General features: G+C 49.2%; 6 protein-coding genes across 6 annotated transcripts in view; 3 read left to right on the top strand and 3 right to left on the bottom strand.

Moving 5' to 3' along the window:
• The window catches only part of NGA_2111000 (polyribonucleotide nucleotidyltransferase), a gene marked incomplete at its 3' end in the record, with an annotated part of 618 nt that extends 135 nt beyond the window's left edge, over nucleotides 1–483 (bottom strand). The window contains exon 1 of the mRNA XM_005856344.1: nucleotides 1–483. This exon is cut by the window's left edge and continues 135 nt beyond it. Within this exon, the coding sequence (XP_005856406.1) occupies nucleotides 1–444 (444 nt within the window).
• A 12548-nt stretch (nucleotides 484–13031) lies between these two features.
• On the bottom strand, nucleotides 13032–13696 carry NGA_2096500 (uncharacterized protein). The gene has a single exon (XM_005856342.1). It carries the CDS (start codon nucleotides 13644–13646, stop codon nucleotides 13125–13127), a length of 522 nt encoding a protein of 173 aa, XP_005856404.1. The 5' UTR covers nucleotides 13647–13696; the 3' UTR covers nucleotides 13032–13124.
• A 7836-nt stretch (nucleotides 13697–21532) lies between these two features.
• On the top strand, nucleotides 21533–22659 carry NGA_2017800 (dicer-1; the record flags this gene model as incomplete). The annotated part of the gene is made up of 1 exon (XM_005856333.1): nucleotides 21533–22659. A coding segment is annotated over one exon (1127 nt), but the record flags the coding sequence as incomplete, so codon positions are not given.
• A 6393-nt stretch (nucleotides 22660–29052) lies between these two features.
• Nucleotides 29053–30728, top strand: CSNK2B (casein kinase II subunit beta). Its single transcript, XM_005856341.1, has one exon. The coding sequence runs from the start codon at nucleotides 29153–29155 to the stop codon at nucleotides 30602–30604; it is 1452 nt and encodes a 483-aa protein (XP_005856403.1). The 5' UTR covers nucleotides 29053–29152; the 3' UTR covers nucleotides 30605–30728.
• A 16282-nt stretch (nucleotides 30729–47010) lies between these two features.
• On the bottom strand, nucleotides 47011–48031 carry NGA_2128900 (uncharacterized protein; the record flags this gene model as incomplete). The annotated part of the gene is made up of 1 exon (XM_005856346.1): nucleotides 47011–48031. A coding segment is annotated over one exon (1021 nt), but the record flags the coding sequence as incomplete, so codon positions are not given.
• Nucleotides 48032–48399: 368 nt separating this feature from the next.
• NGA_2018500 (hnrnp arginine n-methyltransferase) lies at nucleotides 48400–50231 on the top strand (the record flags this gene model as incomplete). The annotated part of the gene is made up of 1 exon (XM_005856334.1): nucleotides 48400–50231. A coding segment is annotated over one exon (1703 nt), but the record flags the coding sequence as incomplete, so codon positions are not given.
• Between the last annotated feature and the right edge of the window lie 10594 nt (nucleotides 50232–60825).

Below are 60825 nucleotides of genomic sequence, written 5' to 3' on the forward strand. Positions count from 1 at the left end.
GCGTCCGAATGCATGTGCCTTCTCACGATATTCCACTACCAAGGGTAAGAAGTCATCTCCAGCTCCTGCCGGCGCCTGTCTGTCACTGACCGCTGTGCCCAGAACTAAACAACCTCCCTGCCGCCCCACGGCCGCGCCATCACACTGCGTTGCCAATACACCAGTTCCTAAGACTAAATTTTGCATGGGGTTGCCGTAGTCAACCACGGCCGCCACGCGGCACAATGGTTCGTTCTTCAATCGGACTTGCCCCGGGCTCTTTTTGCGAGTACGCTTGACGCTGGATGAGAACGAGCGCACCGATGCCTCGTCGCTCGCTTCTGAGACGGAGAACGGAGGCTTGAGGCGCCCTGGGGGCACGGACGGTCTCCGCGTGCGAGGCAGCGCTAGCCCGCAAGCTTCCCGTACCCACTTACGACCTGTCACGCATCCAATGCGTAACATTCTTTCGTAACCCTCTGTGGTGGACATATGCATCGGTTTCAGTTCAGAATGTTGTCATTTCTTTAAGACTTCAGACCTTTGTACGCTCAATGTTCTCACGCACGCAATGCACACGGAAGAGGTCTCTAACCAGATCGATCGCTCACTCGCCACGGGCATCCCATCCCGATTCACTTGGGTGCGCTGTATGAAACTGACTCAACGACGACGACGACGAGGATTTCATGTGAGTACAGAAACTCGAAGACATGGTGAGTACCGGGGTTTGCAGGTGTCCTCGACGCTCCTCTCGACTTAAGCCCTCGGGGTCAAAGCGTCTGACACGTACTTCCCACAGCCAAGTGACCCCTGTCTGCCATGTCATCTTTATTGGCAGTATTAGCTCTGTACTGACATTTCCAGGGAGTCCACCTACAGCAACTGTTCCGTGTACATGCCCGACATAATAATTTCCCCCCTGCCAAAATTACAATTATTCGCAAGACATCTCGCAGTGATAATCATGTGATATGACTTTATAAGTAGATATGGATGAATGGCTGTACCTTCTACATCGTAATCCGTACGTCTAATGATGAAGGCCTATTGTAAGTGCTCAGGTCAAGTAATGAGACTTGTGAGACTTTCGTCTGTTGTCTCATCCGTATTTAATTTTCTTCCACGCCATATTTTCTTGAATCATGACAGAGCATGCGGTTTTCCCTCTCTTTTTCAACCATAGCGACACTCAGCATTGTTCAGCTCGCCTCCTGTTCCATTCGTGGAGCGAGTGGATTCGTTTCGTCAGGAGCACCCAAAAAACTATTCTGGACGCGTTCAGCTAGCTTTTCCGCAGTAGGTGCCCGATCCCGTTCAACGACGGTACCTTCCATGCTTTTCAGTCGCATGTTTGCTACACAAGCACAAGACCCGGCCACGAATTTGGCCGCGAAGCCGGCTTTAACTAAAGTGAAAACCGAGGAGGAATGGAAGCAAATTCTGAGCCCCACTGCCTTCAAGGTTCTCCGGCGCAAAGCCACGGAGCCTCGAAAAGTAACCGTGGCGAAAGGGGGCTGGGATGACCACAATGCCAAGGGGACATACGTGTGCACAGGGTGCAAGACGCCTCTATACACGTCGGCCATGAAGTTTGATTGCGGGTGCGGCTGGCCTGGTTTCTGGACGAACATCAAAGACGCCGTCTACGAGCAGCGAGACGCGGACGGCTTTCGGTGCGAGATCCTGTGTTCAGAGTGCGACGGGCACCTTGGGCACGTTTTCCGCAACGAAGGCTTCGGAAATCCGCCTCCGGATGAGAGGCACTGCGTAAACTCAGTGTCTGTGGGCTTCGTGCCCGAGGGGACCGATGCGGTCCAGCCCTGCACGTACGAGGGCCCCGTGTACGAATGAGGTCGCTGATAACACTGGAAAATAGATTAAACAGACCAAAGAGTCTTCTTCTGTCGAGCACATGGCTGTAGTCGCAGGGGGCCAGGAAATGTGCAGGGAATTTTTGATTTGGTGAACCATGGTAGTGGACGTCCAACGCTGTATTTCTCTTCTAACAATGGAGCATGGGTCTCCTCTAAAATCAAGAGCTTTCTTCAAGCTTTGATAGGGGATTATGGGAGTAGTCACTTACAAATGGCAGACAATGCGCTGGAACTCAGACTCATGGCTTCTTTGCCTTTTCCGCTCAGCACGAAAGAAAAATTCTTCATTTCAACCCGTCCCCATCTTCCTTTTCTCGTATTCTTCGGTGTCCTTCGTTCGATATATGTTTAATCTCTCCCACCTTTTTAATGCCGACCTAGTCGTGACCACGTCACTAATTTCACGTCATGCCTCCACGCTTATGTCTTCCCTAAATACCAGCGTGGTGTGAGCCAGCAGGCCTTGTGGTCTCCGCTTCTCGGCAGCACCTTTTAAACTCAAACTACAGCTGTCGGTGCCTCGACAGCCGCCGCTGCTTCCGAACACGGCTCATCGCAGTCGCTAAGGCCTGTGGCGTTTTCCGTCGCATATAGGACCTTAAAGATCTCTTCGATCAGAAGAGACGCCTCCTGCGAGAAATTCTCATCCGCTGCTGCTTGCCGTTCCTGCAGCATTTCCTCCACTACTGTCAGTTTCTCGAAGTAAAAGTCTCGCTCCTTTTCCAGGCCCTCGATGGTCGCCTGCAACGTCGTGTTCTCCTGCGCCAAGTTCTCCGCTTTTCGCAGTAGCGCCTCGTCCGCCACAGTTGCGGCGGCTGCCGTCGTGACATTTCTCCCGCCATGACTCGACGATGTAGCAATCGCCCCGCCGCTGTTTTCCTTGTCGCGGGCGCCACCATTGCCCGAGGAGCTGCCAGTGCTGCTACCAATGCTTCGAGATGAAGGTCGGCTTTTAAGAGAATTGCTTGGCATATTTCCCGTCCGCGTGCTTGAGCAGAAGGGAGCAGCCGCAGGAGGTATGGTGCGGGCAGGTCCTCCGGCGCCTTTGCCTCCGGCGCGGGCAACCACGGGGTCGTAGTCGAGGGCGGGATTGTTGAGCTCATAGAACCGCTTGAACCATTGCATAAATTCTAAATTATCCTGGTATTTAGCACGCACCAATTTCTCAACTGGCAAATGCTTGTCAATTTGAAGCTTGGTGAATGCAGTTTGGAGAAGCTTATAGTTACTAAGGAACTCGTAGTCCAACTTGGCTTCCCAATTAACTTTATTCAAAGGCACCTTTCCCGGATAGATGCGGTCTAGTAGCTGGCAGGCCACAGCACCTGAAGCTGTCTGCTCAACTTTGGTGAGATTCAGCTGCAATGTTTCATTTATCCAGTCAACAATTTCCTTGCGGCCCACGAAGTAACCTGCGTCCATCATGCCTATCGGAAGGTGTTGTGTAACATGAGCAACATGGTACGACCAATCGATCGCCGACATTGGTGTTACGATGCAATGAAAAGGAGCGGTAAGCGGCAAGGCAAAGCGGAAAATAGGGGACCTGGAGAAACACAGAGTGGGGCCAAGCAATTCCGTGATAAGTTGGGGTCGGGGTGCTACCGGACAAGTGTATACAAGACGCGACGAAGAATAGTAGCTTCGAAAATTCAGGCAAGCTACATTACGTCTTTACTTGAATAACGCGCACGATTGCCTGAAAGCATTCAATTATACGAACGGAAAGAGCACCACTAGGCCACTAGGAATGCCACGTTAGGAGTCGAGATGTTGTCAGGAGTTTGGACGTCCCAAAGACTACTTCAAAGCCTACCGATTGACGTTGTCATCTTGTAACCCTTTTTGCTTTGCTTGAATCGTTGGTAGATAGAAAAGTGCTTGCCTGGTGAGGAGCAAAGACGGCAAAGGCGAGGTTTCTGTTTCATATGGTTGTTGAGATGTCACGTCAATTTTGGGGGAAGCCTCCGAAGACACGATTGACCACGTTGGTAAGAGCTGTCCCTTCCGCGGAATTCACACACACAATGTAACGCACACCAGTCCCTCCCCCAAGCAAGCGCTGTGCCTTCCACTTCGCATGCGGGAGGCAAGGCAAAATCTGCCATACAGTTGCACGGGGTCCCGGGCGGGCCCACGGCGTCGGCGAGTTGCCCTTTCCTTGGCGAGGCCTGGGACCCGAAGGAGGAGGTGGAGATAAAGGGCATCACGGGCGGGAAGAGGTGAAGGCAGGGGTGGGCTTGCATGCATGCCTGACGTCGAAAGTCCGAGAGGAGGGACGGCAGAAAGGCAAGGTAGACAAAGGGGGGCGGAGGGTAGAGGGGAGCATTGGCGTGATCCGCCCTGTTTCTATGTTCCTCGAGCCGGGTGCGCCTTTCGGGTAGCGAGGAAAGCCAGGAGGATCAAGCACAATGTATTTTAAGGTTTTTTTATTATTTGTAGAATCATCTTCGTGCACTTACGGAGTCGAAACTCACAATGTCACAGTGCTAAAGAAGATGCTGGTGCATTGCCATCTCGCCGGTCGACAGAGATTGCTCCTGCGGTCCGGCTCCCCCAAGCCCTCTCTGTTGACATTGCTCCGTTTTGTTCGCCGTCTCCCATTAGAGCGCAGTCTCAGCACTGATGACGGCAACACTACTCACAGCGGTACTATAAAATTGGACAGTCAGCGCCGCGTCTTGCAGCGTTGTGACGAGTTGCAAAGCTATCTTCAGCCCATCAATGACCGTTTGCGAGGGCCTCTGGAAAAATGTAGCGACAAGGCACCTTTGCTTCCGTTCGTATTTTTGCTGGGCAATCATAGTAGTGGCAAGAGTTCTTTCGTCAATTATGTGTGTAATAGGCCCATCCAGACAGCAGGTGTCGCACCGACAGATGACAGCTTCACCATCATCGCTCCCGGACCCACGGATATCGATCAGGACGGCCCTTCGACCATCGGCGACCCCGACATGGGCTTTGCAGGCCTTCGCCACTTTGGGCCCGACCTGATCCATCACACTCAGCTCAAGATCCGCGCGGGCTTGGCGACAACCGAATTCATGCTCGTGGATTCACCGGGAATGATCGACAGCCCACATGCCTCCGCAAGCCAGCCGAGCCCCTCCTCGCTCATCAGCGCCTCAGACAAGGGAGATAATACGCGTTCTGCCAGAAATCACTTGGATCGCGGCTACGACTTTCAAGGCGTCTGCAGGTGGTTCGCTGACCGCGCCGACGTGATTCTTCTCTTTTCGACCCTGATAAACCGGGGACTACAGGGGAAACGCTGTCCATCCTGACCCAGTCTTTGGCGGGTATGGACCACAAGCTCTACATCGTACTGAATAAAGCTGATCAATTTAGAAAAATCCACGACTTTGCTCGAGCTTATGGCTCCTTGTGCTGGAATCTGTCCAAGGTCATTCCTCGAAAAGATTTGCCCCGCATCTATACCATGTGCCTGCCAGCAGCGTATCAGCGACAGCAAACTTCCCGTTCATCAAGACCCGCGGCCTTGGGTATTGAATCAGAGATAGAGGGCCCGTCGTCGGGGCTAGGACTGGCAGACCTGGAGAGGAGTCGGGAGGAAGTTGTGGGCGAGGTGCTGAAGGCCCCTAAGCGCCGCATCGACAACGTGATCACTCGTCTCGCTGATTCCGTCCATCTTGTGCAAATGCACGCTTTAGTCCTGGAAGCTCTCCGCAACGACTTTGCTCGTGAGCTTTGGAGATTTCGAGCGGGCGCTGCGAGTCTATGCCTAGCTGGCATGGGAGCTGTTGGGGGGGGTATGTACTTGGGAGTGGCGTTCCAGACCATATTGGCTTTTTCTGTGTTGTATGCGCTCGGGGCCGGAGGCTTTGTTTACGCCAATGAAAAGATGCTGAAAGAGCATGCAGCCGTTCTGGCCAGCCCCGAGGGCCTGAGACTGATTTTTGAGCGCCTGTATGCGCGGCCCGTGATGGAGAGCGACGAGTTTGTGAACTCCTTGTGGAAGCGCACGTTTCCGTCTCTGCAGATCATGCTGAACACGCAAGTTGGGCGGGACTTAGGAAAGCTTCCCAAGGTAAGCAAAGCGGAGCTCCAAGAGATTCAGTGCATACTCGAGGAGGAAGTTCCCGCGCTCCGGCGTCTCGCCGCTCCTGTGTCTTGGACCTTTAGCAAGTACACCAAAGACAGGGACGGTATGCCGGAGAGAGGTGGCAAATTTGGTGAAATCGGCCAGGTTCGCCCGTACTGTCATGGTAGACAAGGGAGAAATCATGCATCGACGCATGAAAATTACCATTCGTGGGGAAGAGCGTGCTTCCTTCCTTAGTAATGGAAAGAGAAGGAAATTAAAGTAGTCGGGTGCACGTTTAAAGTATCTTGAAAAAAAACTTTGTGAGGCTACTGATTATCGATTGCGATCTAGCTAGAGCGAACGCACGCCTTTTATCAATTGGAAGACCTCTTACAATGTGTACATGGCAATGGAAGCCTGGACAAATTACTCCACACGAGGATCATAAGAGCTTTGCCGATTACACAGGAAAGTCCCATACCACGTTGTGAGCCCATGTTGCTCAGTCGTGACAACCCTATCTGTCATCCGTGCCGATCCTTTTCTTGATTTCGATCAACTTGACCTTTGCATTCTCGTCTTCTTTTCCCTCCTTGCCTTCCACGGAGGCACAAGCACGGGGCTCTGGCCCCTCAAAAGACCAGTATTCCTCCACCCAACCAAGGGTCTCCTCATTCCCCTCGTTAGTCACTTCTGCTTCCCCCTGCCCGCCTGCCTCGCCGTCGAAGCATGTAGCCTCCGCCGGTGGCCTTGGGGCAGGCTCGGATGAGCCGACGGCTGAGGACGGAGGGGACGACGTAGTGGACGCCAATTCCGATGGCGACGGTAATGGCGGGGAACATATCAGCGTGGATGAGGGTATATATATCTTCGGCGGATAACTGTCTCTACCATTTACCTCCACATTACGCATGGTTTGACGCTGCTGATACATAGGCGCGGTCGTACGGGGCTTTTCCACACCAGACGGCCGTTCACGGGCTTCATGCGAGAGTGCCTCGTCTTCATGCTGTGCGTAGCTCTGCTCTAGCTCGTGGATGCTCTTGCTTCGTAAAGGGTCCCCGGCGTGCGAAGATGAGAACACATTTTTGGACGAGCCATGTCTTGAGAGGTCCCACACGGGGGGGACTTTCCCGCTTCCCACCGCCAAGTGGTCTTCCTGCGAAGTTTCCCCGGATGTTTTCAAAGCGAGGCCCGACGTTGCAGAGGAGGAGGAAGAGAGATTGAAGGAGCTCTCTGAAGAAACGACAGGCGTCGAGATCGTGGGGGCCGAGGACGTTGCTCGGCGAGAGCGCGGCTTCTGGCGTTTCTGCAAGGTCCTGAGGCCAAAAAGCAGGGCGAGAATCGCCACAACGATTGCGCTTACGCCAGGGGCGACAGAGCGAAGGAATTGAAAATGAAGTTTTTGCATCGTGACGACGCCAATATACAGGTCCTCATCTTTCAAAGCGAACAGTGGGAAGGAGGTAGACGACAATGCTGGAACGTGAAAGCGAAGCGAGCGTGGCGACGGTTTGTATCCTTGACATTGCCTGAAATTGAGGACATAAGTCCCTGGATTAAGACGCGACAGCGTGTTGGTGGACGTCAAAGCGACTTGATAAAAGAATCCATGCGAGCGGAAAACGTATGCAGCGGGAGACTTGTACTTGATGTCGACGTCGCACAGGGTTATACGCCGTGACACTACTTCCTCTCCGTCCATCGCCTCTCCTCGCCCGACTTCCTCTTGTTTTTTGTGATCTTGCGCCGTATTATCACCAGTCCTGTCGGCCCAGCGTACGCTGAAAAGTCGCGATGTTGTGTCGACTGTGACTGAAGCCATCGTCTGGCATCGAATAATGCAGCTAGTCTGGCCCCTGTGGAGTAGCAAATGTGCACAGGCGTCAGATTCAGTAGGTCAGGTAGCATGTAGCACGTAAGCTGGCCATAGTGTGGCGCCGCGTTTCGTCTCGCGCCTAAGCACCCAAGGTGTCCAGGAACTCATGTGAGAGAAGTCGAGCAGGTAGAGAGAGGCGTCGCCGATGGCGAGCTCCGTCATGGGCGAGAGACGGGCGACGAGGCGGGCCTCTCGCGGCGCAAACATTAGCACGTCGAGAAGGGAAACGCGATCGTCACAGCCTCTCTATCTGTGCATAGGCCTACACAATCATAGGCCATTCTTGGCCTGATATCGGTGCGCAGTCAACTGCCTGGGCGATCACGGGGCGGCCCATTGCTTTCAACAAGCTATTAGTCGAGTCCTTTACCATGCGGAGGCGTCGGGACCCGACAAAACTGCTCGCTCACTTCATTCAAGAAAAGAAGAAAATTGCCTTTCTTGTGGGTGCAGGCCTTTCCGCCGCCTCGGGCGTGCCAGTTTTTCGTGGTGAAGATCCGAACGCTATTTGGGTCAAGCGGGTTACCTCCATGGGGACAAAAGCTGCTTTTCTGCGTGATCCCGTGACGTGGTACAACGAATTTTGGTTTCCGCTCTTCAAACACCAATACACGCGAGCTTCTCCGAACGCGGGTCACGAAGCTCTCGCTCGCTTGAGTAACTTAGACCCAAACCTTTTGGTTGTCACGCAGAATATCGACTCGCTGAATCGACAGACTCGCGAGGCGTGGGCTCACCAAGACAAACTTGTCGAGATCCACGGCCGGCTTGGCTTATACCATTGTTCTAGCAATAATTACTGCATTTTAGCGAACGAGACCTGGGCACAAGCTATCGATGTGTTCGGTCCTGAGCTTGCCGAGCAGATCGAGGGCGGTGGTGCCGACAGCTCGGATCCTGTAGTTTTGACGCACGTGCCGCGATGTACAGAATGCGGAACTGGTTATATGATGCCCTTGGCACTCATGTTTGACGAAATGTATGATAGCCACGCATTTTATCAGAGCGATAAGGCCTTGGCGGCATTTGAGGAGGCCGACGCTTTGGTGTTTGTCGGTACCTCCTTTCAAGTCAATATCAGCAACCTTGCAATCGAGGCTGGGCCCCGAAAACGGGGCATACCCATTTTCAATTTCAATATTCGAGATGGGCTAGCGAAAGGAGGAGGAAGACGCTACGATGTTTTTAACATTATTGGTCCTGCCGAGGAGACGCTGCAGAAACTTCTCGAGCAAGTCGAGGCCTGCTTGGAGAAGGATAGCCTCGGGCGAGTCGAAACAGAAAAGCATCGAGAGGTGCTGGGAGGCACACTCTGCGTTGGGAAAGCAGATTTTCGAACTACGCATGAAGTTGGGAACACTGTGTCAAATCACGTGGTCTGCAACAAGTGTCTATCGCAGCCCTCAGCAAACGTTCCTGCGACGCCATTTACTTCGAGCGACCAGCCAGGCCAAGCCAAAAGCGGACCCTCCTACGCATTTGAGACATTTCCTCAGCCGATTTTTTCTTTCCCATTTTCAGAGGAAGACGTGGAAATTGATTTCAATCCTTGCTACGGCCGGTTGTCTCACCCAGATTCTAGGTTGGAAGCAAATATTGATAGCACTTGGGATAGACTCAGTGAAGAAAGAGAGGCACAGGGGTGCTCTGCCCTTTTCAATGCGGTTAAATTTCGACTGGCTGGCTGCCTTTTAGTGAAAGAAGGAGAAGCGCGTCCAATGAAGCTTTTGCTGGAGCTGTGGTTGACGGATTACAAAACAGCGCGCGGCACCAATCATGCTTCGATTGCGCCTCTTCTGCAGGCAGACGGACTTGCCGCCCACAAAGACGCACAGGTTTACCTTTCCCAGAAGTTAGGTGTGAGTGCCATTTTATGTACGCAAGACGGGGACTTGGTGTTCATTGAACGAAGCACCAAAGGTGTCGCAGATTTCCAGGGCTATATCGACACGCCAGGCGGACACCCAGAGCCAGGGAACCTAGGCCTGGAATTCCCACTGTCTCCTCCTTCAGCATTTACACTTATTCAAACGTTGCATGACCCAGCAAATGCCGCGCTGTTGAAACAACGCATCCGTCATGAGATCTTCACATCGGCAGCTCAAGAGGTCGCTGACGAGGTGGGAGTGCCGCTAGACAAGTTGGAAACTCCCAAGCTTTTGGGGCTGGTGAGACAGCTCGAGTTCGGCGGTGTTCCAAGCCTGACTTTCTTGGTAAATTGTCAATGTCGGACTTCGGATGTGCACAAATATTATGCGGCAGGACCTAAGGAGGGCAATGAGTCTACCAAACTGCTGTTCATAAATAAACAAGGTGTTACAAATTTTCTGACAATCCCAGACTTGAAGCTTGCACCTGCGGCACGAGGAAGCCTGGAACTCTTCATAGAACACACTTTGTAACTTATCACTTTAAATGCGCACTGATATGGACTCGAGAGTATAGGCCAAACTTGCTGAAATCTCCCTTATGTGATGTATGTAGAGTTGAAATTGTCCGTCCCCTTTGTACAGAGTTTTTTAAGAACCATCTTCCTAATCGCAATGATGCCAAGAGTAGCAGCATCTTTTTTGAGCCGGTTGAAAATAGAGAGAGTGTGAAACAGTGCCAAAGATACCACATTTTAAGGCTTCAAATACCTTGCAAATATCATTTGTAAGTGTGCCGGACAAGAGGACGAAATTGAGGTGAGTTGATGAAGGACATTCTCAGATATTTACATTATGCCGTGAGAGCCTACATCGTAAGGTCGGTCCGTCCCGTGACTGCTGTCTGGTCAGAAAATTCTCACTTTAATTTGGTCCGCAAGCGGAGCTCATATGGACTCTGACAAGTCATTCATTGTTTCCACCGTAAGCTTGCTACTCTTTGGTCGAAATCATAATTTTTAGATTCCTCTGTAAACGTTCTCGGGGGAAAGGAGGTTGAACAAGTTGCCGAAGGCGCACGAAAGGGTCAAATGAACTGTCCTGGCCCTTTTCCTTACATTTCACAATTGATTACCAATCTTGCTTTTTTTAGTTTTTGGGGTTTTTTGTATGGTTCACTTTTTCCATAGCAATGTACCATGAAGATCGGTCAATTATGCTGCTGTTTTCGGATGGTATTTCCACATTAGTTGGGCGGAAGACCGACATTTGTTGGCGGAGACAAGCTAAGCAACTTTTCCAAGCTTGGAAACGCGCTTCTAATTCGCTCATGCATTCCAAAGTACTTGCTTTAACCCAGAAGGTGCATCAAGTTACCAAGCCGTCAAGCTGTCTGTGCAGCTCTGCGTCGAGTAATTTGCGGGCTCAGTCACTAACACGACTCGGCGATGATCCAGGCCGGGCTCTCGCGATTCAGTACACCATCCTGTCAGCGTCTTCACACATGTTACACGACAATTCAATGTTTACAGGAACTTTGATGCAGGAAAACTGCCATGATATCCACTTGTCACTGGCGTCCGAAATAGTTGTGGCTGCTTGCCCGAAAGATAGAGTTTTACGGGTGATAGACGTAGCAACTGGGACAACGTACTCAACCTTTGGAGATACAGCCGCTTCGGGCCTTGCTCCCGTCCGCGGAACACAAACATCCGAAGGATTGGGCACAGGGGGCGACTACGTCATTTCAAGTCAACTTTTTGAGCAAGCCCTGGTTTTTCATCGCTGGGGCAAGGCTCAGCCGCTGTTGAAATGTCGGGTGTCAGAGTCAGTGGGGCCCGTCGTTACTACACCAGACGGATTCTTCTTGCTCGCGGGGGGGCGATCAGGCCAAATTTATGCGTGGGAGATAGCTTCAGGTTCCCTTGTAGCGAATTGGGATGCGCACTACAAGGCAATTAGTTGCATGGTCATGACAAGTGATGGCGGCTTTTTGATCACAGGCTCGGAAGATACTACTGTGCGGGCGTGGGCCCTTTCGGACATATTGGCCGCCGAGCGTACAAAAAACGATGGAACGAAAACAGGTGAGAGAAACACATAAATACGGCGGTATTCCTCAGTGTGGGGTCTACGTAAGACCTCGAACGTGAGTGCTTGTGGCCCCAATGACGGACAGGAAGCGGAATGACGACCATGTGATGCGAACACGTATATTTTACGATAGCTTGACTACCATGTGAGAGCATTGAACAAACTGATATAATGAGACTGATGGTCGACCAACGTTCGTGGTAGTATCGGGGGATCAAAATTTTCCATATCACCCACTGCGCAATCGCAGATTCTGCAATAACGTTATAAAAATGACATATCTATTTACTCGAGGCATTATATTTTCTCATGACACTACAGCTTGCATTCGTCCTTTCTGCTCTTGGTCCAATCATTCCTTACCGGTTACGGGCTTACACTGCGGGCAGGGAGGCCCGACCTGTCGGATTGTCTCCTGCTCCTTAGACCACCGAGTGCATATCTATGAGCTAGCGAACAAAGATGGGGCCCTGTGTACGCTTCAGGCGCCGTCAGGGGTAGCATGCACGTCCCTGGATCCAGGAGAGAAGCACTTATTAGTTGGTGGGACAATGGGCGATATCTTTGTCATTGATATGGACGTGGTATGCCAGGCACGGACGGCGAGTCGCACTCTTGTGCAGTTTGTGGGAACAGTCGGACCGATTGGAAGCAGCAAGGAAGATTGGAGAAGGCTGGCGGGTCATCAAAAGGCGGTGATGGCTCTCACCTTCACCTGGGACGGGCGAATCGCGTTGTCAGCGTCGGAGGACGGTAGTTTGCGATGGTGGCACATGGACAGTCGCCAGTGCGTCAGGAGAGTGACATTTGACAATGGCGGCCCTTTAACTGGTCTCCTTCTGCTCCCGCGTCCCGCAGCTTTGCTTCACGTTATGCCTAAAGTGGTGCTTCCAGCACCGCTTCAGCCGTTAAAAAAATATGGCGCCATCTCCGTAACTAATGAGAAAGATGACTTGATCTTTTTGAACACCAGGACTCCAAAATGCAAGACACCGGACCCTTACCGTACGGAGTGTACGTCACTATTGCTTTCCTTCGAAAAGCTATACGATGCGGCGCTAATGACAAGGGATGCCACCTTTGAAGAAGTGGGAGAGCGTTCCAGAAAGCATGACGCGTCGATCAATGTGAGTATTCAGGGATCAAGTAAATTCTCTAACGCGGACAATTGCCTGGATGCGGGAATCAAAGCCGCCAGAAAGAAGTCCAAGCGACACATAAGAAAAGATCGAATTGTGGGACAGACTTGTAGGCAAAAAAAGTAAAATGACAGCTACGTAGTGCGATAAGGATAGTAGATGTGTTTTCAAACATCTTGAAAATAGGCAGCTTTCAAACATGACTCTACTCCGGCAACTTCTGTCATATCATTCACCACTCTTTTACCTTCCAAGTTCATATACGGAGATGCGCTCAAAAAATGAAAACCAAGCGTAAGCCATCGTGAGCGCAAAGAAGGATAAGATGACAAGCCAATTACTTAGGCGCACCGGCATGTCCTCTGTCAGCTGCGCCCGTGCCAATGCCAGAGTGGTCAAACCAAAAGCAACAAAATAGCTTTGGACCGCCGCACGGCGCATATTTCCATCAGTTCCACCTCTGAGAACGAACAAAAGATACGCTTGTGCCAAAAGGAAGCAACCGAAAACTCGCATTGTTACAAACGCGACACGCGCCGTACCACCTTCATGACGGCTGTGGAAGCCATCCGAGGAGTGGTGGAGAAGATACACGAGTACTTCCGGAAACAAGGCGCTGAGAAGGCCAAGTGTAAACATGATGCCGGCGTGAATTGCGAAAAGCTTGTTTACTCGCTTCTTTGCGTCTCTACCTTGGCCGAAAAAGGAGCCTGCGCTAAAAGTTGATGAATGAGCACGAGCTGATGTCGAAGACATGCGGTGCATGGCAGCCCTTTCCAGTGCCTATCTTGTCACTGCCTCCACAATAATGGACTTATTGTATTTATGTGATAAGAGAGAGCTAAAGTAATCAAAAATGACTCTAGTTTTCAGGTTTCATGGTGGCTCCTTGCCATCGCGCAGGCGCTTCCTTGTCCCTGTAGGTTCTCCTTGCTCTTTTTTGGGGGCCGTATCCCCAACTAGATGAATTACTCACCGACAATGATGGTTGGTACACAAAACATCCGGGAAATTACTGTTAGCGTGAGACATCGTTCACAATGAGGCGGCCATGAGGACAACAGGGAATTCGCGCCCGCCCCCTCGGCGATATTCGGGGCTTTGTACGATCCGATCTGTTCGCTCCTAGTCGTGCCGCCCTCGAATACAACACGTCCCCACGAGATCGATATCCACACCGCTCGTTGTCTCTAATACTTCTTCATTAAAGTCATTTAACAAAATCACAAGACAACAAAAACAAAGGGCCACAAGTACCAAATTGTGCCACTTGGTATGTTTTCTCTCTCAGTGTTGACAAGCTATTTGAACAAAATTTACATGTACACCCCCTTGAGCCTTCACCGGTCTCAATCGAGGCGAAGATTTCATACCTGAACACGTGAGTAAATACTGCTACTACTACGTCGGCTACTGCCACTCACTTGGGCATGTCCCATTCCCCGTGACTCCTTTTACACGATAAACAGGCGTAGAAATGCCTCTGGTCTAGTCAGTACTTTAATTCGTCTTCTTTGACGAGGTTAACCGCGATCCAACATCTCTTCTCCCATTTGATCTATCGCCCTGCTTTTTTTCCTTTGATATTTTTTCCATTTCTTGTCTATGCAGACAGACGCGCAGAAAAATGCCTACTACGATGAATGCGAGCCCGCTCATCCACATCCACCATTGTAATATATCGTCAAACTCAAGTTTTTGAAAATTTTCTACTGCTTTGACACTCTTGGCCAGCTGATGAGCCGTGTTAATGAGTGATATAACCTCGTTGCGTTGGAAGGAAAGGCTGCCCTCAAGAGTTCTATCCTCTGGTCTCCCTAGCACAATTTTGATAGCGGTGCCCAACCCCAGAATCTGTAATTTGCCCCAAAGGCGACATTTTTCACATCCAACGCAATCCATGACACGCGAAATGTTGTGGAAACGGACAAAAAAATCCTGTCGCAGCTTGTGCAACTCGCGCTCTTCCTCTGCAGCGGCCTCAGCCCCGTCTGTCAAACCTCGAGGTTGAAACATGCCGCTCTCGTCGAATGCCCGGTGGCATTGATCTGCGGTGCTAGTATTGGAAGATGTGCGAACAAGGTTTTGAACTGCACTACGTACACATTCATCATCTTCCGAGTTGCCCGTGTCGTAGTCGTAAAGCAGCAGCTCAGGTCCAGCCTTGTTTATGGCACGCAAAAGGAAAAGATAGGTGAAATACAAATTGTGAATGCGCTCCGGATGCTTGCCCACTTTCTCCACGAATAGTGCTGTGTTAGGAAACCAGCAGTCTTGAGCCTTGTCGTAATATTCCAACGCCAGATGCGTGGAGATAGAGGACTGCAGGCCTGCGATGAGACGATAGAAGACGCGCTTTTCCAGGCAATGTCCACCTGCCTCCAGCTCTCCTGGTGACAGTCCAAAACAATTTTCATAAACAGCATTCCATGCGCGACGTGCCGAAGGTCCTGCATATCCCGTAAAACGTTCAGGGTTGCGCAAGAGATTGATGTATGTCATCCCCTGGTCCTCCTCTTCCTGTTCGATCCAAACCCGAGCGTTGTCGCCCTCTTCCCACCCAGCAAATGCATCCACGCCTACCATAGCTTCCTTCCGATCGACCGCGCCCAGATGCATTTCCATTCTGTCAGTAGCCGTGTCTGATTCTTTGAGGCATTCCCGCACTGCCCGACCCTCCGCATCTCGCTCGATCCACACCGGCGGGATCTCGTGGGCTTCACATTCCACTACGGCGCAGTCTCGGATGGAGCACATCATATCCTCGTGCCAAAAGGGGCAATCTTTGTTCAAATTCACTTTGAAATATCGAAAGAAGGTACGTTGGGCTAGATCTGTCAGAAGCGGAAAAAAATGCAATATAGTGGCCTGATTGACTGTATCAAAATCGCAGCCACAATCTCCTACGGATCCGACTAAATCACAGGTCTGACAGACGCGGGAGCGGAAGAAACTCAAGGCATGGAGACTCGTTAGCCTCTTTCCGCCCTGCCGTGGGATTTAATGTAAAATCGTGAGAAGTCGATCAAGCATTAAGTTTTTGAGTAAACGATACCGAGGTTTACAACATACTTCGCAAGAAAGAATCTACAGCAGTGCCCACTTACCTCAGTTTGGGCGTACAATTGCCCCACAAGGAGGAAAATCCCCCAGAAGAAAAGCAGACGCGGCTTCAGCATCCACCACATTTCGATCAGAAAGTATTGGGAAGTAGGAACCTGCGGGTGCTTGGCATGTGTTTCACGTAAGTCGTATGCATACCAGTTGAAGTTTTGCTCAATCCGGATCGGCAAAACATCAAGTAGGTCATTTCGAGCACTTCACATGCTAGGTCTTTCCATTTACACAGTGGTGCATGCATTGATGCAAGTCCGGGATGCCCGTCACTCTGTGGAACTAATGCAAGTAGCTCACGGTAACGGCCCCCTGCTCGCCAACAACTTGTAGGTCGTCGGAATGGAACTATCGAACTCGATCTAGGTCCCAAACTTGTAAAAGAAGATGCCGAATGCAGCGGGAAAACAAAAAATGCTAGCATAGACAGAACAAGATAGTCTACAATAATTGATTAACTACTTCGGACGCAAATCACATTCTCTGAAGGGCCTTCAGCTGAGGCAGTATCCTTTACTGAGGCGGCGTAAAAGCGAGACGAGCACCACGAGGTCTACCGGCTATTGATCCATTTTCACTAAGTTTCCCTGAATGACAGTGAATTTTAGCTCGTCATGGGCTCGTTACATGGCGCACGCATGACTGTCTATTTTTTTATACCGACGGGTGTACAATTTTCCATCTCGTCATGGCCAATTATCCGAATGCCGAGGCCCGGACAATGTGGATCTCCCCAAAATTGCTGGGTATGGAGCTTTGTTACCTCTCGACCGAGTTGATACTTCACAAAGCTGTGAGAACATGTATATACCTGAAATTGATCTCGTCGCTGTAAATGATAGACAAAGCAGGACATCATTTTTTTTCGGCATTCAGCTTTTAAAATACGTCGCAAATGCCTGTTGAATCTGCGTTCATCGATCAGAAGACGTAGCACTCTAAGTGCGTAACCACAAGATTTTATATTGCAGCTTGTTTTGAGATTTCTAACGTTTATGTGATTTATAAAATTCGAATTCGAGCGGGGCCCTCCAAATGCCAGGCTAGTTTTCAATATAAATTAGAATTTAAAGTCTGCAGCTCGTTCAAATTTTAGTGATAGGACGTAATTAAAAAACTTAATACTTTATCCCGTTGCTATATTACCAAAATATCCGCGCTTCGGGGACATTACACCTAAATATTGTCGAATGATAGAAATGTGTCTGCTAAGGACCTTTCCTGTGCGCAGATAATTGTTGAGTTGAAATTGGTTTAAAAAATCTCCATAGAGAGAAAAAATATGCAATTCACACTTCTCTTGCACCACAGGCTTTCCTGCTCACCACGCCCTACGTGAGGCATGCTTGCATTAGCACAAGCGGATTCCGGACAACATAACATAAAACTGATCTAGTGTTTAGAATAGTATAGAATGACCACGTTGAATCATGAAGGATGATTTTTAACACCAAGTGATCATCGTCTTTTATACACGACGAAAGAGTTTTCAATTGTCACGCTTAATTGTGCAATGCACCGTCGGAGACTCCTTGTAAGGATACCCGGAGGCAAGTGCACGAGAACCTCGCTAGGGAGCAGACCAGCATTACAGCAAGTTGCGAGCAAGTGGTAGAAGCGGCGAGCAGTACCAACCATGAGATGCCCCTCAGTGTTTTCACAGGTACGATTTAAGTGCGTGCAAAACGTTTTGATCACATTAGTCGAACGAACGAGCCGCGCTCCTGCAAACTCACGTGACCATTTCGTCCTAGGCTTCCTGACCTAGAGGTGTGAAAAGCACAAAATCTCTTATAACTGTTTCTTTTCAGGAATAGGAAAGCGGGGAGAGAAGCACGTAGGCCGCAATATATGCAATCGTTAGGGTTGTGTATCTTTTAGGCTAGTATTAGATAGCTGCAGCGTCGGACAAGGAGATGGAAGACGAGCCGCCTGAGACGCGATCGCGCAATTACCAGCAAGAAGCCTTGGTAAAGGCCCGACGCACTAACATTGTTATGTGTGGTGCGGCGGGGATTGGTAAGACCCATGTGGCCATGTCCTTGCTGCGTGAGGCGGACTATAGCGACGGGAAAGTGGCATTTTATCTCGCTACCACACGGCATCTTGCTGAGCAACAGTGGCAGCGCATATGTAATGGCACGGCTTTGCTCACAAAGCTCTGTGTGGGAATGGAGTATGATCTGTTGAGCAAGAGCCAATGGCAGACGCTTTTCCGACAAAATCAGCTTGTGGTCTGCACACCACAGATCTTGCTTAATGTGCTTGACAAGGGACACGACTACATTACGCTGCAGCGCATCAATTTGCTCATTCTTGACGAATGTCACAAGGCGCGCCGAAATCATCCTTATGCTCTACTGATGCACCAGTACGGGCGCGGAATCGGTAAAGGGCCTTTGCCAAGAGTTTTCGGTATGACTGCCACGCCAAGCAAAAACTGTCATCAAATCCTACATTGTGCTTTGCATGTATGCCCCCAGGAGGACGTCAAAAAATTCGCTGCCAAGGCACCTCTAAAGGTAATCTTTTATAAAGAAGGCAACCACATCAGTTGGGAGGAACAAATGCGTTGGGAGGAACAAATGCGGAAAATCAAAGAGTTTGGCGCTCAAAGGGAGTTTTCTCTGTCCGGAATGACTGAAAAGGGGACAGGGATACCCTTTAAGTGTTCAAAAGGAATGGACGAGAGCAGCTACTTGGCCATAAGCGACTATAGTGAAAACTTCGTTGACGATGGCTTTCATGAGAATCAGGCCCTTCAAATTCAATTCGATGATGATACCTTTAAAATGAGCTCGGAAATTGGCAAAATTCTTAAAGAGGTGAAGTCTCACTTGCCCTCCATGGCCAAGAACAAAAGTCTCACAGAGAAAATACTTTGGCGCACTTATAATGATGTGGGAGTCTGGTTTGGATTGCGTCATATTTTATTGGGGTTGGAGCATTGGATTGGGACTGTGCCGAGTTCAAGCGCAGAGCGTGACGTAGAGGAGGGTGTCTTGGCGCGCAAACTTGCCCTTTATCTGAAAGAAGTCCTGCCGAAAGCTGTAAAATTGCGACGGATTCGACTGCTGGACCGCGTGGAGAAACTTATTCAGTGTCTCCATGAGCGGTGGCAGCAGGACAGGGAAAACTTCAGGGCCTTAGTCTTCGTGCAGCGTCGAACTACCTGCCGCGTTCTTTATGAATTTTTAAACATGTGGGATTCGTTTGCCGGGCTGTGTGGGTTTGTCATCGGTCAGGCGAGTGCCAGCGGCCTAACGACGTTTGGTCTGAAGCGAAAATACAAGAGGGCAATCAAGGAATTCGCCTCCGGAAAATTAAAGATCTTAGTTGCCACTGATGTTCTTTCAGAGGGCATCGATGTTCCGGATTGCAGCCTAGTTGTGGCATTCGACACTATTGCAAATTCCACAGCATTCGTACAAATGCGCGGACGTGCACGGCAGCACAATGGAGGAGCCTTTGTCCTATTTGCTTCGGATCAAGGAGGACTGGAGAGACTATTTGATCTTGAGCAAGGTGCTGCACTTTTTGAAAAGGATGTAGATGACATGGAGATGAGCTACCTTGAACGTAGAGACATGTCCTTTGCCCACTTTTTCCCCCAGTTTTCCTATGCTGTTCCGGCGACAGGGGCGACGATCACTTTGAACAATTCAATAAGTCTCCTCACTCAACTTCTTCAGTGGAACAAGGATTGCGTCAGCTATCAGCTGTTGCCCACCGTCGAATACAGTGAAAGAGTCGTTTCCGGAGAAGGAGTCATGTTTAAGTGCCTTCTGACGCTCCCAGATGTATTTGGTCTACCAGTGTTTGAGAGTTCATTTTTCCCAGCAAAAATCATCGCGCGCGCTGTGGCCGCATATCATGCCTGTATTGAATTCCACAGATGTGGTTTCGTTGACGACGACTTCAATCCAGTGCGGGAGTCTTTGCAGCTAGAGGCCTACGAGCATTTCATCCCCGAATTTTATGGTTCACAGGTGGTGAATGAACGGTTGGAGATTAAGACTCAAGCCTTTGCTCATTTCGGGGTAGGGCCCGTGCTTGAACATGAGGCCTCTGCGGATTTGTCGACAGACCTGTCAGCTGGTAGTGCAAAAACTTCATTGGAAAAGGAGACACAGGAGAGGGTAAATTCAGGAACAACAAGGGTAGCCACGGATGCAGCAAGCGCTTTAGGTTTGACATTACTAAGTGGGAAGACAGATCGGGCGAATCATTACGTCTATCGACTCTCGAAAGATGCAGGTTGTGTTGGATTTATAACGGATACGTTGCTTCCCGAAAGCTCTTTGCGAGCAGAGGATTTGTCATCAACTCCTGCGCAAGCCGAGCAATTGTCGGTTACAGAGGTACAACTTTTAGCACAGTGCCACGTTGCAATGCTTTTCTTTGTAATCCATGGTGCCAGCGCTTTCAACATAGAGTTCGGACCGATCCTGCAAATCGACAAAGGGTGTAATTCCCTTGGAAATTGTGACGAAACACGGCAGACGGGAGAGAAGACGCCACCAGCCGGAGGGGCAGAGAAGGGTATCGACAAAAATAATGAGCCTTGTGATGGTAGCGATGGACTTCAACCTGATGTGGACTGTGACATGGCATCTAAAGATAAGAATGGAAGACAATATCCGCAATCCTGCTCGACAGATCCTGCTCGCGGGAAATATGAAGACGCAAGAGAATATCTCATTCCTCAGACACATCTGGAACAATCTCGTCGAAAATGGTCGGGAAGGTGTACGGGGATTGATGAAGTAGAAGGACATGGTAAGGATTGGTTCGCAAAATGTATGATGCCGAAAGCTGCATGGGACAAAGGGTATGTTCTGGTGCCGATAAAACCCAATGGAGAAATTGATTGGGTACTCGTCAAGACACTCGCCCAAAGCTCTCCTTCTCGGCATTTGGTGCACGGACGAGGAGATTACTGGCCCCTTCCATCTTTTGATGCGGCTTCTATTCACAACGACCTGCTCCTTACGTGCAGCCCGCTGACAGGTCGACCAAAACTATGGGGTCCGATTCAAATAGTTGAGCAGAAAACTTTGGCTGAAGAACGTAAAGCGAGAGCGGCTCAGGCGACTGCTTCCGCACGTAAAAGAAATTTGTTAGAAGAAGATAAGGACGGAACAGTGGGGAATCCTTCTGTCTTCGAGATGTCTACAGCCGGCAAAAATACTATGCCGGCGGTGGACAACGGGTTGCCCGGGAACATCGACCAAGGTCCACGCAAGAAGCTGAGAAGCGGGCAAGATCGGGACATTATCTCGTTAGAGAGGGAAGGGTGCAGTCAAGACGAAGTGGAGAATGGCCCTGCAGTAAATGATGTTAGCAGAGGCGATGCTGTGGAACGAAGAGCTATGCAATCGGATGATTTGCTACCGCACCTCCATCTGTCTGAGTATCCGGTTGAAATCTGGGACAGATGCGACCAGCAACAACCCCTGATATTAGTTGAAAAAATTTTGGATAGCTCCTATCGTTTTCGTGCATTATCACGCGACGGCAAATTTGGTGAGAATGATGATAATGAACCGCGCTCTGAAATGCAACGGAACACCATCTCCAGACGTCGGCTAGTGGCCCCGCAACTATGCACCTTAATTAGAATCCCCCGGAGCCTTTATGAGGCCTGTCAGGCAGCACTCCCACAGGTTTGGCGGCTTGAAATCGCCCTAAAGGTCGAATCTCTTATTCAAAGCGTAGGAATTCCAGTAAAAGATTCCTCGATCATTCGCGAGGCTATCTGCAAACCAGACTATGAACGTTTGGAAGTTCTCGGAGACATTTATCTTAAATGGGTGATGACATGCGTGGTACTGCGTAAGGAGCCGTACCTTCTGCGTGAGAGTTTGCTGCATGACTTTCGATGTAACTTAACTTGCAATCGCCGTCTTGTGCGTGCAGCTTTACAGCGAGGGCTTGATGGTCACATCGTACTGCGTGCGAAAGTAGTTAATGAGCCGTATCGTCACTGGGCTCCTTCTTTGATGGCGCCACTCGCCGCAAGCGCTTCCGAAGTAAATGTGAAAGTTATAGCGGATGTTGTTGAAGCGCTAATCGGAGCTTATCTTCTTGACGGTGGACCCCGGGCAGCGGATGCATTCCTCCGGTGGCTGGGACTGCCAGTGATGTGTGAGAGAGATGTCTGCCAGCAACAGCGCTCGAGTATGCCCGGACTATCAGACGCACCAGCTGCCTTTTTCACAGCTGGTCCACCTCCTAGAGACAGAGTGAAATTACAAAAAGCATACTGGCCTCTTTTACACCGGTGTTGTCAATGTTGGAAGGAGGAAAGCCTTGCCAACACGCCCCAAAACATACATCCTAAGGCAGTTCCCAAGCCGGCCACTGATTTGGTCCTGAAAGTGACAAAGCTTGAGAATTTTCTAGGGTATACATTCCGGAACAAGTGGCTCGCCCTACAAGCTTTAACACATCCATCACACTCTCAGAAGCATCGGCGCTCTGAAAAGGGCCAAGGCCACACCATTTTCATTTCTGACTATCAGCGCTTTGAGTTCCTCGGTGATGCGCTCCTGGACCTCATGGTCATGGTACAAATCCTTTACGAGAACCCTGATTCACCTCCAAAGCCTTTGCACGTAGAAAAGGGGGTAACTGTCAGTAATGAGCACCTTGCCAGGCGGGCACTGGAGTGGCTTCAGTTGCATCGCTTCTATGATTCAGATAGCATCGAGCTGAATCGCTGCGTAGAAACTTATGCCAACGACGCTATTGCCTTTGCTCAAGGCATTGATGAATGGAATCCCTCAAAAAATGGAAGCGGACCTAAAGCTTTGGCAGATGTGTTAGAGGCGCTTATCGCTGCTGTTTTTATTGATACTGCTGGAAACATAGAGCATTTAGTGGAGATATTTTTACCCCGTCTTCGCCGCAAGTCGGCTTTTGAAGAAGCGGAGGACTCCAGGGACGCTCGTGCAGGGTTGGCAATGGAAATGCAGTGGAAGTTGCAAGTATCATCAATCCACGAGCTTACGGTAGAGCTGCGTGAGTTCTTCCCAATTTTGATAGGAACGTGTCGGAGAGAGCTAGCGCTCGAAGAGGATGACTTGTGCCGTGAAAGTCTTGTAAAGGAGCTGACCAAGAGCATTCCCGTTGCACAAGGATCCGAGGAGGTTTCATAACCCATGTGATCCTATTCAAATAAAAAAAATCCTTGAAATGCCGACAAGAAATACACACATGTATATGAAGAGAACTCTCAAATTCATCAGACGGCAGAGACTGAAGATGATAAATTTGCCGGCGCTTTTGTACTTTACGAAAGATTAAAGAAAAATTGATAAGTACAATGTAACATCATAAAGTGGCAATGAAAGTGCGAGGATGAACACCGAAATCCGAAGATTGACGACGTACACATGTATATCCCCACAGGTTGTCGTGGTGGTAAAACCGAGACTGTACGATGACTCAGAAGCGACCCTTTTACCTTTCATATTAATGTAAATTTTCGAATGACTTCCCGCTAGGAAGGTGCGTGAAACGCGTATGATTGATTTCGAAATACCCTGTGACATCCCAGCAATATTGAGGAAAGTAACCATCTTGATTGTGCGGAAAGCCACGGATAAGAACGTTCAGCGTAAGTATTTTAATCGTAAAAAATGACGAAAGCAACATTGTGGTTGGCGTAACATATACACCTCTGCAACAACTTTCCGCGCTAATACTGCCCCAAAATTATTCTTTTTCAGAGCTGCGGAACACCGCGCAAATATTAGATTAATCCATCTTCTATCATCCATTTCGAAGCCATTTTCGCATAATACGAAAGGATGATATCGCAACCTGCACGCTTGAAGCATGTCATCGTCTCCAGAACCACATCCTTTTCATTAAGCCAGCCCCTCTCGGCAGCGGCCTTGAGCATGGCATACTCGCCTGACACATGGTAGGCGGCGATAGGTAAGTTTGTGGCCTGTTTCAGCCGCAAAATAACGTCCAAGTACGGCATACCAGGCTTTACCATAAGAAAATCAGCTCCTTCAGCCGCATCCAATGCAGCCTCCAAGAGAGCTTCACGCCCATTGGCGGGATCCTGTTGGTACGTTTTTTTGTCTCCGAAGCCGGGATGAGAATCAAGTGCGTCCCGGAAGGGACCATAGTAAGCGGACGCGTACTTAGCAGTGTAAGACATGATTGAAACGTCCGTGAACCCCTCCGAGTCCAGCGCCCGTCGCAAAGCGCCCACGCGTCCGTCCATCATGTCGCTGGGGGCAACTATGTCCGCGCCTGCACGTGCCTGGCAGACAGCTTGCTTGCAGAGTTGCTCAATGGTCTCATCATTTATAATCTTTCCATTCAACACAATTCCATCATGTCCTTGATCTGAGTACGGATCTAGAGCCACATCTGTCATCACAGTAACATCTGGAAAGCGATCCTTTATCATAGCGATGGCTCGAGGTACGATACCGGCCGGGTTGTACGCCTCTCGACCATCGTTCGTCTTCAGACGATCCTCAACTTTCGGGAATAACACAAAAGTCTTCACACCGAATTGAAGGGACTCGGCTACCTCAGCCATCATGCCCGCGAGGCTGAAACGTTTTTGACCAGGCATAGAGGGGATTTCGGTCTCATAGCGCTCTTCGTGGATGAATAGCGGGTAAATGAAGTTCCGAGGAAGTACAATATTTTCACGCACCATGGCACGCAATGTCTCAGACTTCCGATTCCTCCGAGGGCGAGCCATCTGGGGAACCCATACACCGCCTTGGTTATTAGTTGTTAAAGCCGGTGAGCTTCCAGCCTTTCCGTCAAAGCCTTCAAGCGGGGGCAGAGGTCCCAGTGTAGTCGGCCCAGTAATTGAGTCAGTCTTGACTGAGGAGATATCAACACTGCTTGCGCCCGCTGCTGTTTTCAGTGCAGGTCTTAAGTGGAGATGACGACCGTCAGACCGCACTGAGAAGGAAGACGAAACACCAGCTGGAACAGGCGGAAATGGCAAGACGAATCCTTCAACACACCCAAGAAATGGAAGCAAAATGGCGATCTTGGAAAAGGACATGGCTGAAAAGATCTTTATTTCCCTGTGAGATACATGGTGGAGTGGATGAGTTATGTTATGGGCAACGGGCTTCACGCTTCAAACTGGCAACCAGACAGGGCGAGGCAGCGGCAATGCAAGGAGCTTGAGCTTTGACCGGCTTTCAAACCTAACTGTAGAGCACACACTGTTATTTGGAATCACGGAAAATTCGTAATGTTCTTATAAAACGAATTTTTTACTCATTAGTCGCACGAGACGACTACCACACCCTCTGGCGGGCCTCGGAAGATACGACTGCTCGCTTGCCATCGCCGTCGTGCAGCTCCTCACTGAGCAGGACCAGCCCCTTCGATCCTCATCCGGGCTTTATCACGGTGAGTCGAAGAAATTTTAAAATGAAGGCAGCCACAAGTGAGGGTAAGATATTCTTGCAAACAACTTAGTTGAGGGTCGACACAAAAAAGGTGGGCTTGATATCCTAATACGGCGACATCCGGCATTTTGTAAGATCGATCGTCGTGACGGAGACGCTGCTGATGAGGGGTACTGTTGGTTGTCGCACATTAAAAGGAAATTCAGCCCCAAAAAAGTTGCCGTATTTTCTGACTTCTATTTGTATCATTATATCACTACACCGCTGGTGGTCATATCATGGGTAAACTTACCCAACGTATCTCCTCGGCGACGGAGAACACGATCAAGTGTGTCTACGAGACATTCAAATGTCCCTCCCGAAGACACCTGAGACGCGATAAGGTATACCACATTTCCTAAGGGTCTCGCATATATACCTGCTTCCCTGAGGTCGTTAACGATGTGCGTAGAAGCTGTGGAGCTGTATCCTTTCCGGTTGCTCGATTCGACCTCCGTAAGTTCAACCGCTAACACGGTGCCGAGGGCGACTGCCCTTCGCACACCGGAAAGGTTTGATAGGGCCGCCACTTGATCCTCATTATAGCGACATATGTTGTGGTGACTGCTGCACTTGTTCTTATTCGGAAAAAAATCCTCTTTCCTTTGACAACACTCCTGTGACGTTCGTATGTTGGTTTCATGTATCACAGCATAGGCTTTTAACGCGTGCACGGCAGCGGCACAGCCCAGTGGATTTGCAGTGTAGGAATGTCCGTGGAGGAGGGCATCTGATTTATTCGTCCCATGGAAAGCCTCAAAAACGGCTTCGGTGGTGAGGGTCAGCGCCATGGGCAGGTACCCGCCCGTCAGGGTCTTTCCATAACAGGCGATGTCCGGAGCAACTCCTAGTAGCTCCGCAGCTGATGCACATCCCAAGCGGTAAAGGCCGCTTGCTATCTCGTCAAAGACTACAGGAAGGCCATAAGCCCGGCCCTCCAATGTCAAGATCCGCTGAAATAGCGGGTCAACCATCACCATCCCCGCAGCGCCCATCAAGACCGGCTCCAAAAGGACGGCGCCGAGCTTCCGACAGCGATGACCTTGCCCCGCCTCACCTCGCAAAGGTATGACTGTGTTAGATGACAAGATTCCTTCCTCTCCTCTCTCAAAGGCAATGAACTGCGCCCGGATGGCCTTTCGGTATATGACCGCCGCGTCAGAGCCCTCGCGGGCGTGTACGTCTAGGAGAGTGGCCAGGCCCCCCGGAAACTTAAGGACTTGTCCACTGTCTGGTAGTTGCAGGGCACTCTGTCCAGCGGCACGGGTGATTTCGGGCGGAATCTCGACCTGAAGATGGCCGCTTACGTATCCGAACGTTGGCACTGTCAGGGAGAGGGTCCGCGGCTGGTACCAAGGATGCTGCCCGGTGTTAAAAATAGTGGGAGCGGCCGCGTCCATGCACCCAAGGGTGTCCCCGTGGTAGCAGTCTCGTTGAGTGACAACCGTCAGAGGCGTCGCTGAGATCTTATCATTTGGCTGCTCAACTCGGAATTCTTCCTTGGAGCACCCCTTTTCATATTTCAAGTCAACGGAATTTTTTTTCAACGCCATCTTGACAGCTATCTCCATAGCGGTAGACCCGTTGTCGCTAAAAAATACCCGACTGGCCCACCCCTGACCGGGTCCAGCCAGCATTAACTCCGCCAGCCGCAGGGCCGGCTCGTGCACGTTGCCAGGGAAAATAACGTGGCCGAAGCGCCCGGCAGCGGCGCCGACAGCAAGGGCGACATCCACTCGGCCATGACCTAGCCCTTGCGTCCACCAGGAGGCACATGCATCAATGAGAGTCCGTGAACAAGGGACGCGCTCTTTTGCATCACCGTCCTCGGAGGACTTGCTGATAAGAGTGTAATTGTCACCGTAAGCTGAATCCACTACATGCAGGTCCGTGCCACTTAGCCCACTATGCTGCGTGAAGGGGTACCAAAACACTTGGGCAGCTTGCGTTGTCATTTTCTGCAATCGTTGGATGCGGACTCGTTCTCTATCTATCAGCGTATCGAGCAAGTGATGGAAGACATGTTCGTGTTGATGGTACCACTGATCCAAGCCGCCTAAGAGGACGTCTTTGTCTACATCGCCAGTAGAGAAAGAGACAGATGAGACTTCGGGCAGATGAGGAAGAGACAAAACGGGAGTCTCCGCATGCCCTAACGTGCCAGTAATGTACTCGCTTACGGCAGCCGCGTTCTCAATGTAGTGAGGGACCTCCAACACAGCTATGGCATGCACCTCGTATCCTCGGCAGTATAGGGACTCGTACGCTGCTAAGGTACTAGAAATGCCTCCCAATCTCCCATCTCCGACTAGCAAAACAGGTAGCCGCAGGGGTCGATACAGATCGGCCTGTGTCTGCAGGGGCGACGGACCGGGACTCAGCACACCGCCCGCAGTCTCCACAACCACTAAATCCCCTACGTTCGAGCCCTCACGTTGCCTTACTCCCCCTCCATCCCCCCCTACTGTATGAGATTCCTGCGCCTGCTGTAAACATGTCCGTAACATCCCAAGCAATTCCTCACTGGATATGGTTTTTCCTTCCTTGGTCGCAGCTACATGAGGAGATAGTGGCGTCTCCCAGCTATATAAGGTGTGACAAGATACGTCAGCAGAAGTGTAACGTTGTACGAATGATCCATCATGTATCTTCCCAGTCTGCAATGGTTTTATATAGGTTGTCCGCCGCCTGAGGGGCCTGTTCGATGCCGCCCGCAATAAACCCGCAGAGATGACGGTCTTCCCCACATCCGTGTTAGCACCGAAAACTTGGATTGTCAGAGAACACATTTACTGATTTATTATCTAAACATTAATGAGATCTTCACAGTGATCTTGAAGCTGGCCAACAGATATTTCGATACGATCCTGTTGAATATAAGAAGTTGAGGAAAATTGAGGACAAGACGCTGTAGCTGATGTTGTAGTGGCCATACATAGAAGTGCAGGCCATCTTTCGACAAACTGCGCCTTCAACAAACTTGCAGTCCCGTCTATCAGGAAACACATTTCTATATGTTCTCAACCACTACGAGCGTATAACTCCAGTTACAAAACAGACCTGAAAACTAGTAGCTCTCTCAGCCTGAGGCCCGGGGGAGGCAGTTAGGACAAGACAGAGCAGGAGAATCACAAAAACTGCTGACACCCCCGGACTCCCGAAATTTTTGAATCAACGACTCTTCAATAAGCATGGGAAGCATTGCAAAAAGAGTTACGACATAAGTAACGATATCAAGCGCAGCGATAGCGGAAAGGAGGACACAAGCAGCGCCGTAAGAGCAAGCCACCACGAGACGACAAGGAGACGAACTTTCCAGAAACAGACTTTTAATACACCAAAAAGTGAATTAATTGAAAACATTCGAAATATAGAATCAATAGAGTGATTTAGAACTTGGTGATAGCGGAAGGAAAGTTGGTAAGATAGTTTAACAGCGCTCAAGCATAACGTATCACAGAGCGACGCATTTCACCACTGAGCGATGATCGACCATTATCGTCCGAGAAAATGTAAAAACGCAGTATGGGAGATTGACAGAACCAAGCGAGCACGAAGACATGGCATCACGAAAAAACTGAAAATCTAACCTCAGTTAATTTTCCTGCATTTTCCAGTGATTGTGCTATACCCGCGATGCCTTAGGCTTGTAAGGGCCTCAGAGATAGACTACCTTTGAGTTGAACGAGTATGCGACCAAACCGATGGCGCTGAATGCTCCTTTCGCAAGTTGTACGTTTCCTATTACTATCTTGGGTCGAAGGATGGGGTTGCCGACGGTCGCGCAGTCCTGAACAGTTCATGGCGAACAATAAGGGAGGCCTTGTTGGAAGCTCTCACGCGAATTCCTCTTCAAGTGCCGTCTCGCGGGATCGCAATGGAACCAATGGAGGTTGTGGAGAAACTGTTGGCGAAGCAGGATGGATGTCGTCGACGAATGTCTTCACCGATGGGACTCATATTTCTCACGATAAGTTAATCATTGACGAGAGCAGCGCGACCGGAGGACGCCCCAAGGCTATCTTCGGTGCTGCCATCATCAAAGATTTGCGGTGTATCCGAAATGCAATATGTGAAGATAAGCCAGAGGACGACAAGTTGGAGGATAGCAGCCTGGAGGCTCTGCTGTCGAGCCCTGAGTCGGATGACGAAAGCTCCTGGATCAGTCAATTTGTTCGTGCGCCAGGTCACGAATTCTTCTGCGCCGTGCCATGTTCTTTCCTGGCAGAAGACTTTAATTGGTTGGGGCTCCCTCTCGACATGGCTGCAGTCGACCTCCTCCTTGAGCGCGTCGCGAAAGGCGGCTCAACCAAACGCTGTCGGTCACTACCTCGGGACGAGGCAGCTACCCAACGCATGTATGGACTCATCCATGCGCGCTTCATTGTCACACAAAAAGGCTTGCAGGTGATGCGAGACAAATTCCAACAAGCACATTTTGGTCGCTGTCCCCGTCTGGCGTGCTGTGGTCAGCCAGTGCTCCCCCTGGGCAACTCGAACGAGGAAATCGGCGAAACCGATCAAAACAAAGGTAAGGTGGTTGAGAAGCGACACAGGAGTGATGGCGCTAGGGAATGCGTTAAAATCTTTTGCCCACGGTGTCGAGAAGTCTATTGGCCCGCGGACGCATCCCACCAGCAGCTCAACGGAGCCTACTGGGGGCCAACGTTCGCCCATCTTTTCCTGTTGGCATTCCCGGAGCTGAACCTGGAAGCAGCCCACTCCTGGACCCCAATACCGTCAATATTTCGGCAGGATGGAGTTAATCGCAGGTACGACCCGGTCAGGCTCGGCCGCAAGTGTCTTGGCCGCGGAGGCATTACGACTGACATCCAGGCTACCTCCTCTATCGACTTGGACGACGACCTTTGTCACTTGACGGAGAGAGAGTCATACGTACCGCGCATCTTTGGCTTTCGCTTGGAATGTAAGCTACGCAAGCAAGACGTAACGACGCAACAAAGAAGTGAACAGAAAGATAACTCTACGCGGCTGTGTGCAACCAGACCGTCGAAAGGCAAATCCCTTACTGGGACAAGCTTCAAGGGAGCGGTCACGACAAAAATTTGTTTTTGGAAGAGCTGTGGCGTGGCACGCTTCATTCGAGGAAGATTTTTTGTAGCGGTGTGCTTTTTTAAGAAGAGAAACGCAGAGAGTGATCAATAACTTTAGATCCCCTTCGCGAAGGTCTCGATGTAAATTAAAACAATAAGTTGAATATTTTAGAGCCCACCAGACAAATTCCCTCGCAAAAATTAATACAATAAAAATAAAAGAAGTGTTTAGTGTCATAACAATAGCCATTTGAATTCCTTCAGAGCTTCAAGAGATATTATCTCAGAATGTACAACAATCTCGAGTTCTTGTCATGGATCCTGAAGGTTTGTCCTATTGCGGTTCTGCAATTTGTTATGGAGGTCTTGTACAGTAGAGTTGACGCCCATGTCGCCGTTGCCAAACCCGTCTAATTGCAAGGCCAATATCCGCGATTGATTGTTGCGCTCCAGGGCTTCCTCAAAGCACGCCTGTGTTGTTACCCCTAAGCCTGCTCGCACGGCGAGAAGGGCGGCTTCGTTGACCACATTACTTAGTTCTGCTCCAGAGTATCCTTTGGACCTGGTGGCAATGCGCTGCATGTCTACGCCAGGTGCCAGGCAAACGTGACGTGAATGAACGTCCAGGATGGCCCGGCGACCGCGTGTGTCTGGCAGACCCACCGCAATATGGCGGTCGAAGCGACCTGGTCGTATAAGGGCTGGATCAAGCACCTCGGGACGATTTGTAGCTGCGATGACCAGGACACAATTTTCTCCACCCTCAAAACCATCCATTTCACATAAAAGCTGATTTAACGTCTGCTCCCGCTCATCATTTGAAGAAAAGGAACCGCGTGTTTTCGCCAACGCATCCAGTTCATCAATGAAAATTATGCAAGGAGAGCTTGAGAAGCCACGCTGGAAGAGGTCGCGCATGCGGGCAGCGCCTCGACCAACGAGGAGCTCGCAGAATTCACTTGCAGAGCAACTTATGAATGACACGCCCGCCTCATTCGCAACAGCCCGAGCCAACAAGGTCTTGCCAGTGCCTGGAGCTCCTGATAGTAGTATACCTTTTGGCAGACGGGCGCCAATGGCGTCATACCGGGCTCGGTCTCTCAAGAAATTAACTACTTCCACCAACTCCAATTTGGCTGCATCGATGCCGGCAACATCCTTGAATGTGATGACACGTTTTTTTGGTTTCTGCTGAAGATTTTTTCGCTCCCTACCAACGCTATCTGTAGGGTTATAGAGTTTGTTCATCATTCGATAGACCAATGCCAAGTACAAGAAAGGGGCGATCGTCAGTAGCAGTGTGACCATGCGCCGACTCCAGGAAGGTGTACCGGTCCCGAACCTGACGCCATTTTTTTGAAGCATCTCGACAATCCATTGTCTGTCGAGTTGCGGGATGACAGATGTGTGGTATATTTGCTGTCGGGACACTTTTGAAGAGGGCACGAGGCTGGCGCCTCCAGCCAACATGATACTGTCTCCCGCCTTCATTTGAACCTCAAATTTGTCTTGATTCATCATCACGGAAGCCAATTTGCCCTCCTGTGCATGCTTCACAAAATCGGAAAAAGGCAGATAGACTGGTGCACGAGGCCACAAGTACTTAGTTATTCCAAGTAGCTTCGTGAGTATTGATGAAATCATCCAGCTCCGGGAAGAAGAAAAGGATGGTGACGACATGGTAGAGATTTGGCCCCTAGGCGAAAGGGCGTTGGCCATCGCGAAGCCGAGGCGCGAAGACCAAGCTCCAGTGTAATGTTTTTAATTTGCCTTTGTAACAATGCAAGACACGCAGGAGTGTTAGAGTTCGACACACGATGAGGCCAGCAGCGCTCGCGTGGATCTTGAGTATGTCGCCTACACGCCGCAGCGGGCGGAGTAACGGCTAGCGTGACCAACGGCGCGCCTGGCCCATGGGGATTGAAATGTGCAACCGACCAAAGCATAGTGTGATTGCCACTCACTTTATCACTGCCGGCACCTCTTTCATCGAGGGCAAAAACAATGGAGATTATGGTTTGCAGACCACCCACATATGAACGGCTGTCAGTGTTGAGGATTTGTTACCTATCTGGTTTTCCACATAGTATATAGTGATGCTGTAGGGGTTGTGGGGCACAAGCCAACGGCTTTTGGGAAGTACTCTACACATGGCGTTCCGTTTACTGCACGATTATTACGTAGAATTAAGATATTAAAGAGATTAATGCAATTCTGGAGCTCCCTTGCGTTAAGTAGATCGATGCATCCACGCACGGTTCTCGAAAAATAATTGTACACAATTAAATTTCGGCCCATACGCCCGACCGCATGACCCCACGACACCCATGCTGATGTGCTTTCTTCCTTTACATCATTTACTCAACATCACAAACAGGACGTTCTGAGACTTGCGACTTTTTAAGCCAAGGGTAGGGCTTCAAATTATCAAACTTTGCCATTTGCCTTTTTTGGATAAAGACCCTATTTGGTAGACTGTTGGCAAGTAGGAGGACGAAAGCCACGTGCTTCGATTAGCAAAGCCACATATTTCTTGCGAGTGAAAAGGATGCAGACTTCGAGCTTCAATGTCGCGGCCAATGTCCTTCTTTTGACCTTGATTCAGTTTTGGGCAGTTGTCGAAGCGCAGCCCGGAATGGGTTGGGAGGCTCAATGCATCGGGCAATGGCTGCAATGCGGCGGGCGCAATTATTGGGGTCCTACCAATTGCTGTCCAGGGACCCGATGCGAGTACGTGAACGAGTACTGGTGGCAGTGCAATCCAAGCCAAGCTCCACTTGCGCCTATGGCGACCCCCGCTCCGACACCGGTCGTCACAACAGGAAATACTGTGGCTCCATCTGACCTCACTCCTGATCCCACTGCTCCTCCTTCTGAGCCCCTCGAGAACGTTCCACTGGACTCACCCGTCCCTTCTCCGGCACCTACGCATAGACCACATCATTGGGGCCACCACCATCATCCCTCGTCAACAAGCGCAACGTCGACAGCAACACCGACACCGTTCCCGACCGAAGCCGGTCCGCCATTTTGGGAACAAGACTGTTTTCGTGTTCGAAAGAATATACTATCGCTTACCCCGGACGAGCTTGCAGATTTTATAGAGGCTTTGCAGACCTTGAAGGCAAGTGGTTTGTACGATACGATTACTGCAATCCATGGAAATCCGACGACTTTCAATCTTTTTCACGGCAACGATTACTTTCTACCCTGGCATCGCTGGTACGTCTTGCAAATTGAAAGCGCAGTGCGTGACTTGGGAGGCAAGTTCTCTTGTTTCGCGATGCCTTACTGGGACTGGACGCTGGATGCCGGACGGGAGACAGAGTCCCCTCTTTGGGGGATTTTTGGCCCGATGGGCAAAAAGAATGACTCCTTCTGCATGAAAGAAGGCCCTTTTGCCGAATGGACAAACAGCAAGGGAGGGTGCTTGAAGCGCATTGGCTCTGATTCTTACAGATTTTTCTCACCGGCAGAGGTCTTGGACCTTATTATGGGTAAGAAGACTCTGGTGGGAGACTTTCGGCCGGCTTTTGAAGCTGGTGCGCATTCTCGGCCGCATCTATTTTTGGGTGGAGCCATGAATAGCTTTGCAAGCCCCGACGATCCCATTTTTTGGTTACACCATGCATTTGTTGATAAAATCTGGGCAATGTGGCAGGATTGCCACAGGATTCTGGATCCAGCGAACATTCTCGACACCGATTTCAAGCCCGACCAAGTAGACGTAGAGCTGGCTTACGCTCCCGGCATAACTACTCGCTCCATGTGGTCTACGCGCGAGCTAGGTTACACGTATGAAACCGATATAATGTCGGCGTATACCTTTCTCAATACGTGCCACTGGTCCACCCTGAAGCCCAATCCTATTTTAAACATTAGTTTGCCTGCACCACCTATGCCTGAGATCAGCCCTGAAACACGTCAATCGCCGCCTTTCCCTGAAAAAGGTGTGACCGCACCTTTGTTACATCCTTCCACGGTGGCAGCGCTTGCTGATGCACAGAAGCATCAAGATATGCGATCCAACACGACAGGACAGAGCTCACATCTACGCGGCAAGAATTACGTACCCTATCATAAGAAGCATCGAATCCCATCGACCAATGCTTCAATACACACAAAAACCATAGATAAAAGTGGGCAGGACATGCAGGCTATTTTAGTGCCCACGAAAGAATGGGCTGCAGCTCAAGCGAAAATGGCTCCCTATGAACCCCACGGCAAGGGTTTGATCGTGGAAGAGAATCGTGTATTTACAGCGTGTATGGGTAGCGACCGACAAGATAACGTTGAAAAGAAACGTGCTGAGTGCCTCAAAGTGGTACTCAAACGTGATTGTGAAATGCTGGGGTTCATTTGTGACCTACCTGACACATACAGAGATGGCATGCATATGGAGGCTGATGAAAATGTTTTCAAGAAGGACAGCATGTGCGCACGCTCCTGCCATGGCTGATAGAAATATCAGCAATCAGTCTCGAGGAAAGCATCGCGTGAAGTGCAAGAAATGTGACAAATAGGAAATTGAAAATTGAAACCGATATGTATGCATTGCGATCTTGTAGGGAGGAAAGGTTACACATTCTGAGGTGGTTCTATACATGGATACATGGTGACTTCAAGTACAGGAAAAGAAAAAAGACGATGTACATTTTTCTGGAGCCGCGTTGCGAAATCCCGAAAGCACTTGACCAGACCAGTGACGGATGGCAATCCTGTCGGCTCCCGCCTCCCCTCCCTCCCCTTCGCTCCTTGCTTGGGCCTGCCCTCCTCAATCTCGTCGTCCTTTGTGCCATCTTATTTTTTTTCCCGCGGCATGTCGTTTAAGTTTACCTTCATGTCGTTCTCCACGAGAACTCTAACTACACGTCGCTCTTGCCCGTCTTCCGAGGTCGCACTGAATTCATAATTTAAAAAGAAGTTCTCCAAACTGCATATTGTAAGGCAGGTTACACTCTTCATACCACTTTCAAGGATCGAGAGTTAGTTAGCAGCACAGAGGCAATTGGAAGGACGGGGCCTCTTTTAGTGGGAGCATTGGCTCAATGTACAGTCGTGATGCCATTTCTGTCGCCTCTGCCTCAGTATCTGGTACATCGCTTGCGTCTTTGCAATGGGGCACGCGAACGATCAGTAATTATAACCGCACTGAGACGATCGGGGAGGGTACATACGGGTAAGATTGTAGACTATAGCCTCTAATGGTGTGACGTGTTTAACTTTAATTATTCTCTAATCAATTCAAGAAAACTCTCCGCTTTCTCCCCCATTCCTACTTTCGAGGCAGCCGCGTCTTCAGTGGATTTGACAAGATAACTCACACCAAAGTCGCCATCAAAAAGTTGCTTCTGCAGCCAGATTGTCAATTACCTCCAACCGTCACGCGTGAGATCAAGATTTTGAAGCAGATGAAGCATCCTAACATTGTCAGACTTATCGACGTTGTCACCTCTAAATGCTCTCGCTGGGAATGTAGGTTGCCAGAGACCGCGCTAAATCTCGAGCAGGAACATGTGCGCTTACTGAGCAATGTAACTTTCTCATATACATATCACAGTAAAAGACAAGGATGAAACAGAAACTGGGAATCTTAGGACTCGCTCTACAGGAAATGGTGCAGGCAGCAACACTGGCAACGGTGGCACTGGTGGCGGAGGTGCCACGAATTTGCGTATGGGGCATATCTACTTGGTAATGGAATACGTTGATCACGATTTGGCAGGATTAATTGATGCCAAGGTGAAATTGACGGAGGCCCGCATCAAATGCTTAGTGAAACAGATCCTGGATGGCTTGAACTACATGCATGAGCGTGAGCTCGTGCACCGGGATTTGAAGTGCTCCAACATTTTAGTCAGCAACCTGCATGATTTGAAGCTTGCAGACTTTGGTTTGGCACGGTCTTTGGATTTCAGTCAGCACGATAGGGAAGAAATGCCCCACCTGACCACCAAGGTTGTCACACTTTGGTATAGGGCCCCCGAGCTGCTGTACGGAAATCCTAATTATGATACGGCCGTAGATATGTGGAGCCTAGGCTGCATTATAGTAGAATTGATTCAAGGGCGACCCCTTTTTCCAGCCAGTAGCGAGATCGAACTGCTTGGGATGATATATAGCCTTCTGGGGACACCTGGGCCTGAAACCTTTGCACATATGAAAGCACCAGGATCGACCCTTGAATGTCCTGACCCCAAACGATCTCAATTTGAGGCGCGGTACCGCTCGATCTTGGGCAGTGCTTTCGACTTGGTACAGCGTCTACTAGTTCTGGACCCTCGTCAGCGACTCACTGCGCGAATGGCTCTCAACAATCTGTACTTCTTGAGCGATTCCGAAAGCGGAGCGGTGGCGGACCCCCACTTACTTCCCAAGCTTGCCGGGGACAACCAATCGTACCACGAGTTCGAGACGAAAAAGGTAAAGCGCGAAAAGAAGCAACAGCTTCAAGCGGAAGCCGCTGCCAAGGCAGCTGTCAAACGGGGAGACGTGGTGTCGGCGGCAGCCATCATGGCGGGCGCTCACCAAGCCACATCCGGCATATCCTCCCAAAGCCTCCTTGCCCCTGCAGGGGCACCAGTATTTCCAATCGGAGACCAAGACATGGATATTTCGGACGGGGAGGACGGGCTTTCTAGGGATAGACCTGATCTCTTTCACGGCTCACAAGGCCCATTGCCGCCGCGTCATGGCGAGTCAGAACTGCCCGTCAATGAATCGATGGACTCAAGCGCGTCGGTACCGGTGCATGACGATAGTAACATTAGTCGTCATGAATCCCGCCGTGTTTATTCTGGCAAGGAGGATTCTGAGAAAATGCAGCGGATTGAAGAGAATGTAAGAGGGCCTTATGGTAATGATCGAAAAAAGGAAGACCGCGGTAGTGCGGTGAGGGCAAGGCCTCTGTCGGATCGGGAAAAGCGGCGACGGGAGGAAGTTCTCGAGCGCTTATGGAGCAGCGATATTAACAATGATAAAGTTTCGAAGGATCAAGCTAGCAAAAAGAGAAAAGAACATATTTCGCGAACGTCTGATATGTTCGTACGATCGAAAGGTAAAGACAATTATCGAGTGCCTGAGAGAGGCACGGCATCAGATTCGCAAGGAAATGACGGTGAGTATGGCGAGACGGGAAGGCATTGGAACCGTCAAAAGAGGAGGGAGCAACGTGAGCGTAGTCATGAGTATCAGCCTCGGCTAGCGGATGATGCAAGAAGCGTGTCGCACCGAAGTCGAGACCGAGAGCGGATGCGCAAGCGAGTTTGCGAAGATCCCAAACAAAATGAGCGAGGCGTGAAAGGAATGGATGAGCGACCCCGCGCGCATGATCGCGCGCATGATCGGCACCGACAGCGTGATAGAATGCGTGAGAGTGACAGGAGTACAAGTAATGCTCGCGGAAGGCGACAAAGCCGCGAAAGGTCGCCACCTCCATCGTCCTCCTCTGTCTATCGGTCGGACAGGAGAGTCCGTAGCCGAAGTCACAGTCAAGGCCGTGGTGAAAAATATGGTGGGGGCGCCAGCAGAATACGCGGTTACTCTCGGATTGAGTGCAAGAGACGTTCGTGGGACCGTCATGGTTGGAAAAGGAGGGACCGAGGCATGAGCAGGGAGGAGGACGATAAACCAAGGTGGGCAGGAATGAACCATAAGCCTGCAGCGAGGGAGAGTCGAATAAAAATGCGGGATAAGAGCTTGTCATCGACGTCTTCCACGTCTTCGTCGACATCGTCGACGTCGTCATCCTCCTCATCCAGCTCTTCTTCAGCATCCTCGACCTCGTCGTCTTCCTAGCCATTCGTCCGGTTTTGTTCCGCGCGCAAAATTACCCGCGGGATATAATGGGCAATTTGCTTAGACAATAGCCAAATAAACTTAATTAGCAAAAAAGTAAGACACGTAATTTGCGAAGGTTTCTCTTCGTTCATGTTTCTCCGGATTGTTTTGCACCGATCGTTGGACTTACACGACTACAGCGTAGTAACAATTTGAGAAAATGGGGGAAAATAAGATACAAAAGAGCATCATAGTTGACCTCCACAATTTATTGTTGAATAACTTCATTGATCTGTCCTTCATGTTTTGTAAAAATCAACCTTTCGGACCCTTTCGACCCCCCTGGAAACCTGGCTCCAAAAAAATCTGACTTTCTGCGGCACCATCTATTGACATGAAGCGATGGACACAGAGTGATTCCACTAGACACTTACACCATCTTGATTGTCTATCATCAGGAGTTTGTGGTGCTTATTCAGCATGGGAACTATCTCCGAGACCATGAACTCATCAACCTGTTCAGGGGCGCGGCCGACGAAAAGCATGGGATCAACGAGGTCTTCAAGCTCCTCATGAATAGCGGCAAAAAGTGGATCCAGCCGAACACGCTCGAGCAAATCGTTGGCTTTACCCTCAGCCTTGACTACTTTGCCTGCTTCCATGGAGTGGGCCCGAATGGCGTGATGCAATACCTGTCGGTCTCCGCCCTTCTTGCAGCAGGCCATTAGGATCTTCTCAGTAGCCATAAAAGGCAATTCTGCCATCACATGCGCTCGAATGACTTGCGGCCAGACCTGCAGGCCGTCCGTTATGTTCGCAACTATGTTTAGGATAACATCAACGGCCAGGAAGGCCTCGGGCAAAATAATGCGCCGAATGCTGGAGTCGTCAAGTGTGCGTTCGAACCACTGCGTTGCATGTGTCTGAGCAGCCGCGGCGGGCAAACTCATCACATATCGAGCCAGGGAGCAGACACGCTCTGAGCGCATGGGGTTGCGTTTGTATGCCATGGCACTGGAGCCGATCTGGTCCTTCCCGAATGGCTCTTCTATCTCTTTCAAATTCGCCAGCAATCGAATATCACCACACATTTTATACGCGGATTGAGCGACTCCAGATAATATCGAAAGGATGTGATAATCAATCTTACGCGTGTACGTCTGACCCGAAACCGCAATCCACTTCTTGAAGCCCATGTATTCGCAAACTTTCCGATTGCATTCCTTGACTTTGGCGTGGTCCCCCCCGAAAAGTTCTAGGAAGGTGGCCTGTGTGCCTGTTGTACCCTTAAGGCCCCGTAAAGGCAAATCTTCCATTTCTCGATCGAGATGCTCGAGGTCCATTAAAAAATCTTGCATGTAAAGTGTCATGCGTTTCCCCACCGTGGTAAGCTGTGCGGCCTGATAGTGAGTGAAGCCCAGAGTGGCATGTGCACGATGCTCAAGTGCAAAAGTCTTCATCTGATCCAAAAGCTTGACTATCTTCCGCTGCAACAGCTCCATTCCCTCCTTCAATTGCACAATATCTGTGTTATCTCCGACAAAGCAGCTTGTTGCGCCCATGTGGATGATACCTTGGGCTGCAGGGCAGCACTCTCCAAAAGTGTACACATGCGCCATGACGTCATGTCGGGTCTCTGCTTCTTTCTCCTCAGCCCGGTCAAAATCAATGTCCATAATGTGCTCCTCCATTTGTGCTATCTGTTCGTCAGTGATGGGAATGCCAAGCTCTTGTTCAGCCTTAGCAAGCGCGATCCACAGTCTCCGCCAGGTGGAAAACTTCTTTTCCGGAGACCATATATAGCTCATCTCTCTAGTTGCGTAACGTTTAACAAGTGGATGCTCGTACATTCTGGTTTCCCGCACCAATTCATCCCTGGACATGGTCGGAGCGAGTCTGGCGGAATCGAAGCAACGAGGGTTAGATGCTCCTGTAGGTGTCGTCCACCTGCGACAGTGATCACGATTAAAAGAAGAAATTCCAGTTAGCACGTCATTTGTCAAGTCACCCATGCGATATTCACATGAGTTCGCACAGTTTGCAATCGGCAATTTTAACATCTGTAGCCAAGTGCATGGGCGCAGCGGGTAAGTTCCATTTCAACAGGCTACAAGACCATCATCTTTTCGTCTGGCTTGCTGAATATCTTTGCTTTAACTCGGCACTTTCCGGAAACATTGAGGAGGATGACTTAGCTATGGATACTCATATTTCCTGGTGAAGCATAGACGCTGCTTACGACAAGCTCGCTGTCGCGCTGTCGCTGACCTCCTGGTCGTCTCCGTCTCGGAGGTTCGTTGACTATTGTCGGTGCTTTTCGAGGCCCTCGAGTCGAGGGCCGCGGAGGCCGAAGGGCCGACGGACCGACGAAAAAGGCTTTATAAACACCAGCTGTCCGTATGACAAGCACGTCGGCGTGATACCCCCCCGGCATAAACCGAGAACGCAATGCCGCATGACTTTCGGAAAATTCGATGTGGGTGAAGCCAGCTCCGAGCAGTCCTTGCACGACAAACCCGCCAGTACTCGCGGTAAGAATCTTTCCCAGACCATCCTGTGGATGAAAGACAAATAAAGTGGAAGTGTTCGCGGTGCTTGGCTCGTGAGGAACTGATCTAGATGCTAAGCTGGGGTACGTGCCAGGCCGAGCCGAGCCGCAATACCATCCTGCGGTAATGCATCCAGGGGAATATAGACTTTTCCTCGGGGAAGAAGGTGTTGTCAGAGTTCTACCTATTTGGCATTTCTCTGTGCCTTTCTTCTCCCTGTGGGTACCGTCAACCTACAAGGACCTATACTTATAGCTACGGGGCGGGTGGCACGAGAGGGTGGGACTCCTGCCAATAGGTCTGTGTGACATGGGTCTGTTTGCGACACGCGCGCACCGTTTCTCGTGCGTAAGCACAGAATGTGTGCCGCGTGCAAACATCTTCAGAGGGATTCATGTCGGCAGAGGGCGTTGACTTGCTTTCGTTGGCAAGCTTCTGGTTATTTGTTGAGGAGATGTGTTTATCCTCAAGTGTTTACTTATATGTGGACTACAATGGATCAACGAAGGACTAGCGTATCAAGAATCAAGAGATGCGCTCCTATGACCGTTCCATGCGAGGAGCTGGACTATAGTTTTACCTATTTGGTATTTCTCTGTGCCTTTCTTTTCCCTGTGGGTACCGTCAACCTAGAAGGACCTATACTTACAGCTACGGGACGGGTGGCACGAGAGGGTGGAACTCCTGCCAGTAGGTCTGTGCGACCTGGATCTGTTTGCAACATGCACAAAATACATATCTTCGTAGCGTTGTTGAGGCAGCACTGGATGTGATGGTGCATCCAGTGCTGCCTTCGGGGCCTCCCCCCCTACAATCTATTATCTTGGGGCTCTCCGAGTGTGATTATGGACTTGTAGGGCAAGACTGCGGCAGATGTGAAGTGTAGATACCACAGTGCAAAAAGTGCTCAATTTGAACACTTGTTTAGTAGGCGGCCGTCGCGAGGAAGGGAGGAAGTTGTTAATGACTTGACGTGGATCGGGACCAGTAATGTTAGTGCGTTCCATGTAAACGCAGGAGAATAATAATGAGATTGATGAATGTAAGGCTAAGAGACTGGACAGACCTGCGGAGCCAATTAACAAGGAAAGCAGCAAAACGTGGGAGCCCAGCGCGCGCTGCCACCGCAGTCGCTGGCAGCGGAAGAAGGCAAAAAAGCAGGATTAAACCTTGAGATAGGATATGGAGACAAGAGAGCAAGTTAAGAGGACGAATCAAGAATATGCAAAAGAACGACAACACGAATGACAACGTGACGCCAATAGACGAAGAGATAAAAAGGATAGAGCGACGTGGCCGAGAGACAAAAAAGCAAATATTTGATATCTAAGGCTTTCAAGCGATTATCGCAATGTGGCCCTATAAAATCGCCGTCCTCTTTCCGATGATTAGGTACGGGTTGATCATCGATGACATAAAACTTTAAGTCCCCCAAACATATATCTCGTCTCTCTGGTTCAGGAACATGCTGGCTGTAAGCCATGAGCACCACCAACGTCGAGCTTGAAGGCATTTAAGGAAACGACAATTCTTATTTTAGAACTTATTCTCCAGCATTTTTTGGGGGAAAAGATGAGATAGCGGCAATCGGCGCCTTCCGGCTTCGCCTGCAAGGAACTCTCATTGAACGGCTGGCAAAATTGACGAATAGCCTAATCTTCATTGTGAGACATTATGGGCAACGCCCGCAGCGTCACGCACGAAGCTAACGTGCGTCCTTACATTGAATACATATCTGCAAGACGCGGCGAGGCAATCGAAGGAAACCCCTCTTGTGGACCACCTAGCCCTAAAAAAAAAGCAAGCGGTGGGACTACCAACATAATCGCTGCAACAATAGCTCCTTCATAGCCACAGAAGCCAGAGCAGAATATATATAAGTGAAAACCAGATATGTCCCAGCACTTAATTGTGGCGCAGGGATATTGTTCTTCCGAGCTTCTATGCTCATTTTCGTGTACGAAGGGGGATAGAATAAATTATCCTTAGTCTATCCGATCGTAGCATCGCCAAAATGATGTAACCGGGCTTGGAAAAAGTCAACATAGTATTTCTCATGTGTTGCCAAGGGCAGGACTCAAGCTCTTCGTGCGTCCAGCCTCGGACAATCTCGATATAGCTCAGGCGACAGGGACTCAGGTATAACTTCTCGTGCCAGCATAAGAGTTGATGCCATATTTGGCCTACGCAGCTTCGAGACCGTAAAGAGGTATATATCTGGGCGAAAGAGAGAGCTATTTTCGCATATTGCACAACTTGGACAGGCGTGCCACAAAACGTCTCAATAAAATTCAACGAAAGCCTTCCTCGGAACATCAGAAAAGGTTGTGAGGATCTTTAACGTCTGATTGACAGATATAATTCATTCCGCGGGGAAATAATTACTGAATGCTACGCGAGGAAGACTTTATTCTTGCCAGTTTTTCTTCCTTCTCATCTTCTCTAAAAAATGCACACAAAGCCATCTCCCTATCGACATTCGCAGAAAGCGTTCGAATTTTTGTAAGCCCCGTGAACTTTCTGTCTTACAGGAGTTTGGCCGATTGACGATGGACTGGTCGTTAGTCGAGAAAACGTAACAAATCACAGCTTATCTAATGGGATGAAGTGATATCGGCTAATCTATACCTCTAGCTTGGCCACTTGCTTATCTCAGGACCAACTTGCTAAACTCTCATTTACAAAGTGTTGTCGTACTTGCCTTCATATCCCACATATACATAAATAAATAAATGTGCGTTGTTCGTGTAGCGCGTGTGTGCGATGCATGTGTGTGTGCGCGCGCGAGAAAGGCTCAATTTCATTGATCCGATTTTGTAGCTTCCCCGTATAGTAGAAATTTCGAGGGCAGTGCACGTAAACAAGGTCGTTATTCCATTATGCAGAGCAAGAGTTGGAGAGTAGCAGGTAATTCTTCCGTACAAATTGCTGATCACGAGCCGGACAGAAGCTATAAACTTCACAATAGAAGAAGTAATCGTCATTCACAATGAAGTTGTTCTAAGAGATGGCCCTACCGTCCATTATCTGCTATCCTTTCGAAAACCAAAAGCAGACGTTTATCCTCCGTCTTAAACGTGTTTTACAATTTAAAAAGTATCAGTCCAATTTGGTTTCACTCTACCATGAGCTGGGAAGACTTGACAGTCTCTTCGCTTTTTCCCGCGCCTCTCGACTCCCCCCACCCATTTAACCTCCTCGCTCGCTTCTCCCTGTTGGAGTCCTCCGAGGGACTTCAAGACCCTCGCCTCCTTGTTTTCTATCCCTAATTAATTGGGATAGCGCCCCGCGATTGCGGCGGACGCCGATGAACTTTGAGGCTTTGCGTCAATCACAACAAATGGCTTGAAGCTTAGTAATCACACCTGTCAGAAGTCCATGTTTTAGGGGCATCCCGAATATTATGTGTTCAGAGAGATATGACGCGGCTATCCACGCCGGCAGTTTTTTCATTCCCTGCCATGACAGAGAGGTAATATTGCAGTAGAAACGGAGATAATTGCTACACAGTATGTGAGCTTTTTTAAGCGCTCGGTCGAAGATGGAATGGATACAAGCCAAGAGTGATCAGCCTCATGCGAACGATACATTTCTTTCACCTCCCAGATACGAACAATAATTAGAAAAGAAGTCGTGACTGCAGGGAGGCGACTATCGAAAAATGAGTGGAGATATCAGGGTACTTTATGTGCCAGCAAAGCCATGAAAATGAAATCTTGGCCTCATAACAGTATATCTCATGCAGGATTCTGATTTCTAACCACATAATGTAGCATTTTGACGAATTTATCGACCGGAGATGGAGCTGTCAGACAGCAGCAATCCCTCCCCTTACATATCAGAAAACTTCTATAGACAAATGCTAGTATCCTTCAAGAAAGGTCACAGGCGTATCCCGACAAGTGATCACCGCCCGAGGTCACTGGCGCAATCGCTATCCACATCTGTGCGCCGCTTTGCTGTAACTGAATTTTTTTATGCAACCGTGGACAGAGGCTATTTGAATAGCAATTGCTTTGGCAAAAGGTTGGATGAGCTTGGTCTAAGACACATCCGGAAGATTTCCCGGACGGAGTGGGATATTGTTCGGTTATTCTTTGGCCGGCGTCGACGTTTGAGCCCACTTTTCCTCCGCCAAGAGCGGCAAAAGCTGCATAAATTCAGACGCATGGCTCGAATCTCTCAACGGCAGTCGGTAAATCATTTTGGTCAGTAATCCTAGCGATATCCATGTGTCTTTAAGGTACACTTCTTGTGACTTTTGAGACTCGTAGCGCTAAATCATGGACCTCATTCTATTTCTGATTCTCTTATGTTGTAGATCTCGAGAACCAAATGCCTCTATATTTGACAGTGGGGAGTAATGTACAAGCTTACGACATCAAAAGAAACTTTCTTGGACGCGGCAAGATTTTGACTGCCAATTATGATATAAGTCGTTACCGAATCCAGTTCGAGGATCCAAGTCTTGGTACCATTTTGTGCGCGGACACAGAACTTTCCATACAAGGGATTCCATCATTCACGCACAACACTTCGTCGGACCCAAGCGATGGGATTTTTCCTACTCAGGCTGGAAACAAACATTTTTTTCAAGCATGCACAACAACAAAGGGCTCGTCCTTTGGGCAAAGTGGTTTCGACAACATCTCATGGGCATCCTTTTCAAAATCAATCGATTTTTCGTCTCCCGCCGACCAAGGAAAAGTAGAAGTTGTGCAGCTTATGATTTTCACTCTACGGATGTTACATCGCAAAGAGATTTTACTCGAAATTCTGGAAACATTCGATCGGCAAGTGAGGAAGTCATTAGAATCCAAGTCACCAAGGAACTCACTTCCTATGAACACTCGAAAATCTTACGGATCTTCAGGCGCAAATTATGGCCTTAGGGATCGCAATAAATTGTTTCATCCTAAATCAACAGACTCAATTTCAGCGCTTCGAAACGATATTTTATGGAACGATTCGTCGTTATTGATTCAAGAATATCACTGGATATTCCATGCTTTTCGACGCTCGAATGTGGCTTTTAAGTCAGCTTTTGGTCGCTTACTTATACATGGGAAAAGTAGATATATTTCATCGGGACAAATCGTGCCAAGGAGCTGGAATGCAGAGCTAGGTAAGAAGAAACGTCCGAATAATTTTGCCGATGATGTGGTTCGCGGTGCGTGGAAGGAGTCTATATCAGCTATCAGTCATCACATTCAAATGGTGTCGTATGACGAAACAATCGAGGAGATACCTAGAATTTCATCGTCCAGGGATATCGGGAAAAGAAAAGTTTTGTCAGGCCAAGACCACGTACTTCTAAAGTCAGCGGTTGCAATGTTGTTTGTTTTGAAGGAGTGCGCAGATAAACAGTTCTCTCAAATGCAATCGTACGATAGGGATAAAGTGATGAGCTTCGTAGCTCTTGAAATGGAGCGAACTCTTCTTGCCCTTCTTTTAAAAGTACAACGTGGAGTTCTGACGATCCCGAGACTTCTACATAAAAAACGAGGCATGGATCAATATGATACCGAGAAAGAGGAGGAGGAAAAGATAGGAACGTCACTAGAAGCACTTGAGCTTGCAAAAGCAGCCTTGAGTGGAAAAATTGCGAGCGCCGTCATTGCCCTTCAGCATGCAATGGCGGGCTGACAAGAATCCTGTGGTCGGAAACTTGCGAAATATCTAGTACTCTATGAGGTCGTCTGTACCCACACAAATATGTGAGTAAATGCTCAAGCCTACTGTGACGAAAGGTGTGTTTAAAGTCCTGTATGCGCAAAGGATACGATCCTCAACGAGGTGCTATGAAGAGACATTCTACTTGAGTTCAAAACCTCTATCAGAAAAGCTAAAATTCTGTGCGATTTCTCTCGTTTATTTCGGAGGGCAAAAAATTCAATTCGCAGCATCACGGAACCCTCACAGTCATTTGGAAAATTTTTGTTAAAAAAAACTCCATGCAAAGATGCTTTGTATGAGATTTTGAAGGTACAATGTAATTAGCACCTTTAAATTTGTGGAGCACATGGTTGGATTGAAGATAATTTATAAAGTATGCGGAGGAAATTGAGACTTTCCGTGTATGAGCGTACATCTCGTCAGAACCTTAATTCCTTTCGCAAAAACAAGCTCCCCACAGGCTCTCAGTTCTTCACTGTGTCGGTCCGGATATACCTTCAGGCTTCTCAAAAAGCCAAATTGGAGGCGCATCCGCCGACAAACTAACAGTATCTCCCAATTGTAAATTATGACGCACATGGCTGCCATCAACATAAACGCAGCCATGCTGAGAATTCCAGCGCATTTGCAAAGTATTGCCTGGCTGGAGCATACCATGACCTTCCTTTTCTAGATGCTCTCCACCGGCCTCAAGTAAGTGTTCACGGACCATATATTGCAACTCGCTTGATTTCAGGTCCATAAGCACGCCACCGGCTGCTGTCATGGCTGCAGAGGAGCCGGTAGCAGTCGAGATCCAAAGACCGCTGGACCATACATTAAAATGGGACGTTTCATCTCCTGCACTGTTCAAGAATCCTAAGCGAAAACGAGAAACGGCGGCAGGAATAGGATGAGCAACGAGAATATCGTTTAAGGCCGGAGGTAGCTTAGTCTCTTTCAAAGCATCGCGCACAACGGTTTGTATGCGTGTCCGCCTGCCCGCTTGATTCTGCCCATGAAGTATGTCAGGAATGACCTCAAACATATTAGACGCTGTACATGCGCAAAGGGCTCCAAAGCTTCGACGTTCATCGAGCTTTTTATTGACCTTTTTCTCGTCGTCCCGGGAAGGGTCGCTGTTTACGCCAAGTAGGGGGATTGTATCATCCAAAAAATGAGAGCAAGATAGTACTGTACCATCCCCACCAACCGCAACCACCAAGTCAACGTTTTTCAGGTGCTGTCGGTCCAATTCTTCTCGTCCAACCATAGAGAAGTCCATATCCATGCGGCGCAGCAGATCGCTCAAATCCTGGACACATTCCTTATGGACTTGATGACGATGCTTTAAGCGCTCCCATCGTAATGCCAGCGGTGCCTTGCCTTGAGACTTCATTTGCAAATACATTTCATAAGGCGTATGTTTTACAACAAGTAAAAGCCTTCTAAAGTGGCCAACCCCCATCCCACGACGGTAGGGAATAAGGCGGGTTTCTCCTCTAGCGCTTGAGGCCCCCAAAACTAAGAGGATGCCCAACCTGCTCGCTGGTGCTAAGAGTTGAATCTGTCAGCGAATGCGCACGCAGAATGTATATTTAAGAGGGCCTTGCATGCAGAAAGTAATATCAGGTCGGCATTATGGTGCGAGCGTGTACGTAGCCACGGCGCATGAGCGATGAGCCAGATGCATCGATGCTGGGGGTCGGGAGGTTAGTTCAGGCTTGAGTACAAGATTTGCTTGGTATCGATGTTGGCCGCTGTATTTCTCACTGGTCGTAAAGATCCTTCTAATCTGCACTTATCCGGAATACGTTCTGCAGGACTGAAAAAAAACTTTGTCGTTCGGTAAAGTCATGAGCTCTGCGCTTGTATCTTCCTGCATTTCCGTCTGTCTACTCACACGTGTATCGACGCTCGTCGTACAGGTTTAAAAACGCCAGGCAGCGTGTAATGATGGATGGCCACGAGAATGATGGCTCTAGCATAGCAAGCGTTAGTGATGACAGCTCTATCAACGTTTGCGCGCGAGGCGATGAAGAATGGAACGACTGGGTAGATGAGGGCCCTGATGAGGTTCCCACAAGATGTCTCCTTTCCGATACCGAGGAAATCTCTCCTGAGGCCGCTTTAGCTGCTGACCGAGTAATGGGCCTTGATTTCTTTGGGCTGTTGAACAGCCATCAATTAGATTTGTACGGAGCAATGAAGCTAATAAATTTTATCCGCACCCTCGCCAAGCGAGGTATTTCTGCAGAGGACATCGTAGCTCGGGTTACGGACGCAGATAGTTTGATTGCTGCTTTAAAAGACGAAATATATTTGCAGCCTATAATTCAGGAAGACCCTCTCTTGTATGGACTTGGAAAGTTGCTCGAGGCGCGTGGTATGGATGACGCAGTTCTTTCGCGAGAGGGAGATGGCCGAACAGGTGACGAGTCAAAAGATAAGGCATGTGGCAACATCACCATGGAGGCAGAAGGTCCAGATTCAAATCCTGAATTTCTTATGCAAGAAAATGAAAGTTTACGCACAGACTTGAGGGAAGCACATGCACGGCTGCGCCGGCTGAGCATGCTCATGGCGGCTGTTGACGACGACGTGCGAGTGTCATCGACACCTCAGGCCCCAGACAATGACACATACTACTTCAGATCATATAACCACCATGCTATTCATGAGACCATGCTCAAAGATAGAGTGCGTACACATGCCTATCGCGACGCAATTTTTCAGGCAGGTATGACTGGTAAGGTGGTCCTGGATGTCGGTGCTGGTAGCGGTGTGCTTTCAATGTTCGCCGCAAAAGCAGGGGCAGATCTAGTTTTTGGTGTGGACTGTAGTGAAATTGTGAAACTGGCTAGAGCTATCGTCCAACTCAATGGTATGGGACACAAAGTTAAACTTATTCAAGGCAAGATCGAGGAGATAAGGCTCCCCGTGGCTGAAGTCGACGTAATTGTCTCAGAATGGATGGGCTACTGCCTCTTGTACGAGTCCATGTTGCTGAGTGTATTGACAGCGCGTGACAAATATTTGCGTCCGGGCGGCTTGATGCTACCCAGCCGTTGCTCAATGGTTATTCAGGGAGTAAGCGACGTGGAGCGCCGACTGAGCTGGTGGTCGGACGTGTACGGCTTGGATATGAGCCCTCTTCGGGCCGCGGTCATGTCTGAGCCGGCTGTGGAAAGTGTATATCAAGAGGCAATACTTACTGACGCTTTCATCTTCAAAGATTTTGATCTCTACACTGTGAAAGCACGGGACCTTGATTTCGAGGCCGACTTCGTGCTGGATGTTCAAGCTTCGCAAATCGAACCTTTACCCTTATGCGGCTTGGTGGTCTCCTTTGACACTTTCTTCGAAAACCTACTGGGTCAGCAAGTTGTAAGTTTCTCCACGCGACCCGAGTCAAACGATACTCACTGGCATCAGACGCTTTTCTGGTTGTCGGGAGCACCAAACGAGGTGCTTACGGAGGGTGACACCATAAAGGGAAATATAGGCTTTAGACGGACATCAACTAACCATCGTGAGTATGATGTACATATCTCGTGGGAGGTGCGGCGAAACATGGGAAGCTTGTTACTTGGAAACGGGCAACAAAGCTTTACGCTAGGAAGCTGAGCCCAAGAGGAGTTGTCTCGGTAAGATTTCTGATTATCAAAAGTTGAGAAATTTTCAGATGGCTACATAGCAAAAGTCTGTAAGTGCTAATAAATGCTCTATACGATCAGAGAATCGGGTTTCTATTTCACGTGTCAAAGTTCTTTTCGATGATATCAGTATCGTTTGCAATCATTTGACGGTACGCGAATTTCCTTCCTCTCACTTCATTCACGGTTTTGTGAAGCTAGCCATATGTGCGTGAGTGACGTTACTAAAATTGCGGAGGAGAATGTGTGACGTGTGCCATTACAGTACTGGCATAAGTAGCCTGATGTTCCATGTCACTTGGCAAATTGGATTGCTATGACGAAGACTCCCAAACTACATGTATCATGTCCATGACTTTTTGAAACTCCGCTATCGCAACGCCTCGTACTCCTTGTTTGCCTGTGTGTGATCATGCGTTTTTGCAAATCGTATTTGAAGCGACTAGAGGAGTTATAGCGCCGGCGGCCGCATGCTGCCCTGAATGAAGAAAGCCAGTAGTGGGCTTTATGAGATCGAGTCCGCGCTGGATTCGAAGACGCTTTAACTCGGATTTAATGTCCGCAATTTCTTGTTGAGTCTGCATGAGGGAAGTACGCAACATCCGGTTTTCATTCGCCGTGTCATGGTTTATAGCCTTCAGCTCCTTCACAACAGCGTAAAGATGCTCGCTTTCCCGTTGTGTTTCTGACGCAAAATGGAAGAGCTGCTCAGAGGTGAACCCCCGCGTAATCACACATTTAAAAAGAGAGAAGATGTCCAGATGGCGATTTACTGTTTTTTCCAGACGGGTGACGTCATTTCCTTCGCTTTTGTGCTCCAGGCGAACCGCATCTTCTGTCTCGGCTACTGCTGTCTTATCCCCACCGTAGTTCTCGTCGACAATGTTAACGAGATAAAATGTGTCGTGTATCTCGTGGATCAGCATTCGTGGCAAAGAGCCCTCTTGGTACGCTGTGGCCCATTGTGTGAGCCAGAGTTCAAATGCCTCGTCTTTCCAGGCCCCAAAGGACACAGAGTCAACCACTGTCGGCTGCACAATCTCGCGCCCAGGGAATACGCCCCAGGTAACCGCATTCACACGAGCACTTCTCGTGTTAGTATATTCTTGACCCTTGACATTCACAGCATGATATGACAAATTTGGATGTCTGTCCATTTCCTCCATGAGAACTTTGAGCTTGTCAGGGCTGCAGAAAAATTCCACGTAGGCCTTCTGATAGACAATACCTCCCGGGCCGCCCCATCCCACTTCAGGATCTGTTGAGGGGCGCCCGTCCACTGCTGGCTGGGAATTGATGGTCAAATACCCATTTGCATTCAAAAATTTGAGGTTCGATGAGATGGCTGACGTTTCCGGCGCTGGAGCTTGTTCACACCAGGGTAGACTTCCCACTTTGCCGTCCAAGAATCGAACGAATACATTGTACACATCTTCGTGTTTCGTGGGAATTCCCCATAGCTTTTGTCGGTCAACCTTCGGCCTCTTGAATTCTAGATAATAGTGCGACAGTTCACCGTAGGCGGGTGAACGAGAATCTCCCCATCGGCCGTTCGGAAACTCGTCCCAATCATTGGTGCGAGACACGTAGCTTGTCTGGCGATTTGCCCAGAATATGGGACGTACCTCTTCCGCGGGGCCACCCTTAGCCCGAACCCGGTTTCCGGACGCTTTATGACGTTGCCAGGAGAGCTCGCGAAGGTTGGCTTTAGGAAGAAGTCCCAGGCCCTCGACCACACTTGTCACAGTGGACTCCAAGTTGAGGGTGTAGAAATGGAGGGTACGATGGCCGTGGTCTAAAAGCTGCCGGCAAGCTCGCAAGGCCTCTTGAACTCCCAGAGCTTTGACCTGCTCGTCATCATCTTTAACCTTCTCCAGTGCCTTGTCAATGGGATTCGGTACAGAGGTCTTGCACCAGGATGTAAACTTGCGAAATGAAGCGTAATTTTGAATCGGCAGGTAGCCTGGTAATATTGGGATGTGCGCCGGGATACCAATCTCCCGGCACTTATCATGAAATCTTATGTACTTAGGGACGTCGTAAAAAAACTGGGTGATAACCAGGTCTGCTCCAGCATCGACTTTGTCCTTGAGAAAGGTCAGGTCTTGCGCAAAACTCTGCTCGGATGGAGGTAAATCTGGGGAATTCCAGCATTCTGTGTGAACCTCAGGGTAGCCAGCAACAGCTATACAGAAATGGTCGCCATGCAGCTCCCGAATCAAATGAACCAATTCAACGGCGTTCGAAAAGCCTCCAGGCACAGGCTGCCATCGGTCCTCCCCGATAGGAGGATCTCCTCTTAAAGCCAAAATGTTGCGAATCCCAGCATCCCTAGCGTTTTGAAGCACACGGACCAGGTCTGCTCGTGGCAAGTGACAGGTCAAATGTAATAGGACGTCGACAGAGAACTCGCGTTGCACAATGCCACCTATCTTCAGCCACAGACTCTCGTCCGCAAAGGCTGAACGCCATGTCAGCGTCACAAATGTGGGCTGCAAGCGAGCAACCATGTCCTCAATGCGGGCCAAAAGGTTGCCCATCCCTTCCTCTGTCTTGGCCGGAAAGAACTCCAGCGACAAAGTCGTGCCACCTTCAGCCAGCACAGAGTGAATGGTATCAATTATCTTGCGTCCCCCCATCCTTTTTGAAATCCTTTTCGAAGTCCTACAGAGACCAATCTCGTCAGTGCAATTGGAGAGGTTGCGCACCCACTGGATGAGGGCTTGGAGTGAAAACGCAGATTCAAATTGTTTAGCATAATATTTTAGCGTTATGTTTGATGTGATGAACAGGAGAAAGTACCACCCGGAGGTCGGCCAGGTACATGACGGCATAATGCACGCGCGACCGTTTCAAGGCGAATGAGAAAACTATACACATGCGCACCTTCCCTGTCAATAGTCTCCGGAGTTCCCCGAAAAGAGAAGGCGTACGGCTCGCATGGACACAAACGTGGCGGCTTCGGGCCGCAGAGCCCTCGCTCTCCCTCGCCGTCTTCGGCCGGCGAGCACCGGCATGCCTCGGTCTCGACGCGCCCGACCTTGTGGTGTGTGTGCTGGCTTGGGCAAGGAGGAAGACGAACCCGCTCCTTTCTTGTAATTTCGTTAATGCTTTACGCCAGCTGGCCGGCCAATGCGAACTGGTATCCTGGCTGGAGTTGGTATTTCACTCGAAAGAGGGAAACAGACACTCTTCCACTTCATAGGTCGCGTGACTTGACCTGTCACCTTGACAAGGAGTGCTTAATTAAATGCATGAACGCATCACAAACTGTATCCCCATGTTGATTTCGGTACTATCTAGGTTTTTCCCAACAGCGAGCACAGGTTTAGCCGCTCCTATCATGGCTTTAATTCCCACCTGCAAGGTGGTCCACTGCCAGCTGCTTCTTTTGCTGAGTACGATTCTCTTCTTGCCGCTAGCTGTTTCCTTTCAATCGACAGACACCTTACAAAGCTCTCAGGTAAGGTCGGTGTACATGTGTATGTCTTACGTACAATTATTTCGGCCAAGAACCCATAAAGTTCTGTTTTACTTTTTTGCATCTGTAGTCTTGTACAACATCGCACTCTGCAACCTTACAAAGCTTTCCATTACCAGCATGGGCTCTATATTTCAGACATTGCGTGCCGTAAGAGTTTTTGTACTCTTTTTATGATAATAATGACTTGAAAAGTGGTGATGCCTGGACTGCACCGTGCTGCATCTATCGTGTCATTTATATGAATACCCCACGAAGTCACATTTCTTCTTTTGAATTGTCCTTTGCTTCATGAAAAAAAGCAAAGCATCTTCCTCGATTAAGGTGCATGTACTTGGTTGCACAAATCAGTGAGTCTAGGCACATTCGTGTATTTTGTACGCTATCATCTCTGAAATGCCTGCGGGGGTTAGGAAGCCGAAGCGTCCCCCTCTGGCTCCCTTTTTCAATGATATCTCTGGGTTGTACTCACGTGCCATATCTCTGGATTGTACTGCACGTGCCTTCGTGGGCCTATTTGAAATGCGCAAAATTCAATGCGTATTTGAGAATTCCAACTTGTCTCTCGTTACGTGTAACAGGCATCTTTTCCCGAAGATGGTGCTGTGGTGTCCATTCGGATCCCTGAGCAAAAAGTCTTTGATGGCATTGAGTTCCCTCTCGTCCTGGGACCCAATAAAAAGATGAATATCAGTGAAGGTACCTTGCAAGAGAGGTTGACTAAGTGGGTGCTGGCGTCGACTCCTAAGTTGTTGGACGACTTGTTGCTAAAACACGGAGCCATCCTCTTCAAGGGCTTTCACATTGATTCGCCACATCATTTCAACGACATAGTCGAAACATTTGGGTTTGAAAATTTTCCTTATGTGGGTGGGGCGGCCGTGCGGCGGCAACTCGCCCCAAGGGTTTTCACAACGAATGAGTCTCCGCCCACAGAGAAAATTCCTTTCCACCACGAGATGGCGCAGGTGCCCGCTTTCCCGGATAAGGTTTTCTTTCAATGCGATATGCCCTCTGAGACCGGGGGAGAAACTCCGGTGCTCCCATCTTGGGAAATTTGCAGGCGCCTTGAAGCCCTTCACCCCGAATTTATTCGAAAGCTGGAGAAGGGTGTGCGATATATCCGCGTCATGCCCGAGGAGGACGACCCTTCCTCCGCCATTGGACGAGGTTGGAAGTCGACATATGCGACATCGGACCGTTCTAAAGTCAGCAATATCCTGAAGTCACTAAATTATTCAGGAGAATGGTTGCCAGATGGCAGTCTTCGCACTATCTCACCTGTCTTGCCAGCTGTGCGGCACGATCTGGGGGAAAACCGATCCGGGCGCAAAACGTTCTTTAACTCGGTCGTGGCGGTTTTCACGGGCTGGAATGATTCGCGCAACAAAGGGGAAACAGCCATAGAGTTTGCAGACGGGAGCTACCTTGATCCCAGCCTCATAACGGTAGCTGGTAGGCTAATGGAGGAGCTTGCAGTGGCATTTCCATGGTGTCGGGGTGACTTCATATTGATTGACAATCACACCGTGATGCATTCCCGGAGGCCATTTACAGGTAAACGCATTGTCACAGCCTCCCTTGCTAAAGCTTTGCGTGCTCCTCTTGATGAACTTAAAAAAGGTCCGAGAGAGGAGCTCTAAGTCAAGATTGGCCGTGATCTGAAGAATGAAACGTGCGAATCCACGAGTGTGGGAGTCTTTTTGCCCTGGAAGGCCTGTCACGCGTAATTTTTCTTTGAAATTCTTGTACTATATTTCCTGGTATTCGCACGAAAGAAGACATCGCGTGCATGGCTTAGGACGTACGGGTGCCACTGGAAGGAGACGATGACGACGCGTCGCTGATAACATCCATACCAATCAATAGGACGGCATACGGTACATTGCGACGAAACGCTGTTGAGATCAGGAGAGGTGGTATGGTACACAAAGCTGCTGTGGCGGGATTTCCCCAATCACATTCACTTCGAGCCACCTTCGTTATGTATTTTATGCCCTGATAGGACGAATAGAAGCTGTAAGAGAAGCGGGAGACCGCAGACAGGTGGACATAGCAAGGTTAAATTTGTATAAGATGCCATATGTAACGATAGCGTTCCAATTATATGTTTGGAGTTTCAGTCGAATGAAAGCGTTGTAGCTGGGTCAAGTCAGATATGTTACTATCACTTACATGGAAAAGATAGCCGCAGCACTGCCGACGTGTTCGGCAGAAAATTTTACTTTAGCTTGAAAGTTGTTCAACACCACGCCAAAGGCTTTACCCTTTTTAATACCCTGTACTGCATCTACTGTAGGGATAAGCGGACATTCAACTTTTAGCACGAGGGTGAGTCAGCTTTTCAACAAAGCAGGAAACAGAAGGTCCCGATACAACAAGGCTTATCATCCTTACAAATAGTCCAGATAACTTTCGGCTTATAGAAACCATACTGCTCACAAATGTCTCAACTACTCGCTATTCGTTCTTGTTTTATTGTTGTAGTATTTCTAGCCATGCAGTGTAAGCCATGCAAACAGTGAGATACACACAGAAGGGGTCTGCTTCACACGAGTCCATATGTCTTTTCATATATTCAATAGCTGCGATTACGTTGATTCGTCCTTGGGCTATTTTGTTTGTACACAACGGTAGCATGTACTCACGTCCTCCGAAAAACGCGCCAGTGACGCTGCCCACCACGCCACCAAAGAGAAGGCGCTCCTTGAAATAAGTTCCTTTAAAACGCCCCAGAAATGAGTTCTCCTCCGTCTCTTGACCCTGACTTCTTGTTTCATGTTGAAGAACGTCACGTTGAGACCGAGAAGCTTCTTGTCCGGACTCCACTTTATGTCGTTTTTTCCTTTCCTGCTCCTCTTTGAACTCACGAATTCGGGTCCAGGGTACTTGAGACATCGAATGAAAATTGAGTGTGCCCCCGTGCCTGTTTGAGATTTGTAGAGTTGAATTTAACCATCGAAATGCAGATGATTGTTTATAAACGCACATGAGCATACGCATTGGGAGAGAGGAGAATTTGCTTAGTCCTTGGAAAAAACAACAAGAGTGCAGGAGGCATATGTACAAGTGCTCGTGCAAAGTTGTTGACTTTCTCAGGAGGGGATATGCGTTCAGTAAATGGATCTCACCCTCCTTGAAAGCCCTGTCACATGAGTGACATTGTGCTACTTGGAGACGGGCAGGAGATGGCTACAGGACAAGTTACCAAGGGGGCTCGCCGACGTCACTGTTGAAGTCGCCAGTATTCGTATCTTCCTCTCGGGCGCCCTCCAACCTCCCGCCCTCGGCGTGTGCTTGCTGCACCATTTTCAGTTCTACGACGGAGGAATTGCAGTCACTAAGGTGGTAGGCAATCCGCTTCAATACTTGATGCGTGATGGCGATTGTTAAGAGGACAAGAAAAGCAGGCGGCGAAGGCTGTGTTCTCAAACTTTCTCACCCACTTTTTTTGCAATAGGTATGTGGCCATGTAATTAGCCAGACGCAGGTTACTGACACACGTTAGCAGTACATTGGACACAAATGCAGAATTATGGCATTCCTTTTCTCATTGGACTCCTGTCTATCATGAAATTTAAGACGGGTTTGCCCATGGCATGGCTTCGCCGTGCCTAATATTTTCTTTTATCTGACGATACATTTGTCTTTCCAACGCTATATTTAAGGCTCTGTGGCAGTCACAATCCATCGAACGAAAGTATGTTGAGGCAAAAATCACCGGATGTCGATTCGGACTGATATAAATGCGATGTTTGCTTAGCGTAGCATCTTATTTCTACGTTAGCTCGGGCCACACTTTTCTTGCAAGGCCATAACTTTCTTTTTTTTCGATTAAAGTAGAGCTGTTTGTGATCTAACGCAAGAAAGCCCTGGTACAACAAGAGGCTTCAGAATCGAGCACCTGCACGAAGAGCACGGGCTGCGCCGAAAGTATCGTCGCCGCAAGATGGACAACGTAAAACGCTTGAAGTGCGAAGTAGATGTCAGCTTAGCGCTGTCAAGATATGAACTATGCGACTCAGGCACACCAGCTACATTTCTTCGACACATCGAAGTGATTAAGATCGGACGCATTTGGGAAACAAACGGAGACATATCTGAAGTGCAAGATTCGATTTTGATGTGGGCGTCGGGCAGTAAGAATTGCCGTTGAGATACATTGTATGTAGACCTAAAATATAATATTGCTATAATGTATCAGCGATATGAAGTTGTGCCATCGACCTCCGCATAATGCCTGTATATCGCCGGAGTACACGAAATCGATTAAATAACAAAATCTATAGTAACCTTTATCGGGAAGAAAAAAGTACACCGTGAACGCGAAGTGATGGGGGATGTGCTATAGATACAGATAAAATATAGCAGGTGAACAGTATAGAGGTTATCTTTTCGCCTGTGTTTCGCAAAAAGAAAGAGCATGGGAACAAGTCAGAGGAGGCTCGCAAAAATCATCCTCGGACTCGATGGCCATGATGTTCAAGAAATTAAGTTCAGCTGGACACTACCCACGTCCACAGTGTACCAACAAAGTAAAATACTGATTTTTGTCCTAATCAACTAATATTCCCGTCTTGTTCCTGCTTTTTGTCTTTCAAAGTCGCCATCTCTGCAGAGATGAAGAAACTTATATCAAAGTATACGCATGATGCTGGATTTCTCTATGCGACAACCCAGTGAAACTCGATGTTTACATCTCGCTTCCGTTTTACATCAATTGATTAGGCTTCTTCACTAAAAGTATTCAAACGTTGCTAATTGGCAGCAAGTCGTGCATTATTTTCTGGTTTCTTTGATTTTTCGTCTCTCTCTTCTTTATTCGACACATTTCATCAAAATCAGCAGCACAAGTTTAAGTAGTTGCAACATCTCCTGAGGGATCTGAAAATTGCGACCATGTTCTCCTAAATACCTTGCAATCTGTAAACGTCCCAATGGATGCTGTATCGCCTTCGCCGGCCGAGTTGTACGCAACCACAAAAGGTGAAATCGGTTGGAAGCACGCCGATTCCGAGGAACAGAAAAGATACGGCGCCCGGTGGGGAGTCGTCGTGTCGCGAGCCTGCTCTGTCCTCCATCCTTATTGCTGCTTCATTTCTTCTACATGTGTTGTTGTTTTCAATGCGTAAAAATCAATTATCAGCCAGAATGGCAAGTATCTTTTTCTAGGCCATAGCCTCGGAGTTGTGAAATTGTCTGTCGAAAATTTCCGCCAGCACCTGGGGACCGACTTCGGAGTCCTTGCCTACTACATAGGCACGAGCGCGCGCGCCTTCACGCGAAATCTGGGATTAATTTGTTAATTTTGAACCTTTCCAACTTTCGTCCACTTAAATAGGACATGAGGTTTTACGCTTTTCTCGTAGGAGCTTCCCTCTTGGGTTGCGCGTTGGGTTTCATGCCCAGCACACGCATCCAACAGCGCCGCATCGGTGAGTAGCCACCTAAGAGCATTTCTGTGTTTATTTTTCATTGTTGCATTCATTGTGCGTTCGCTACGTTCATGAAATTTTATTTGTCATGGAGTAGTGATACGTGTTATGTTTGTCAAAGACTTCGGAGTTTCCAAGAGTCGCAGCTATGCAGTGGCATGGGTGAGGCGTGAGGCCCAGGGGTTACGGTCTTCCGTGAATTGGCGGTTTTTGATATCAGAATTCTCGATTGAGCGGTTTACACTCTTGAGTTGAACTCAATGCTTCTTCTCCTTGACTGCCATTCGTCGTTTACCACTCCCTTAGTTCGCATGGAAGCGGGAGCTGCGTCTATCAAGGGCAAGCAACCAGCTGGAAATGGGCGTAAGGTGCTCGCGCACTACATCAAGAAGTTGAAGGAAGGAGGATACCCCGAGAAGGCTGCTGACAAGCAGTTTTCGGACTACACGGATCGGGAGCTGGACGCGCTTTTCGATTTGACCACAGATGAATACGATAAGATGGTCGAGGACTCTTTCAACGAGATTGGTGACTTCAAGCTATCGGCGGAGGAAATTCAGGATGTGATTCAGGAAGCGCTGGTTGCCTCCGAAGGGGGCGAGAAGGCCTCGCCTCTCGGCATTAAGGCGGACTATGGTGGTGCGCAAGACGTGCTGCTCATGCTCGGACTGGCGTTCGAGCGCGTTTCTGCGAAACTTAGCCAGGGCGGTGCCACAGGCCCCGACGGCACTAAGTACCTCTTCATGACGGATGCTCAACTTGCGAAGTTCGATGCGGACTGCGACGCTTTGGTCTCAGACATTGAGGAGCACTTCCAGGCTGCGATGAAGCCCATCGACGATAAAATCGACCACTGGGAGAAGGAGTTCAAGACTTGGGAGACGGACCCCGTGAAATACACGGATATGCTGGGCGATATTCCGGAAGGGCTCGACCAGGATGCTTTCTTGAAGGCGTTTCCTGGCTATTCTGAGTACCAGGATACATGGTCCGACAATTAAGTGCTTCAAAGGGCTGGGGGAGGCGGACTTTGGATGGGAACCCTCAGGAAATAGATTGGATTGCCTTGATGGTCTGGAGCAGCTATCTTATTTATAATTGACTTTGCAGTGTCAACATCGCCGCAAGACACACAATCACACCAGTGGGCCGGGAGGTGGTGCTGCCCTTGTCTCAGACGACAATGCAGAAGCCGTCAAGCAGTAAAGATTCTCCGCGAGCCTTCGAAAGGGTGAGAATAAAAGTGATCTTAGGTAATGTACCCAGCCGGCACGCCACTACTGTTTTTCGTGTGAGATTTCTCAGAGCATTTGGATGAGCTGGAGGGTTTGCATGGAAGCGTGAGGGCTTTGAATTGTTCCTGTCGTCGCCAGCTCCATCCCTCGAGAGAGTCTACTGTCATGTATGTGTATGGTTTGTGACGGAGATCTGGATGTGGGCTCAGAAGTTTTCTTTCAAGGGATGGTGGCATCCGACAAGTGCGTACACTGAGATGAGATCTTGCGTATCAGGACAGCATTTGTCTTAAACAAGAGAAGAAGGAAACAAAAAGTCACTGGAAATATGGCTACTCGAAATTTCTTAAGATTTTCTTTGATCGAAGCATTGGCTCCATAATATAATATCGCGACCAGGCTGTGCGCAAATTCAAGGAATTAGGAAAGTTTCCAATTGCACGGCGAATTCCTATTGGCGTTTGGCAACCAAAGAAGATTTGATAAACCGCTTAACTTTTTGCAACTTCAGCTGCACACCCATTTTCACAATGTTCACGTGAA

The sequence above is a fragment of the Nannochloropsis gaditana genome (genome assembly GCF_000240725.1).
Source record: "Nannochloropsis gaditana CCMP526 unplaced genomic scaffold scaffold001, whole genome shotgun sequence".
Classification (NCBI taxonomy): domain Eukaryota; class Eustigmatophyceae; order Eustigmatales; family Monodopsidaceae; genus Microchloropsis; species Microchloropsis gaditana.

Bases quoted from the DNA above. Each gene is read 5' to 3' on its own strand.
- CSNK2B (XM_005856341.1), top strand. From the start codon at position 29,153: ATGCTCCTTTCGCAAGTTGTACGTTTCCTATTACTATCTTGGGTCGAA.
- NGA_2096500 (XM_005856342.1), bottom strand. From the start codon at position 13,646: ATGCACCGCATGTCTTCGACATCAGCTCGTGCTCATTCATCAACTTTT.